The 60,948-nt window shown below is 43.7% G+C and overlaps 3 protein-coding genes across 11 annotated transcripts in view; 2 read left to right on the top strand and 1 right to left on the bottom strand.

Moving 5' to 3' along the window:
* The first annotated feature begins 995 nt into the window (after positions 1-995).
* Positions 996-27,070, top strand: RNF212B (ring finger protein 212B). Its single transcript, XM_036355511.1, has 14 exons — positions 996-1,095; positions 5,084-5,136; positions 5,488-5,562; positions 18,575-18,690; positions 19,319-19,379; positions 20,436-20,464; positions 21,459-21,505; positions 21,727-21,769; positions 21,939-22,002; positions 22,604-22,652; positions 24,008-24,047; positions 24,441-24,541; positions 25,184-25,245; positions 26,956-27,070. The coding sequence occupies exons 1-14, from the start codon at positions 996-998 to the stop codon at positions 27,019-27,021; spliced, it is 906 nt and encodes a 301-aa protein (XP_036211404.1). The 3' UTR covers positions 27,022-27,070.
* Positions 27,071-29,499: 2,429 nt separating this feature from the next.
* On the bottom strand, positions 29,500-49,233 carry LOC118679090 (protein phosphatase 1 regulatory subunit 3E). Of its 8 annotated transcripts, none has more exons than XR_004975128.1 (4): positions 48,504-49,233; positions 47,775-48,220; positions 46,000-46,138; positions 43,567-45,201 (listed from the first exon to the last, which is right to left on the bottom strand). XR_004975128.1 is itself a non-coding variant. In XM_036355484.1 (3 exons), the coding sequence occupies exons 2-3, from the start codon at positions 46,022-46,024 to the stop codon at positions 29,545-29,547; spliced, it is 1,632 nt and encodes a 543-aa protein (XP_036211377.1). In that variant the 5' UTR covers positions 46,025-46,138; positions 48,504-48,639; the 3' UTR covers positions 29,500-29,544. The 8 variants fall into 8 exon arrangements, 5 of the variants coding, with proteins under 5 accessions (XP_036211377.1, XP_036211361.1, XP_036211371.1 ...); XR_004975125.1 differs by having other exon boundaries at positions 43,567-45,262; positions 48,504-49,232; XR_004975127.1 differs by lacking the exon at positions 43,567-45,201 and adding an exon at positions 45,499-45,708 and having other exon boundaries at positions 48,504-49,232.
* Positions 49,234-52,927: 3,694 nt separating this feature from the next.
* LOC118679075 (bcl-2-like protein 2) overlaps positions 52,928-60,948 on the top strand; it is a 19,859-nt gene continuing 11,838 nt past the window's right edge. Inside the window, exons 1-4 of one of the 2 annotated variants that reach the window (XM_036355434.1) lie at positions 52,928-53,031; positions 53,331-53,418; positions 53,843-54,282; positions 54,944-58,926. In XM_036355434.1, coding sequence (XP_036211327.1) covers positions 53,851-54,282; positions 54,944-55,093 — 582 coding nt within the window. In that variant the 5' untranslated portion in view covers positions 52,928-53,031; positions 53,331-53,418; positions 53,843-53,850 and the 3' untranslated portion in view covers positions 55,094-58,926. Of the gene's footprint in view, positions 53,032-53,330; positions 53,566-53,842; positions 54,283-54,943 lie in introns of those variants that run through there. The other variant, XM_036355443.1, reaches the window with a different exon arrangement.

Raw genomic sequence — 60,948 nt, 5'->3', positions numbered from 1 at the left:
TCAGTTCCCCGGGGATGGGGGATGGGGTGTTGATTCAATTATTTGATCAGACCTAACAGGTTCTGGCTGGAAAAGAATTCAGAGCAAGACCCAAATTGTAAGAGAACATTTAATGGGTGAATTACACAAGTAGAAAAAGCAATTCCTAGAAAAAAATGGGCTTCGGAAACAAGTTATAGAGGTAAAGGAAGGGCCACTGGAGTTTGGGAGTGAGGAAGCTAATGGTAAAGTGCTTAGGGGGCAGAGGGAGGGAAAGGGAAAGGCCCAAGAGGGAGATCATACTGGGTCCTCTATCCTAAAGCTATTACGGGCGGAGATTTTAGGGGAAGTCCCAGGGAAAGATCTTAATAGAATATTCATTAGCTTTCCAGGTGTGCCCATTCAGGACTGTGGTCTCCATTGATTGATTGGCCGGCACCAGGGCTGGCTTGTCATTATTCAATGCAGCTGGTGCTGATGTCAGCTGTGGCTGGTTTTATTGCTTATCTGGGCCTGGAGCTGAAATAGATATTATCTCCAGGGAGGAAAGGTCAGGGGGAGCAAACCTTGTGAAAAGCGATATGGTAGGGGAGGAAACTCATGCCTGTCTAAGTGCCTACCACACTACTAATACTATATAGTTAGTGGTACTGCAGAAGGTTAGAGGCAGTACCTGGGTTGCAGGTTCCTTCTCCGGCCCCCCAGGGGCAAGTTCCGGAAGCAACCAATTGATGTGTCTCTCTCACATCCATGTTTCTCTATCCTCCTTTCTTCCTCCCTTCCACTGTCACTAAAAATCAATGGAAAAAATATTCTCAGGTGAGGCTTAACAACAACAAAAGAAGATGTAAGTGGGTTTATAGTCTGCAGTCTGCTTTTTTCACTGCAGAGCCATATGTAACTTCCTTATAACCAGTTGGAATATCCACAATAATATGTCCACATAACCAAACATTGTTATGTAAATTCTATTCTGACCCAGGTGATTCTTACTTTTTTTCTTTATCTCCTCCAGAATGGATTGGTTTCATTGCAACCTGTGTTTCCGAAAAGATGGGAGCCATTACTTTGTCACCAGCTGTGGCCATATTTTCTGTAAAAAGTGCGTGACTCTGGGTGAGTAACTTAACTGTTTTCAGATTCAGGCTTTTAACTTGGAAATGATTAGCCATTTCGCGGTGAAACTTGGGATAAAAATGACTTAGTAGCCAAAGGTGGTGTGGATACAGTAGGAAAGTGTTGATTATGGATATTGGAGGAATCTATTAATAAAAAATGATTTAGCGAATGGAATACCCATTACTTGAGCACCAAAACATACTTGTCAGTGTTTTGAAACCTATAGCAGTGAGAAAGTCACAAGATTATCAGGCTGATTAAAGAAAAGATAAAAAAATAACAAGAAGGCATGGGGGAAACTTTGCTTGATAGCAAGAGCCATTTCTAATTGGAAGTGGTCTAGCCTGTGAAATCAGTTTTATTAGAAATGTTTGTGATGGTGGTGGTAGTGGTGATACCTTTGCAGTTTAAAGAGTATTTTCAAATGTACCAATTTTATGCATTCTCACCATAATCCCATGAGGTTGTCAATGTAAGAAACATTCAAACCTATAGAGAATTTTTGTGAATTTATTTGAGCCAAACTATCAACAAATGCCGGGAACAGAATCTCAACGGATTGACAAAATGCTCCAGAGAACGGCAATTTTGCACCTTATTTTATACCTTACAATCTAAAGAGAGGATGTAAGTGGGTTATATGAAATCCATTGGTGATAGATTGGGGGCGGGGGGAGCAAAGCGGGGGAGGGGAGACCTCTGGAATTGGATAAGTAAAATGACAGACATTTTATGTAGGTGGGTACAGCATAGTTAACAGTCAACAATTAACATGATAACAATAACAATTAGGGGATTTATGGTCTCCACCCTGTTTGTGCCCCAGGGGTCTGGAAAAAGGGGCGTTACCCTGACATTCCAAAGGTAGGTTATGTAGTACTTGCAAAAGACAATACGCTCAGTTAAGGTAAAGATTGCTTTTTGTCAGGAAAGATTTTAGCCTAGGACATGACTATCTGTCCTAAACTGCTTTTAGTTAAAAACTTAATTTTAGAACATCCTTTGTGGTTACTTTAGGTCTCTGAGTTTGCAAGGCCGCCTTGCAGGCCTTCCCTAGACTAGTCAGGTTAGCATGTGGCTCCTTTTCATCCACAAGGTAATTATTTGTTTTTTGTTAATCCTCACCCGAGGATATTTTTCCCATTGATTTTTAGAGAGAGTGGGAGGGAGGGGGAGGGGGAGAGACACATACACTGGTTGGTTGCCTCCTGCATCTGCCCTGACCAGGGGCTGGAGATCAAGCCGGCAACTGAGGAATGTGCCCTGGATCGGAATGGAACACAGGACCCTTCAGTCAGCTGGCCGATGTTCTAACCACTGAGAAAAACCAACTAGGGTTCACAAGGTAATTATTAATAGACCCACTTTACAAATGAGGAATTGTCTCAGATAGTATAAGTGATTTGACCAAGTTCTTGCAGCTATTAAGTCTTAGAAATGAGACTTGAATTTAAAGTGTTTTTTGTTTTGTTTTGTTTTCTTTTGGTTTTTAAATATATTTTTATTGATTTCAGAGAGAGGAAGGGAGAGGAAGAGATAGAAACATTGATGATGAGAGAGAATCATTGACCAGCTGTCTCCTGCACGTCCCCCACTGGGGATCGAGCCCACAAGCCGGGTATGTGCCCTTGATCAGAATTGAACCTGGGACCCTTCAGTCCGCAGGCCAACGCTCTATCCACTGAGACAAACTGGCTAGGGCTTCGTTTTGTTTTGTTTTGTTTGTTTGTTTGTTTGTTTTTTAAAATATATTTTATTGATTTTTTTTTTACAGAGAGGAAGGGAGAGAGATAGAGAGTTAGAAACATCGATGAGAGAGAAACATCAATCAGCTGCCTCCTGCACATCTCCCACTGGGGATGTGCCCGCAACCCAGGCACATGCCCTTGACCGGAATCGAACCTGGGACCCCTCAGTCCACAGGCCGACGCTCTATCTACTGAGCCAAACCGGTTTTGGCCATTTTGTTTTTTTTAATGCTAAAATACAGGGTATGGAGTAACCCAGAAGAGGGTCTTAGGATAGGGTGCTTTGGTCAGGAAAGATTTTATAGCAGAGGTATTGTTTCAATAGATTTTTGAATAATAAACTGGAGTTTGCCAAGTGGCTATGCGGGAAGATTATTCTAATTCAAGAGAAGAACATGTATAAAGGCACACCACATCATAAACCATAGTGTGGGGGACTGCACATGGTTGAGATTTGTAGAGCATAAAAATAAGGTAAGATTGGTGATAGATGGGGCTAGACAGGTAGGCAGTGGCCAGATAATGGAAGGCTCTATATTCTGGATTAAAGAAACTGAACTTCTTACTGCAGGTGATGGAGAGTTGTCGAAGTTTGTTTTTTTGTTTTTCTTAAATAGAAAAATGATTTGTACTCGCTACCTCACTCGAGCAATAATATGGAGGGAAGGCAGGGAAAAATCTTTAATTCCTGAGAAAGAAGAGTCAGGTTAGATAGCCTCTGAAGAAGCTATTCTCTGCAAGAATTTTTTAAACCTGCACTTCCTGACTATTTATTCAGGGGCACTAACCTCTTTTCCCTTAGATTGTCAACTAAAAATAAAAATAAAAATAAATACAACAGCCAACACAACAATAGCCATCCAGTATGAATGAATCAAAATTATACCTATATTTTTGTCTGAATTGGCAAAAAATAACTATCTTTTGGTGTGCCACAAAATTTTAGTAATTAATATGTGTGCCATGAGATGAAAAAGGTTGAAAATCACTGCTCTATATGAATCTCATGACCCTTTTAAATTATCTATTAAAGTAATAAAGCTGTTGACTATGGTAACAGCAGCTCAGTTTGGAGCTGTTTGTCTCAGTGAAGCATATGCCATGTGATGCTTTCTCCTGACATGGCATTTATCTTTTTTTTTTTTTTAATATATCTTTATTGATTTCAGAGAGGAAGGGAGAGGGAAAGAGAGAAACATCAATGATGAGAGAGAATTATTTACTGGCTGCCTCCTGCACCTCCCCCACTGGGGATCAAGCCCCAAACCCCTGAATGTGCCCTTGACCAGAATCGAAACTGGGACCCTTCAGTCCGCAGGCCGATGCTCTATCCACTAAGCCAAACCAGCTAGGGCCTGACATGGCATTTATCTTAATCAATAACCAGTGCTACCTCTAAAATTTCAACTTATAAGGAAAGATTCAGAGTTTTTAATTTTCTCACCTTTCAGAATGGGTTAATGAGAGAATGAAAGTAGGAGAGCTTCAAAACATGATCCAAAAAAATTAGCAAAGTAAGAACAGAGCAGGAATAATTGGGAGGTGTCTTACAGTATCTGATCTGTGCTTACTGTCAGGTAGGTGGGATAATAAAGAATAACTTAAAGTTGAAATCATTGGTACTCTTCCACTCTTTCCAGTACTCTTATAAATGTCCTTCAGTACTCCTGTTGGGATGCTAGAACTGTCCCTCACCCACAGAAGAAAACTGGGAAATTATAGAGGGAACTAGATAGAGGTCAATGTAAGAAACATTCAAACCTATAGAGAATTTTTGTGAGTTTATTTGAGCCAAACTATCAACAAACGCCAGGGACAGAATCTCAACGGATTGACAAAATGCTCCAGAGAATGGCAATTTTGCACCTTATTTTATACCTTACAATCTAAAGAGAAGATGTAAGTGGGTTATATGAAATCCATTGGTGATAGATTGGGGAAGGGGGAGAAAGCAAAGCGGGGGAGGAGGGAACCTCTGGGATTGGATGATAAGTAACATGGCACATATTTTACATAGGTGCGAAAGTCTTACACAGTGTGAAAGTCTTACTTGGCATCAGCATACAAGTTTGGAAATACTAATTTAGAGAACAGCTCAAGTTGATGTCCTTTCATAGCAAATGATATTCTAAATTTTGTCTCCTCTTGATAGCCTACGTGACTATTACCATGTACTTTGGGAAAATCTTACCTCTTATCCATGAAAACGAAGCATTTATTTCCCCTTTCCTCCCTAGAAAAATGTTCTGTTTGTGGAGCTGCTTGCAAGCATCTGGCTCTTTCTGATAAAGTAAGTATCTCTTCCCCTCCCACCAACCATTTTATTCCATTCCTAGCCTATAGGAAGTATACAAAGAGTATAGTTGATAAGTGATTAAGCATTGAAATTTAAAAAAAAAAAAAAGGGGGAAAAAAACAAAATTCATTAGTAGCAATTGTAAAAAATAGGGTAAGCAAGAGATAAAATAATTATTTGTGGCTATTTTTACAGAAGCACTGGGTAAGGATATTTAAGACATATAGCACAATGAAATAATATCAGGTGCTTTTGGAAGGGGTGATATATCCTTTGCCATATTTGCCAGTATTTTATTTCATTCCATTGTGGATATACTCAATGTTTGTGTTACTCTCTTCATAGATGAAACCTCAGGAGAAGATGTACTTCAAAAACCCTGTGGAGACAGCTTTGCAGCATTTTAGTCACATCTCTCAGGTATGAGAAACAAAAGTGAAAAAACTCTGATCCTCCAGGCAAGTTCTAATGGCATCTTACGTCTTTATCAAAAGTTCTCTTTAGACTGCATTTGTGCACAGACAGAAATGGGCTGCTCTCATTGCTTTCTTTACTGATGATATACATCTCAATAGTTAACTTTTTACTGACCCAGAATCTGTGAAAGCTATAAAAGCCAAGATGTAGCTGACATCTTGCCTTGCCTTGTACTTTCCAGTTCTATTAAGAAATGTTTTTTCAATAGGATATTTGAATATCTTTTTGTTTTGTTTTTTTGTTAATCCTCACCTGAGGATATTTTTCCTCTTTTTTTTTTTTTTTTTTTTTTTTAATAAAGAGTGGATGGGAGGAGGAGAGAGAGAGAGAAACATTGATGTGAGAGAGAGACATCAATTGGTTGCTTCCCGCCTGAACCCCAACCAGGGCTGGGGATCGAGCCTGCAACTGAGGAACTGAGGTACCTGCCCTTGACTGTGATTGAACCTGGGAACCTTCAGTCCACATGATATCTATCCACCGAGCCAAACCGGCCAGGGCTATTAAGTAATTTTTTAAGAATAAAGGTTTGCCCGGCCACTGTGACTCAGTGGTTGAGCATCTACCATGCACCAAAGAGGTTGCTGGTTCGATTCTGGCCAGGACATTGTCCAACTTTCGGGCTTGATCCCAGAGGGGTGTGTAATGTGGCTCTCTTTCCCCCTCTCTCTTCCTCTGAAGTTAATAAAAATATGTATTTTTATTATTTTTTATTTTTAAATATATTGTATTGATTTTTTACAGAGAGGAAGGGAGAGGGATAGAGAGTTAGAAACATCAATGAGAGAGAAACATCGATCAGCTGCTTCCTGCACACCCCCTACTGAGGATGTGCCCGCAACCAAGGTACATGCCCGTGACCGGAATCGAACATAGGACCCCTCAGTCTGCAGGCCGACACTCTATCCACTGAGCCAAACCGGTTAGGGCGGAATATATATATTTTTAAAAAGACTAGCCCTCGCTGGTTTGGCTTATGGATAGAGCATCAGCCTGTGGACCAAAAGGTCCCGGGTTAGATTCTAGTCAAGGGCACATACCTCGTACCTCGGTTGCAAGCTCCTCCCTTGTCCGGCCCTGGCCTGGGCTCATGCAGGAACCAACTGATATGTTTCTTTCACATCGATATTTCTCTCTGTCTTTCCCTCTCTCTTTCACCCTCTCTAAAAATCAATGGAAAAATATCCTCGGGTGAAGATTTAAAAAAAACAAAAAAAGAATAAAGAAGATTCTAGGGAGCTTTATCACCCTTCTGTTCAGATAAATGAATCTTTTAAAACTTGATTTGAATATATAGGCCTGACCCTGTAAACAATGGATTTATTTAGTGATCTTTCAACCTTTTGCTTGTAGACCAAAGTTTAAGAAAGGACTTCTTGTTTCTCATTCTTGCTTTTTGATAAAACTTTCTTATTCTATCTAATAAAGAGGAATATGCTTATTGACCCTCACGCCTTTGCAAAGATGTCAGTGCCCACAGCCAATAAGGAGGGAATATGCTAATTGACTGCCCCGCCCTCAAAGATGGTGGCGCCCACAGCCAATAAGGAGGCACCCAGTCCCCGTGTGCCTGCCTCTGGAGACCCCCAGTCTCCTCAGCCTCCCAGCTGCCCAGGGCTGGCCCGAGGTGCAGGCAAGCCTTGGATGGTGGATGCCCAGACACCCAGGGCCTCCCAAGGCTCAGGTAACCAGGGCTGGTCGAGGCTTGTGCTGCTGGCAGTGGCAGTAGCAGAGGTGTGATGGGGCTTCGCCTTCCCCTGATCTCTGGGTCGCCTCCCGCCCCTGAGGGCTCCCAGACTGTGAGAGGGGACAGGCCTGGCTGAGGGACCGCCCCCTCCAGTGCATGAATTTTCATGCACTGGGCCTCTAGTGTGTATGTGTGTGTGTGTGTGTGTGTGTGTGTATTTCTTCATTTAGTATTCTTAACTGGGTGTCAGAATTTTAGAAAAATATTTTTCTTTTTCTGATGCTTACCATACCATTGACTTGATCAGGAGTAATAGGAATGTAGAAGAATATATGGAAGAGAAGGCAGGACAACAATTTAAAAGAGTTTCCAAATATAAGCTTTGGTTTTTACCTTTAACTCTCAGTTCTCCACTGAGATTATTTCATAATCTCATGGGATTCCTATCTTAGCACGTTTGTTGAGATTTTTATCACTGTTCTACTCTTCTCATTCTCAGGAAAGTATACTTTTCCTAAACATGAAGAGGAGCCTTAGTCATTTTCTAGCTGAAGATAGTAGATTTAATTTTTCTTTGGTTTCACTCCTCAGTCCTAACTCTGGAGATAACAGAAGGGAAATTAAGGCTTTGGTTGCATTCTGCTTTTAGCTACTTGGGTGAAACATCATATTTTGGATGGTATTTAACATTATGGGGAGATAAAATCCAGCTGGGACTGAAGGAGAAATGTAAACAAGGTCACATGAGCAAGAGAAAGAGCAGACCTTTAGTTAATAACTAAACCCAGGATTAGCTAATGATTAGCAGAGAAATTATATGTAGTCTGAATCTTAACCTACCTTTCATGGGACCAATTACACATGGTCAAATAATCAAGATAAAATAAATGGAAAGGGTCAGTTAATCATCACTTTAGTAAAGGGCCAATTTGGTAAAGTCAGCAATGTCTGAAAATGTGTTTTCCTAGTCTGTGAAGTTGAATAATTGACCCAAGAAATGTCTAGATTGCCTTATTCAGGCCTCTGCTCAAATTTTCCTTTCAGTCAAACCTTTACTGACTTTCATACCTCAAATAATAGCCCAACACTCTCTACTTTTCCTGCTTTATTTTTCATCATAGTTCTTATCTCTAATACTATATATTTGTTTATTGTTTGAATCTGGCACTGAAATGTAAGCTCCATGAAGGCAGAGATTTGGTTGGTTTTGTTTATTGTTATATCTTCAGATAGTTCTTAATATGTAATGGACACTCAAAAAAATTGTTGAATGAATGAATGAATGTTGATCTAAATATCTGTTTTAATTATCCCCAATCTCTGTAATGACTTGACAAGGGCATTTTTCTGCTGTACTACTCTATGGCGAATAGTTTTATCAAGCTGCTCATTTTGAGTTCTTTATTCACTTATAGATAAAATTATCTAACTATATTTGGGAATTGGAGAGCCCCATATGGACCTGTTAGCTTTCTTTTATTTCAAGGTCATAGACTACATGCACTCTTATCCACAACTAGTCATCTTTCAAATGCCAGTGATTGTTCCTTCATTGGTAAAGCCTTCTCTGATTCCTGTAGGCAGATTTCTGTTCTGTCCTTTGTACTCCTATCCCACCTTCTTCTTCTTCTTCTTTTTTTTTTTTTAATATATTTTATTGATTTTTTTACAGAGAGGAAGGGAGAGAGATAGATAGTTAGAAACATCGATGAGAGAGAAACATTGATCAGCTGCCTCCTGCACATCTCCTACTGGGGATGTGCCCGCAACCCAGGTACATGCCCTTGACCAGAATCGAACCTGGGACCTTTCGGTCCGCAGGCCGACGCTCTATCCACTGAGCCAAACCGGTTTCGGCCCACCTTCTTCTTAATCCTGCAAAAATGTTTTAATTTATTTGTTCATATGTCTGTTTCTTTCATTGAACTGAAGCTTTTGAAAGGCAGGTATCATATTTGTATTGCCCAATGCCTAACTATGTACCTGGAACCAATTAGGTACATAAAACACATTTATTAAGCGAATGAATGCACATGTATGGCTGGAAGGGTGAGAAAGAGGAATAATTCAAGGTAAGGTCAGAGAGAGAGGCTTGATAGTATAGGAACTGGTAGGCCATGGTAAGGAATTTAGGTTTTTCCTGAAGTGCAGTGTGATACTGTTAAGGGTTTTAAGCAAAGAAATGGCATTATCTGATATATAATTTTCAAAGAGAATCTGGTTGCTTTGTGGATAATCGATTATACAGAAGTTAAGAGTAGAAGCAGGAAGACCAGTTATGAGGCTATGGGAGAAATCTAAGCAAGACTGCTTGGGCCAACGTGGTATTTTATACTTCCCTTTGAAAAGAAACAATACAAACTTCTTTTTACTTTTGTGGTCTTTCATTCTTTTCCTGTAGGTTTGTGACCTTTCAAAATCTATTGTGAGTTTTCTCACATTATTCTTTAAATTAATATAGTACTTTACAGTTTTCAGAATGCTTTCACAGCCCTGGCTGGTTTGGTTCAGTGAATAGAGCATTGGTCTGCGGACCAATTCACCCCTTTATTTATTTTTTAAATATATTTTTTGATTTTTTACAAAGAGGAAGGGAGAGGGATAGAGAGTTAGAAACATCAATGAGAGAGAAACATCGATCAGCTGCCTCCTGCACACCCCCTGCTGGGGATGTGCCCGCAACCAAGGTACATGCCCTTGACCGGAATCGAACCCGGGACCCTTGAGTCCGCAGGCCGACGCTCTATCCACTGAGCCAAACTGGTCGGGCGGGCCCATTCACTTTAAAATTGAGAACAAATAACATAAATATAAATAGGATATTAAATAGAGTAGGAAATAGAGAGGGGAGGTTAAGATAAAAAAGAGAGAAAGGTATAGATTCACAAAGAAAGACAAATTCAGAGGAAAAGACACAAATGGATATACAGAAACTTTGATAAATTTAGCGTTGGGTTGACAAACTTTTTCTAAAAGGGCCAGTAAATATTTTAGGCTTTGCAGGCCATACAATCTGTATTGCAGCTACAAAACTCTGCTTGTAATGCAGAAGCAGTCATGGGCAGTATGTAACAAATAGATATGGCTGTGTTCCAGTAAAATTTTATTCATAAAAACAGGCAGCTAAGTCTTACTTATATGCTTCAGTGGCTGAGCATTAACCCATGAACCAAGAATTCCCCGGTTCAATTCCCTGTCAGGCCACATGCCCAGGTTGTGGGCTTGACCCCCTCTAGGAGGCATGCTGGAGGCAGCCAATCAATGTCTCTCTCATCGATGCTTCTATCTCAATATCCCTCTCCCTTCCACTCTAAAATCAATAAAATAAAATAAGTAAACAAACATTTTTAAAAAGAAATATTAAAACACACACACACACACACACACACAAAACAAGGCAGCTAGCCATGGTCTGTAGTTTGCTGACTTTGACGTCATGTTTTGCTAACATATACATTAATAACTACCATATCTACCATTTGAATAAAATCATGTATCATGTCAAGGCCTGATCTCATCAGTAGAACTGACCAATTCTTCATCTCTCACTTAAATTAAAAAATTGAACAACTGAGAATCAATGGTGCTTTTGAAGAAAGATTTTATTTAGTCTAAATTTATTTTACCTGAAAAGGAAAAGCAATTTGTCAGTACTTAGAATTTTTGAAACAGTATAGTTGGACTCTTTTTCACCAGTGAGCGGGAGGTTGAGGAACCTTTAGCCAGTGTGAGAGGTAATATTATTTTGATAAACCGTGCAGCCCAAAACTTAACTCCCAATCTGATGGGCTGCTGTGGCTCTCTCATTGACATCTAATTGCTTTTGATAAGGATACATTTTTAGGATTCTTTTTTGCTCAAGTCTGTTCTCTCTGAGCAACACAATAATCTATTTCAATTACAAACCTGAACGTGAAACTGTCTTTTCAAAACGCTTTGGTGGCTTTCTGTCACAAGTTTCAGACTCTTGAGAGTGACACCTAGATCCCTTAATGGTCTGTTTCCTTCTAACCTCTGGGATCTCATCCACAACTCCCACCTCACGTCTTACTAATACATGCCAACGTAAGTTCTTAGGTAGGTTATTTATTACCTAATCTATAAAGTAGACTTAATTATTTGTAGTTCTTTTATATGCCATACTGGAGACCTGGAGCACAAAATTTGCATATGGGGGGGTGCCCCTCAGTCCGGCCTGTGCCCTTGAGGGATGTCTGATTACCAGACATCCCTCTCACAATCCAGGACGCTGCCTGCACCAGTGACCATACTTTTCATACAGGTGAAAGGCATCTCGCTGTTGTATGGGCAGCTACATTTTTTTGCCCTGATTATAAAAAGTAGTATATAACGTGATCCTTCTGGGGCAGTAGTACCATTTTCCCCATCTTATGGATGGAAAAACTGAAGCAGAGAGGTTAAGTCATTGGCTTTGTCACACAGTTATAAGTGTCAGAATCAGGGCTGACCATAAAATGTGCAAGCCAGAGTGCCTGCATGTCATTGCTGCATCATCCTGTTGTTTCAGTGTTAGAGTAGCCTTGCCAGGCTTTAATTTTTAAATCTAAGAGACTGTTCCCAATATATAGGGTAGGGTCCCTAGGCCTGGCCAGCAGGGCTGATCTGTAGGACAATGGGCGGGGAGGGGCACCCACCTTGGCTGGAGGCCTGGTGCCACCTGCTGGCTGGCCCCACCCCACAACTGCCGCCACTGGTCACCTCCCTCTGCGATGCGACCAGTGGGCAGGGCAATGGCAATGGGGAAGAGGGAGCACTGGCACCCACCTTGGCTGGCAGTCTGGTGTTGCTAGCTGCCCACCCCCCCCATCGCCACCACTGGTTGCCTCCCTCTGGAGGGGGGGGGGGGGCAAGACGCTCAACACAGGAGCTGCCCCCAGCTCCTGCATTGGCGTCTGCCCCCTAGTGGTCAGTGTGCATCATAGCAACCAGTCGTTTTGCCGTTTGGCTGATTTGCATATTAGGGTTTTATTATATATGATAGTTTCATAACTCTATGCCTAGAATACCTGACTTCCACACTCTGAAGCCTGAATAGTTACCTCTTAATCATTATTTCTGTACTTTATACTATACATAACTTTGTTCTGCATATCACCTTGTATTTTATTAGTTCATACATCTGATCTCTTCTACTATACGGTGATGAGCTACTAAAGGACAAGGACCCATACTATTCACTTTAACATCTCCAGTTCCATCACCCTGCTTTACATGCCAGCCTTCTATTTATTCCTACTGCCACCCCATATAGATTATTTTACAGCCAAAACTAGATAGCATATAGTTTCAATCTGTAGATATTTCAAAGTGTGCCTCTAAAAGATGGAGACTCCTTCCTTAAATATAACCATGTCATGCTAAAATAATAATTCCCTAATATTATCAACTAATCAGTCAGCATTCACATTTCCCCAGTTGTCTCATAATTATCTTAAAACTTTGTCTGAATTGGGTTTTGGTAAGATCTATATAGTTCAGTTTTTTTCAAACTATAAGTTTCCTCTCATTTGTTTTTTTATTATTGTTGAAGAAAATGGTCTTTTGTCCTGTAGAGCTGTTCACAGTGCAGATTTTGTTCATGGAATCATTTTATGTGCTTGTCTGTGCTCTGTTTCTCCAGTAAGTTAATAGTGAGATTTAGGCTTACCTAGAATCATTTGATTGAGGGGGTGGGAGGCAAGAGTACTTGATAGCATTGTTGCATTTACCAAGAGGTATAAAATGATCTTCTGCATCTCATTTTGTGTGATGGTAGCCATTGATGAACTTCACATAGATCCATAATGCACTAAGAGTGGCAAATGCTTATATTTTAATTTTGTTATTCCTGTCTCCTTTTTTTAGCTGGAATATGTCTATAAAGAGAAATGTCCTTTTCTCAACTGTATGATTACCTTGAGATATAATTTTAAAATACTAAGTAAGACCTTTAGATATTATGGAACAAAGGAGTCAGTTTCACAAAAGATATATAAACCAATAGGTTTTGAGTGTCAAAGTGAGAAAGCAATACCTTTAAAGTAAATTTCTAAAACTTAGCAATTTCTTTTTTTTTTAATTTTTTATTTTTCTACAATTTGTTTTTATTAATTCAACATTAAATTGTGAGCTTATTCAAGTCCAGATATATCAATAAAAATATATGTATACTTATACACATGCACCTATTTCAAGTTCATTTACATACAACTACTGCATCATTTTCACTGCATGAATATACAATTTATTTATCCTAGCAATTTCTTAATAAATGTTCAAAACATTAAGATTGACAGGAATATAAATCTTCAACTAAAAAAACTCTGACATTTAAAATGAGGTAGGAGAGCCATTCTTTAGCACAAAAAATAGTCAGTAAAGCCGATATTCATTTTAAATATATATTACTTTTAATAAACAAACAAAATCCCCTTTTAAAAATAAGTGTGAAATGCATACCCACATTGGACTAAAATATCTTTTTTTTTTTTTTTAATATATTTTATTGTTTTTTTACAGAGAGGAAGGGAGAGAGATAGTTAGAAACATCAATGAGAGAGAAACATCGATCAGCTGCCTCCTGCACATCTCCCACTGGGGATGTGCCCGCAACCCAGATACATGCCCTTGACCGGAATCAAACCTGGGACCCTTCAGTCCGCAGGCCGACGCTCTATCCACCGAGCCAAACCGGTTTCGGCTGGACTAAAATATCTTATGTCTTATAATAAACTGCTGACTTCCCCTTTGCTTCCATTACCATGCTTCTCTCAGGAGCTTTCAGTGATTTCTCCACCCTCTTGCCATTAACTGGACCTAATTCAGAACTGAAGTTTTAAAAACACTTTCTTGCCGAAACCGGTTTGGCTCAGTGGATAGAGCGTCGGCCTGCGGACTGAGAGGTCCCGGGTTCGATTCCGGTCAGGGGCATGTACCTGGGTTGCGGGCATATCCCCAGTGGGAGATGTGCAGGAGGCAGCTGATCGATGATTCTCTCTCATCGATGTTTCTAACTCTCTATCTCTCTCCCTTCCTCTCTGTAAAAAATCAATAAAATATATTTAAAAAAAAAAAATAAAAACACTTTCTTCAGTAAATAAAATAAAAATTAACACTTGGAGATATTAAGATGTTATCAACAGATCTACTTTTGTGTGTGTGTGTATTTTTTTTTATCCTCACCTAAGGATAGTTTTTCTATTACTTTTTAAGAGACAGAGGGAGAGAGGGAGGGAAGGAAGGGGGACAGAGAGAGAGGCAAACATTGGTGTGAGAGATTGGTTGCCTCCTGAACCCTCCTTGGGTTTGTAGGCCGCCACTCTAACCACTGAGCAATGCCAGTTAGGGCTTCAACAGAACTACATTTATTATTATCTGTTCTTTTTATTTTAAAATATTAACAAAATAATCCCCAAGTTTTTTGTTTGTTTGTTTTTGTTTTGTTAACCCTCACCTGAGGATAGTTTTCCATTGATTTTTAGGGAGAGTAGAAGAGAGAGGGAAAGAAAGAGAGAAACACTGATGTGAGAGAAACACATAGATTGGTTGCCTCCTGCATGAGCCCTGACTAGGGCCCAGGCTGGGGAGGAGCCTGCAACTGAGGTACATGCCCTTGACCGGAATCAAAACTGGACCCTCTTTTGTCCTCAGGCTGCTGTTCTATCCACTAAGCCAAACCAATTAGGGCAATCCCCAAGTTAAAAAACAACAACTATAAATGAGAAAAATTTGTCCTTTAGAAAATAAAGAAGCCAACCTTTTTATGAGGCTGAAGGATTGGAATGAGGCATAATAATGAGTTTGCTAACAATTAAAAATTTTTAAAAATACTGAGATTCATTACTGAGTTAGGTTTAGAATCTTCTTTGGTGGATGTATTTTTTTTTAATCCTCACTAGAGGATATGCTTTTATTGATCTTAGAGAAGATGTGAAAGAGAAACATCAATGTGAGAGAGAAACATTGACCCACTGCCTCCCATAAGAGCCCCAAATGGGGTCAAATCTGTAAACTTGGTGTGTGGGATGACGTTCCAACCAACTGAACCATCGGGTGGGGGCTGGTGGACATATTTGAAATAAGCTAAACATTTTTACTCTAGCATCAGGCAAAACCACTTGTTCCTCTCCTCTAACACTTGTTTGTTTTTTTTACTACATTTTTAGTGATTTCAGAGAGGAAGGGAGAGGGAGAGAGAGAAACATCAATGATGAGAGAGAATCATTAATCGGCTACCTCCTGCACCCCCCCTACTGGGGATCGAGCCCAAAACCGGGGCATGTACCCTTGACTGGAATTGAACCTGAGACCCTTAGGTCCCCAGACTGACACTCTATCCACTGAGCCAAACCTGCTAGTGCTCCTCTAACACTTCTTGCTGGTGGTTGTTTTTCTGCATTGGTCTTTCTTTTTCTTGGAATGGTCAGATCTGAGATTTTTGGATTTGAGTTTTTTGGGGGATAAGTAGGCAAAGTAGGCCTCCTCAGGCCTAGGCAAAAGGCCTTCCAGTACTCCATTCTGGCTCCCTGGAGTGCCACAGTGAGGTCTGTTTTCAGTGCATGCATGACCCTTGGAAGTCTCAAAGGGAGAACTGGTCCAGGGCAGGATTTGGATTTTCTTGGCCTTAGCCTGATACTTAATCTAACTGAAAACTTACCTCAAGAGGTGCTTAGGGGTTTGGCTGAGTGGATGGAGGTTGGGCCCTCAGACTGAAGGGTCCTGGGTACAATTCTGGTCAAGGGCACATACCTCTTCAGGAGGCAACCAATTAATGTGACTCTCACTTCGATGTTTCTGTCTTTCCCCCTCCCTTCCACTCTCTAAAAATCAATGGAAAAATATCCTCAGGTGAGGATTAACAAAAAAATAAATTAAATGAATAAAAAAGAGTAGGTTAGGAGTTTAGGATACTGTTTTCCAGCTATGGATTACATCTATCTGTAAAATCTATTGTTCCCCAATATTCCACTACCACCACCATGATTTTAGTTAATTCCCAGAATGCTGAGTGAATTTTTTTTCCACTCCTGCAACTGTTCAAATTTTCTAAAACAAACATGTTTTACTTCTATGAAATCAACTTTAAAAAATAGACTACAGGCCGAAACCGGTTTGGCTCAGTGGATTGAGCATCAGCCTGCAGACTGAAAGGTCCCAGGTTCGATTCCGGTCAAGGGCATGTACCTGGGTTGCAGGCACATCCCCAGTAGGAGATGTGCAGGAGGCAGCTGATCGATGTTTCTCTCTCATCAATGTTTCTAACTATCTCTCTCCCTTCCTCTCTGTAAAAAAATCAATAAAATATATTTAAAAAAAAAATAGGCTACAGTTAATTCTTATCTATCTAGAACAGCGGTTCTCAACCTGTGGGTCGCAACCCCTTTGGCGGTTGAACGACCCTTCCAAAGGGGTCACCTAAGACCATCCTGCATATCAGATATTTACATTACGATTCATAACAGTAGCAACATTACAGTTATGAAGTAGCAACGAAAATAATTTTATGGTTGGGTCACAACATGAGGAACTGTAGTTAAAGGGCCAGAAGATTGAGAACCACTGATCTAGAGCTAGTTTCATTTTCTTTGAGTAGAAAGGAAAGAGGTAAAAGCAACTTGCAAATTAGGTAAGAACTAAGGTTTATGACAAGATACTAAGATCAAAGGCCCTAGCCAGTTTGGCTCAGTGGATAGAGCATCTGCATGCAGGGTCCCAGGTTCCATTCTGGTCAAGGGCACGTACCTTGGTTGCAGGTTCCTTCCTGGCTGGGCCCTGGTCAGGGTGCATGCAGGAGGCAACCAATCAATATGTTTCTCTCACATTGATATTTCTCTCTGTCTTTCCCTCTCTCTTCTACTCTCTCTGAAAATCAATGGAAAAATATTATCGGGTGAAGATTTTAAAAAAAAGAAAGATACCATAATCTAGGAAAAACCTTAGACAAAAGGTTTAGTCTTGAGTAGGGAGAAAGCAGATGACACATAAATACTGCTGTGTATTCAAAAGTAGAGTTTGACAAAGCAAAAACCCTTTCTAAATATTAACTTTTGATTTGACTCAATAACCCCATGATATGCACATCATTCTATCAAATGGTGGCAAAAGATAAAGTTATTTTTCCATGCCTAGAAATAAAATTCAGGAATAAGTAATCCCCTTCAGTGTCTCTTTCCCCTTTTCTATAGCAGCATAAGCAACCTGTATATGACTCTGCATGCGTTTCTTAGGGAAAGTAAGTTGGTTACTAGTGGTCTGGAATGTAGAAGTAATCTGATAAGTTAGATCAGAACCAATTCCAACATTTTTTAAAATATATTTTATTGATTTTTTACAGAGAGGAAGGGAGAGAGGGATAGAGAGCTAGAAACATCAATGAGAGAGAAACATCGATCAGCTGCCTCCTGCACACCCCCTACTGGGGATGTGCTCACAACGAAGATACATGCCCTTGACCAGAATCGAACCTGGGACCCTTCAGTCCACGGGCCGACGCTCTATCCACTGAGCCAAACCAGTTAGGGCCCAACATTTTGTTTGTTTCACTCTTCTTGCTCAAGATGAAAGATTATTATTATTTTTTTAAAATATATTTTATTGATTTTTTACAGAGAGGAAGGGAGAGGGATAGGGAGTTAGAAACATCGATCAGCTGCCTCCTGCACACTCCCCCACTGGGGATATGCCCGCAACCAAGGTACATGCCCTTGACTGGAATCGAACCCGGGACCCTTGAGTCCGCAGGCCAACGCTCTATCCACTGAGCCAAACTGGTCAGGGCAAAAGATTATATTTTTAAAGGGCCCTCCTACTATGTCAGAATATTCTTTTTAAGATGTTAGGAGGCCATTGTCCTGGGAACGAACAGTTTTGTGTGTTTTTTCCTAATGCTGAACCCTCTAGTTCTGGAGAGTCATGAACTAGGCCAGATGCTCTGAAGAAAATGATCAATAATGAAGTGTGAGTTGAGGCCTGGCTGGCATGGCTCAGTGGTTGAACATCGGCCTATGAACTAGGTCACAGCTCAATTCCCTATCAGGCCATATGCCCAGGTTGTGGGCTCGATCCCCAGTGTGGGGAGTGCAGGAAGTGGCCAACCAATGATTCTCTCTTATAATTGATGTTTCTATGTCTCCCTCTCCTTTCTTCTCTGAAATCAATAAAAAAATATTTTAAAAAAAATAAAGTATGAGTTGCTGTATTTTCCTTTGTTGCCAGAAGTAAGGGGTTATGGGGGTATTTGTCATACATAGGTCTCGTTTTCCTTCATAGGTGTGGAGTTTCCAGAAAAAACAAACAGATCTCCTCATCGCCTTTTATAAGCATAGAATGACAAAGTTAGAAGCAGCCATGCAGGAGGCACGGCAAACAATGGCCAACCAGAACAAGTAAGTGACAAATCAAATTACCAGAGAGCTTTTTTCTTGCATAGAAGCTATAGCCCTTAATTCCTATGGTTGCAAAGCCTGAGAATTGCTCCATATGTGTTTATGTTTATCTTGGGCAAATCAGGTACAGAATTTTTAGTCCCCTCAGTCTCTATTTTATTTTCATTTTTCTTCCCTCGAGGGGTCCTCCTTACTTTATAGCTTTCCTTTCTTACTCCCCCGATCAAAAATTGCTCCTTCAGAGAAATCAGATATAGCTTTTTCACAGTGATAAAGACAAGAGACAGCATTTAAAATGTTACCTCTAGGAGGATATATTTTGGAAATCTTAAGCTAAAAGATGGAATCCTTGATGGAAATTTTCAGGTATCAACAGGCCAGCAGTTTATGTGGAGAGGAAATGGAATTCTATGTAAACTCCCCTGAAATCATACTAAGTGGCTGTTTATTTTGTCCATCTGATTCTTCTCATCATCAAAACTCTGCCATTGCCTCCCCGAATTACTAGACCTCTGAGAGGAATACCGGGTATGGTGGCAGGCATCTCTCCATAAGCATTAACTAGATAATAATCAAAATAATTATCCCACTGACCTACTAGAGCTGATTGTTTTCATCTTTTGCCTAGAGAGCTGTCAGTCTTAAGGAAAGAGAATGGAGAACTAAAGAAATTTCTAGCCATCCTGAAGGTGAGTGAAATTGATTTTCCTTACTATGATTTTCTCTCCTATTTTTCCCATCAATCTAGCAGACTGAATAGAATAGTGTTTCCTACCTTTTTCATATATAACTGATAATGTGTGTACAAGCACACTGTAGTAGATACATGAGGCCACAGAAGACCTTGGAGGGCTGAAAGGGTCAGTATTTAGCACACTGATAGCCCATCCTTGAACATCAGTGAGTTACAACATACTATTTGGAAAGCCCTCTTATAAAAGAGACTAGAGGCCCAGTGCACAAAATTCTTGCACTTGGGGGGGGGGGTCCCCTCAGCCCGGCCTGCACCCTCTTGCAGTCCAGGACCCCTCGCTCCTTACCACCCACCTGCTCACTGCTCCTTACCACTCGGATGACTGTTCCTTAGCGCTGCCGTGGAGGCGGGAGAGGCTCCTGCCACCACCACTGCACTCCCAAGCCATGAACCCAGCTTCTGGCTGAGTGGCGCTCCCCCTGTGGGAGCACACTGACCACCAGGGCAGCTCCTGCATTGAGCGTCTGCCCCCTGGTGGTCAGTGCGCATCATAGCAACCGGTCATTCGATATCGTTCCACTCTTTGGTTGATTTGCATATTAGGTTTTTATATAGGATATCTATTGTAACTTAAAATTTCTCTTCAAGAATCCCAAGACACCTCAGGACCCTTCTTATGCCTCAAACTGCATTTCCTAGACATTTGTTTCTTCCTAAGAATGTACTCTGTACGTATATAATGTTCCTCTTGATCCTGCTCCTGTAACTATTATAGCACATTGTAATGCTGTCATTTTTCTTTTTCTCCCCTATTTCCCCATGTATATTAGTCTACAGGATTCTCAATGTCTTTTGATGAGGAGTTAGAATTTTATTCCCCCAAAGCTAAAATTTTCCTAAGGAAACACTGCTGCTATTTTTTCTCCTATTGGAAGTCTTAACCACAGCTAGCAGACATTACAGCTTACGTATCTAATAAGTAAGATCCAGAGATTAAGACCCTTGAGCTTCAGTTTCCTTCACTCTCTCTTTTTTCTTTTTTCACTTATAGGAATCGCCAAGTTGGTACCAAGGAAGCAGGTCAGTTTTATCAGGCCCCATTCTACCCTCTTTGAAAATGTTTGTTCTTTCTTGACTCTTGGTTGTAACTCTTGTGTGGGCTCTGAGGTGAAGGAAATGGTTGATGAACTTATCTTTCACTTCTCCAAGAAAGAGTTACTCACTGAAAAGTGCTGAAGTAAAATCTTGAAAGTAATGTTCCCCCTTAACCATCATCTTATGGAATCCTACTCATCCTTCAGAATTCAACTCCCATGTCATTTCTTCTGTCAAGACTTCAATAGCTAGAGTAGGGGTTCTATTATTCATTTATGGAATAAATATTCATAAGTGACCACTATTTATTAAATGCTGGGTATACATCACCAGTCATTCTAATTGGTAATTGTTAAATATTTTTAATGTTAGTCCTGTATTGGTGGATTAAAAAACACATGGCTCCTGTATTCGCAGAAGTTAGCCTGGTATTCTTTCATATTTCTGTACTTCTGATATGCCCATTATAACACTTAAACCTTGCTTTATTATTATTATTATTATTATGTCCCCCACTAACTTTTAGCCTCTCAGAGATAGGAATCATATTCTAGTATCTTTGTAATCTCAGTATCTAGGACATATAAGCACTAAATAAATGCTTGTTGGATAGATGGATGAGGGGATGGAGAGAGTGAGGGGGAATGGTGGATATATGAATGAATGGACAGTTGGTTAGATATATGTAAAGTTAAAAGTACGTGGTAAGGCACTGAGGAAAGAAAGAAGGAAAGGAGGACTTCAAAACTTATCATATTGTGGGCAATAAAGGGAAGAACTTAGGGAGTTGGACAGCCAAGGGGGTCTCATATGGAAACTTGGACTCCATATTTTGGATGATACCTGTTAATACATGATAATAAGCAATTTATTCTCAGAGAGAAAGCTATTACTTCTAAAAACAATGATTTGATTTATCCTCTAATGTGAAATTTCTACTTAAGAGATATTAGAGCTGCCTCCTGTTTTTTCCTTGCAGGCCAACCACACCTCGACCAGTGGGCATTACTTCCCCAACACAGTCAGGTAGAGAACTTTTTTTTTTTTTTTTTTTGCCCCAAAATCTGTGTGAGATGAATAAATATCTTTTTCCCATTTGGAAGATGGTTTCCTCTCAGAGACTATAATGTGATTTCCTTAACCTTATGTATGAAATGAGATCATAAGATACCCATTGGCAACCTATTGGCTAGGCAAGAGCATACTATTGATGGAAACTTTTCATTCTGCACTTTATTCCTTTTTAGTTACTCCACGACCCAGTTGTCAGCATAGCAGTCAAGTGGTCAGGTGAGTAGGAAGCCTACATAGCAACATTAAACTGTTAGCAAAAGTTGGAAGATGAAAGAAATACTTAGATGTGGCTGAGATAGACTAAGGAGACTTTAGGTCTCTGCAAAAGTTTAATGCCAGGTTTGTTTGTTTGTTTGTTTGTTTTGTTTTGTCTCACCTTATACAGCCGGTCCTCCTCAGTGGAGTCTATCCCTTTTAGAGTGGCTGGCTTTAGTAGCAGCGTGGGACAAGTAAGTAAAAGTTACCTTCTCTTTCTAGACTGAGATTTATTTTTAATTTTTTAATTTTTATTGATTTTAGAGAGGAAAGGAGAGGGCAAGAGAGAGAGAGAGAAACATCAATGATGAGAATCATTGATCAGTTGCTCCTGCACACCCCATACTGGGTATTGAGCCCACAACCAGAGCATGTGCCCTGACCAGGAATTGAACTGTGACCTGGTTCATAGGTCAGTGCTCAATCATTGAGCCACACCAACCAGGCTAGTGTGAGATTTCTAATGCTAAGTGAAAGCAAAGATTTAAGGCAAGAATATTAAACTTATGTGATTTTGGCATAAGTTATCTGAGGACATCCTAGACTTTTCTTTTGGCAGCACAGACCTGAAGTTGGAAGCTGCTGCAGAGAACAAATAGGGGTGAAATAGTGCAAATATTCAAGCACTAAATTAAGTTAGTCATATGCATTTTGGAAGTAATATAGTGTGACTAGATATCCAATTCAGGAGAACAAAATGTGCTTCAATGTGTAGATATAGAGAAGTGGCAAGGAATATGGAAGCCAGAAAATTAAGGTACATTTATTAATGGATGTTTATTATTTGTCCATCAGGGAGCCAGAGGCGTTCAGGGAAGGAGCACTCCCAGCTACTCTTATACTGGTGAGAGGGAGGAAAAAAAGGTGTCAGAAAACAAAATATTCTGTGCATACACCAGCAGATTTCTGGTTTTCTGTGTATAATATAACGCCATTTTATTTTGTTTGTCCCAGTGATTCCAGATATCCTCACATATAGTATTACTTTTCAAATAATGCGATTGCTGTTCTCAAACTGATAAGGGGGAAAGAAGAGGTCTGAATGATAGAAAGTCATTGAAAACCTCATCTAGTCAAGTGGATAACTTGAATAAAATAATTGACTTGGATTTTTTAAACTGCCACAAGATGGCAGTAGAAGTTAGGCTTAAAAGGAGGGTAACTAGATGCCGATTTTGTTAGCCTATAGCAGGGATCCTCAAACTACAGCCCGCAGGCCACATGCAAATACAAATATTGTATTTGTTCCCGTTTTGTTTTTTTACTTCAAAATAAGATATATGCAGTGTGCGTAGGAATTTGTTCATAGTTTTTTTTTAAACTATAGTCCGGCCCTCCAACGGTCTGAGGGACAGTGAACTGGCCCCGTTTAAAAAGTTTGAGGACCCCTGGCCTACAGGATATCTGGCTTCTTCACTGTGTATTAAACATAAATATTTTCCAGTGAAGAAATATTTTTGTTCCACCCACTTTTCTTTTCTCTTCCCCCTTAAAATTACTGTTATTACTATTTTTAAGGGCATTAGAGAATATCAGAGATTTCCCTTTCTTTCCAAAAAGGCAATTTGAACTTTGCAAATCTCTTTAGAATAACCATTTTTTAATTTCACCAAAGTCTCTCAATTGTTCCATACTTACCTCTTTGAAAAATGTAGGTGTCCTAGCAAATTTACTTTTTTTAAATATATTTTTTATTGACTTCAGAAAGAGGAAGGAAGAGGGAGAGATACAAACATCAATGATGAGAGAATCATTGATTGGCAAGGGGTTGAGCCCACAACACAGGCATGTGCCCTGACCAGGAATCAAATCGTGACTTCTTGGTTCTTAGGTGGAAGCTCAACCACTGAGCAACACCGGCTGAGCTACCCAATTTATTTATGGTAATTTTTATAGTAATATTCCCTCTTTAATTTCTGATTTTAGTTATTTGAAGCTTCCTTATTTTTTTCTTGGACAGTATGGCTAAATACTAAATGTTAATGTTTTGTTGATCACTTCAAAGAACCAAAGATTAGAACAGAAATTTATGAACTAGGGAATAGAAAATAGTAGAAAAAATCAACAAAACCAAAGTTGGTTTTTTATATATGTGATGAAAATCTTTGATCCTTAGTTCCTTTTCCCTGGCTCTGAGTATACCTGAATCTCTTCTCCAGTCTATGGATTATCTCACAGGTTCATTTTTATGCTTTCTAGAAACCCCTTCACCAGCTTCCACTCACAGCCTATCATACAGGTGAGTAACACTGTGTTTCCCTTCACTTGAGATCTGCTCACTGGGACACTTAATTTTTTTAGATTTAAAATATATTTTTATTGATTTCAGAGAGGAAGGGAGAGAGTGAAACATCAATGATGAGAGAGAATCGCTGACTGGCTGCCTCCTGCACACTCCACACAGGGGATCGAGCCTGTAACCGGGCATGCACCCTGACCAGGAATTGCACTGTGATTCCGGGTTCATGGGTCAATGCTCAACCACTGAGCCATGCTGGCTGGGCTCAATTACTTAATTTTATTCTCACTTGCAAGTAGAGTCCCTGGCCTAAATGTATAGGTTCTTTCTTTACATATGGTTTTACCTTTAGCTTTCCTTTTCTCTGCTGATGCTTTTATTTCCCCTCCATAGAACTTCATCTGCCTCCTCTGGACTGGGGATTTTTTCTTTCAGACCATCCCTGAATAGTGGGGATTCAGGCCACATACAAGTACTCACCCCCAACAATTCAGGTAAGTTAAATAATAACCCTAAAGGATTGTAGCTTCAACCATTGGCACATATACAGTAAAATGAAAATTTTCAAGGCAAAAATAAGTTGAGGATCTTCCCACAAAAGAGCATTGTCTCCAGTTTAATGCTTTAATATTCTTTAATTTATCCAATTTCCTTCACATTGAAGGGAGGCTTTGAATTTTGCCTAAATAGCACGCATCCTGTCACCAGTTAAGTTCTGCTATTTATTAAACTGACCCCCCCCCCTTTGAGATCCCTGCTTGAACATTGCTAGGAGCTCAGTTCTGAATGAGAATGATAAAGTCAGTATCCTATACTCATCGTTTTCAAAAAGGTACCTCTGCTACCAGTCCTCTTGATAAGGGGCTGGCATCTTCTGTAGCTCACCAAAATCTTTATATTGTTTCTACATCTTCCTACTCATAACCTCAAACCTCTCTGTCCCCACTCCATCCTCACAGAAAAAGAATGGACCATCCCTAAAAAGTGGGGATTCAGCCACCTTTTAAATTGCTTAGCAAAGAGTCTTTTCCCTTTTGAGCAGTGTTCCCAGATTAAGAACTAGCCTGATCCACAAGTAACACTACCAAGGAACTGCTCAACGAAGTTATCTTTCACCATTCTGTTCTAACCTTCAGGTCAGAGGGAGAATAGAAGCGCACTAGAGAGTCTTCCAGGTTTTCAGCTACCAGCCCTGCAGGTGAGCCATGACTAGTCTAACTTGTCTGAGTATGAAAAATTCACAAAGTTTGGCCTGCACGTTGGACACATTCTGGTCTCCTGTTAAGGTGGTAGAATGTAGCCAGTGGAGAATGACCTGGGTTTCAAGTGTGGTAACAATATGTACGCAATTTTCCATAATGGTCTCAAGTTTCAAAGAGTCTATCCCACTATCAGATTAGCTTCCTGGTTTGAGGTTTAAAAAAATAGGTCACATAGTAGTGAAAGGCTTTAAACTGAGAGATTTTGACCAAAGTAACTAAGTTTGCGGACACAGCTGACATTCCCAAGTTTCACCAAAAAAAGTATTCTTGATGGAATACATCTTTTGCATAGAGGTACTACTAGAACTAGGAAAACCATGTTTATTTCCCCTGAGATAACGAGGACATTTTATAAATTTATGGGACTATCATTCTGATCCAGGCAATGAGGGGAAAAGGCCGTGGAAACGAGGTTTGTTAAGGAGCTCTGTTCAATGAAAAGTCTAGGCTTGCCTTTTAAGTTAACTTTTATGGCATTGGTCTTGAGGATATTTAAGCCCTTTCTCCGTACCAAGCTCCTGGTGACCCCAAGGAATTACTAAGGTAGATAAATATTTTGCTCTCGTATTCCAAAGTTCCTTTTATTTCCATCAGCAGGAAATTAGGGTCTACTACACCCTAAGAGGCAAAAGTGGGAAAATAATATCCTGCTCTAAGATCCTCACAAATGGAGGGATTATCCTACAGATGAGAAAATAATTGAAATGTATAAACCATCTACAAAGATATGGGCCCTAAATGTAAAAAAACATTTATGAAAAAGTTGAAGAAAATTGAATACCTGTTGCACATTTGATATTAAGGAATTATCAACAGGTTGTTTTGGGGGGTTTTTTGGTAGGTATAGTGCTATTGTGGTTATATTTTTTAAAATAGTCTATCTGGCCCTAGCTAATTTTGCCCTAGAGCATTGGTTTGAGGTCTCGGGTTCGATTCCAGTCAAGGGCACATACCTCGGTTGCAGGTTCGATTCCTAGCCCATCAGGGTGTGTTGGGAAGCAACCAGTCGATGTGTCTCTCACATCGATGTTTCTCTCTCCCCCTCTCCTTTCCACTCTCTAAAAATCAATGGAAAAATATCCTCAGGTGAGGATTAACAAAATAAAATGAAATTAAAAATAATTTATATTTTGGAGATGCATACTAAAATATTAATGGACAGAAAGTGATTATCTGGTTTTTGCTTTAGTATAATATAGTGGAGAGGCGCAGTGAGAAAGTAGAAATGAAAAATGGGCCTTGAGTTGTGGAAATTGGGTGATGGGTACATGTGAGTTCATGACACTACTATACTTTTGTTTTAAATTTCTATAAGAAAGAGTTATTGAAGAAAGTGCCGCCTCCCTGGAGGCATAATTCTGCCTCCCTGGTAATCATCTGTGGGCATTATGTTCCGGGTCTTCTAAAGTAGAAGTCTTATCACCACCAGATAGTATCACACTGAAATACCACCGTTTCGTAAGTAGCGATAAAGCCTTTGATGTCTCACATCTTAGTTTGGAAAAGTTATCATGCAATGGAGAAAACTATGTGAAAGCAATGGTGGTGGTTTGCTGTCCTAATGAATTTCATAAAATAGTTTGAGAGGTCCTTATTTGCCCTCTTGGTTATAAACATCCGTATCTGCCTTCTCTCTTCTGCTGCAGACTCTCTACCAACAAAGGCAGATGGGATTAGCCAGGGGGAGAGAAGCATGGACCATTCCCAGATAGAACAACTTCAAGGTCTGATCTGTACATGCTACTGAAGGACAGACTAGCATCCAATACCCATTAGGCATGATGGCCTTAGGAAATGTACCCCTGGCTGGTTTCATTCTGTACTTTCTATCTTTACTATGTACACCCTGTATTACCTCCTTAGAAAGTGGTTAGGTATTATATAAGGCTAGTGCTTCAGGAAGATTACATTTCTCCCACAAGACATGTAGCCCTCTTATTTCCTACAGCTTGAAACAAAGGTTATAAAAACATCTCTTGTCATCCTTGGGGGTGGGGGTAATATACTCATTAACTAGGTTTTACTTTTGGATTTCATTTTCTAGTTTTGGATATATTCTCCCATTGCCAATGTTAACAAGTAACAATTCTGTTCCCTGTCCTAATTTATTATACTTTTTTTTTTCAGTTTGCCTATTGTTTCCTCTATGCCTAGTTATTATTCAATGTTTATTTTCCTTTCTGTCTGATAATAGTTGGAGACAAGATGTTCAGCTTACTAAAGTACATAGATAATAAAGTCGTCCTTTTATTGCTATTGCAATTCTATTAGTATTGCAAGCTCTAGAATGGTGGAATAGGCAAAGAACAATACCACTGAGATCAATTATTTATTGTTCTTTGGGTACTAAGGGGTAGAATTAAATGGGTAGGCCACAGGCAGGCAGGCCTTAAGCAAAAATATTGGGGGTGAGGTAAAATAGCAAGCATCTGCCAGAAATAAATAGGTCTTGGGAATGACCTTGTAGATAAACTAAGATGCCACTACCCTTTCTGGAACTCTGGATTTATTTTTAAAGGCATTTCCAGACACACTTCATCTTCTGAGCAAGAGCCTGTGCTGTAGCAGGTATAGGAAACAATCAGCCTAGTGATACTGATCTACTGCCTTTCAAAGTTCTTTTTTATTAATATTATTTATTGATTTGAGGGAGAGAAAGATACATCTATTTGTTGTTTCATTTATGCATGCATTGGCTGATACTTGTATGTGCCCTGACTAGGGGGATTAAACACGTAACCTTGGTGTATCAGGATAACACTCTAACCAAATGATCTACCCAGCCAGGGCAAAGTTATTGTTCTTTTAATTTACCTCAATATATCTTGCTGCTTCAAGAATAAATAAAATGTATATTAAATCAGAATGTTAATGAATTTGGCTACATTAATCTCTAAAGCATAGAAGCGGCAAAGTGGAGGAGAGAGAAACAATTTTATTTTTGGCCTTTTTATTATTCTAGCAGTTTGGGGCTACCACTCTTATTTCTAGATGGTTAACTCATTGATATCATTATACCTGACCCCCAACTGATGAAAACCATTCTTAAACATCAATAAATTCAGTTAAAGACCATGATCCCTCTGCCCTCAAGACAGATCCTATAAAGAGAGGGAAAAGTCTCTTTTCCGGATACAAAATTGAACCAACACCAGGAAGATGAAAAATCAGCCTCTGCCAAGTTAAGCAGGAGGGTGTCAGGCTTGTAAAACCAAACCCAGAGCCTACCTGCAGTCCTCCGAACAGTAGAAACCATCCCCTCTCCTATACCTTTCCGTAACCTAATTCTACTTTTTAAAAAAGTCATCTCTCCTAATTCCCACCTCCAATAAATATCCAGTCTAAATTATTCTCCACCCAGTTATTAAACTTTTTCACAAGCTCCATGGGGAAGATTTACCCTGAGACATAGTGAAGAGAATGGGGATTTTGGAAAGAGATAAAAAGGTACAAGGCAAAGTGGTCCCCGTATCAGAAAAAACATTCTGCTTCCTCTGCGACTCAGCGATGAAGCAGGTAAAACATGGAGTTGGTATGAGGAAGAGTTTAAATATCTGTGAGACTGGGACATACTGAGATTCTTAGCTGCATTAAGGGTGGACTTGTGCTCAGAGAAAAGGAGAGGTGCAAGGCGGCCTTATATTCCAGGAAAAATGGTGGGACTAGGCCAGGGGTGGGGAACCTTTTTTCTGCCAAGGGCCATTAGGATATTTATAGCATCATTCTTGGGCCATACAAAATTATAAACTTAAAAATTAGCCTGCTATTTGGGTCAAACATTTAATTAATTAACTCACCCCTAATGCCTTGGCAGGACCGGACATTCCCTAAGCCTGAACTAGGGATGCACTGGAATCAAAATTCTTTACTCCGCCTTTCCAATCCTCCTATAGACGTGGGACTAAGGCGTAGCTGCCCTGTGGTATAATAAGGGAAAGGAAAAGCAGATGAGAACAGGAGCCTTGGCCCAGCCCATAGGTAAAGGACCAGATCCTTAGCACTCTTCACTGAAGCTAAGGCCTGAAATTTCTGCTCATTCAATCCCCACCTCACTTTGTGCCTTATGCTCATCCTCCCTAGTCCACCCTCAAAATATCCATCTTTCCCCCAACTTAAAAAACACAAAGCTTTTCAGTTCTTTGCCACAAGGTAATTTTTAAAATATTGGTTTTTTGTTTAAACAGTTACTAAGTTGGTTCGTCTTTTAGTAAGACTGCCCCTCCCATAGCCCCCATTCAGTCCTGTATGATCACATCATCATCATCATCGCTGTCATCGTCCTCCTCCTCCTCCTCCTCCTCCTCCTCTTCTTCATCATCTTCAGGCAGTTCTTCTTCCTCCTCTTCCTCCTCTTCATCTAGACAAACCACCACCTCAGCTGGCTTAGGTAAACGAGAATCAAACCAATCCAGTACCTGTTGGATGCTAAGCCTTGACGCCTCACTCAGTTGAGGGACATCGCTTTCCCGTAGCTGTTGGTGGGCTGCCCAGTACCTCTCCAAGGGCTGTATATCCGGTGGAGGTGGGGGCACTGGCAGAGGTGGTGTCTCAGCCCATTCATTCAAAGAGCGGGTTGAAGGCGATGGTGTGGGAATTGCTGGATCCTGGAAACTAGGGGCACCAGGTACTGCATTGTCCCGAAACCATTTTAGTTGCCCATGCTTCAAGGCATAGCGTGTGTCACCAAACCACTGAATAATCTCAGACCGAGGTAAACCAGTGATCTGTTCTAATTTATGGTAATCCTCACGCCGTGCCCATTGACACTGTAAAAAAAACGATTTGAGGATAGCCAACTGCTCTTTGGTTTTGCGCTTGGTCTTTCGCTGGCGTTGGGTATCAGGGGAAAGGTACTCTGCAGGGCCAATGCTGCCTAGTACTGAGTTAGGCCTCAGCCTCTGGGGCCAGGCTGGCTCCACATGTATGGGTAGAGCCTGCTCATTGGGTGACAGTGGCTGTGGGAGACAGCCCAGTGGCTGGGAGGGTTTAGAGGTGACTGTAATTCCATTAGCCAGTATCTGGAAAGAGGAAGAGGTAGAGGAAGGAGGAGTCACATTACATGCTGACCCCTGCTTATAACTACTGGCAAGTAATGAGATTGGTGGGGCTTTATCCCGAGCTTGTGGCTGGTGGACAGCTGTAGAGTGGTTCCAGGAAGCAGTACCTAGGCCATGTGATTGGTCAGGACCCCTGCCTGCCTGCTCCTTAGAGAGATCACTGCTTTGAATATCCTGCCAAAATCCTGATTGGTGGGAGAATGCCCCACTGCCAGGTGCCATCAGAGGCTCCTTTGCTCTCTGGTGACTCATTGGCTCTGAGGGATCCTCAGACTCTACCTTCAATCCTTTCATCTGGGCGGGCTCACTGAGAGTCAGGGGCACTATTCCAAGACTAACTTGTTCTGGAGGTGGCATTGGAGAAGGAGGCACCTCCTCTGGGGGCCGCCCTGCATGATGAGTAAAAGAGAGGAGGGATTTGAAATGGAGTTGGTCCCTGTGATATACCACTCGAGCTCGAGTCTCTTCTATTTCTTCAGATGACCAGCTGATGCCACAGCGGAGGCGCTGGGCCATGAACCAGGTCTTGACTTTTTCTATCTGCAGCCCATAGCGTAGACAGAGAAGGGCAATGTCTGCTAGGCTGGGATAGGGAAAGTAGCTGAAGGTTTGTAGCAGGTGTTCATTGCCATCCAGCTCACTGGTCTGGGCTGCTTGGGTCCACACAAGCTGGAGCTCCTCGGAGATCGGAGGGAGGCAGATGAGCCCCGCAGGGGAGGTGTTAAGATTGCTGGCCTCTTTATTAGGAGGCATGCTGCTTTCTGATCTGTGCCCGTCAGAGATAGCTGTAAGCAGAGAAACAGCTCAGTCATTAGGGTTCCTCTTTTGGCCCACTGCTCAGTTTCTACCAAACAAAATGCTGTACTCTAAAACAATCAACTTTCTATGTGTACTGTACTGTTTTGCTTTCAAAGTGCTCTAACAATTTCTCATTTACTTTCATAACTCTATGAGTCAGAGCCAGCTACAATTCCCATTATGTGTATGAAAAAAACCATAATTACCCAGTCACATGACTAGTGAGTGTTTTCACCAAGAGGAAAATCTGTCTTTAGATGTCAAGGAAAACATCCTTATATAGCCTTTACCTTTCCAATACAAACTTACTTCACCACATTCATGGAACAAGAGTCACAAAATATAAAGACTCGACTACAAAAACTAGAGGAGCAGTAATCTCCTCTTGTTATAAACTCATTAGCTCCTAACAACTCATTATCTCTAGAATGTGGAGATAGGTTGGGAATACAACCTATATGAAAATCTAGAAGGTAGGACAGCACTGTTCCTCTGCCCAATCCCCCTTTCTGTCCCTTGTTGGTTGGGGAGGGGGGGTAATATAAGTGCCTTTAAACCCTAAAACCTGATAGCTTTAATTTTTTTGCTCAGTAGGATGAGAGATAGGTCAGGTATCTAGGATAAATGGGGCTCACCCCACCCCCACCCCACTAGGGTAGAGAGAAGGGAATGTTTTCTTCCCCCAACTCATCCTCGGAACAAAGGTTATCCCCTCCCCCCCAGCCTTTGTCTCTTCAGCTGCTCAGTCTCTCTCCAGGGAGCCTAGGGAACCCCTCAGAATTTAACAGCCCCCTTCACACAGGGCGGAAGGCCTGCAGCTCTTAATCTCTTCTTCTCAGGCCCAGGTGGGCAGGTTCATAAACTGTAAGTAGGTCCTGCAAGCCGCCCAGCAGCACCACTGGTTCTGAGTGGGGATTGCAGAAATAGCCCCTGACCAGGCTTCATTCCTGAAATACCTGCTGCTGCTATTCCCCAGGATAATCCTGTTGACTGAATTTTACTTCAGCTCCCCGTGTGGGCCTTAGAGACATGTTAAAGATGGACAGGATTCCTATGCAGTGCTATAAGACGAATTGAGAAAAATCTCAAGTCCAGAAAGTTACAAATAGAGCAGCGTAATGAGGGGTTTTATATGATGAACAGAAAAACCCAGAAGCATTTTAATGTCACCATTCCCTTTTAACAAGCAAAACTTAACTGAAGTCCATGCAGAACCTAAAGGCAATATATAGTAAAGAGAACCTTAAGAGGGTAAATGGAGGCAGTATGGCACAGTTGGTAGAAATATGATTCTTAAATGAGGCCAGTCTGCAGTTTGAACCCCAGTTCTGTCACCAGCTGCATGCTCTTGGGCCAAAGTTACTGACTTACATGAGTCTGTTTCCTCATGTGTGAAAAATGGAGACAGTGCTGGGTATATGTAAAGTTACCTATTTTTACTGAGTACCTGCTATGTGCTAAGGTATCATGTGTAGGCACCGCCCAAACCAGCTGTTAGAGATGGAAGTCTGGGGTGAAGCAAATTTGAGGTTAGTGGAGGCTCCACCACTTCCTAGGGTGCTGCTTGTACTTGGGCAAGTAATTTAACCCTCTAAGCCAGTGATGGCGAACCTATGACACGCGTGTCGGAGGTGACACACGAACTCTTTTGGTTGATTTTTCTTTGTTAAATGGCATTTAAATATATAAAATAAATATCAAAAATATAAGTCTTTGTTTTACTATGATTGCAAATATCAAAAAGTTTCTATATGTGACACAGCACTGGAGTTAAGTTAGGGTTTTTCAAAATGCTGACATGCTGAGCTCAAAAGGTTCGCCATCACTGCTCTAAGCCTTATAACTCACAAGTTTAAGACTAAGTGAAAAAATGCACTTGACTATATACCTAGAACAAAGGCTCAATAAATAGCTGTATCATTACTTCAGCCTCATGGGGTGATTCTGATATAAATAAGGTAATGATCCTCCTAGACAATAGAGGAAGTGAGGCAAAAACTGAATTCTTTAAAATTAGTTTTCAATCTGTTTTTGCAGAGTCCAGATTTTAACAGGCACAAGAGGAAAATTACATGTGATTTTTTTTTTTTTACTTCTTATATTTTGAAAGTTGGTTATAACTCCAGAAAGGATTTTGCTGTTTTAAAAAAGTATAAAAATCACTGCTTTAGGAGAGTTGAATCCGTAATTTGGATATAAATCCTTTTTGATTGCCAGCTGAATTGCCAGTGTGGTAGCTTTACCTTCATCCTCCAGATTCATCCCGGACATGGTTGAGTGGCCTGTGAGGAATTGCTTGCACAGTCAAGTCTAAACCCACAGGAACACCACCAAACTTAAGCTGGAGAATACTTTGATTGCAACACTTGACATCTACTTAACCTTATTTGTGTCCTGTTTTTTTTTTATTCACCCTCACCCTTACAATCTTGTACCCTGTTCTTTAAGGACACAGTAACACTTTGGATATGAGAAAAATGTAGCATAAAGAATAAATGTAGCATCCTCCAGTATGAGGATGAAGACTGCCACATAGGAAATAAGGCAGGCACAGCTATAAGCCTATAAGGAAGCATTCTGATTTCATTTATGTGGTTTGCTATCCTTCAGATTCTCATGGCATCGTCTTGATAGTTCAATGTAATAAGCAGTAATGCAAATACTGTATTTGGTGTACTGTATACGTCCACTTTTCCAATTATGCAAAACACAAGTTACTGAAGACTTCCTAATACAGATGGTGGCTTAAATTAAGCCATAGCTGTTTAGCTGGGTATTTCCCTGGAAGAATCTGACTTTAAAATAAAAACTACAACTAGAGAGTGGTTCATGAGAATTAAATTAGTGGTTCACTAATAAAAAAAATAGAGTCAGGATATTGCCCTTCTTTCTCTTTGGGCTTTCCATACCCCTGACAGATGGCAAAAAAGAATGAGCAGCTTTGAACTACCAGACTAGGCATTCACATAATCCTAGGGAAAAAAGATAGATGTTCAGAACTTTAGGCTTGAGCCTAGGCTTATGGTTAAAGCAAGAGACAGTTAGAAAGACTAGATATGATCCTCTGAATTCCCTAAATCTTTATTCAGAGAAGAATTATCGACTGAAATGTGTCTTGATGGTACAGTTTTAAGGGCCTTAGGGGACTTGTAGTGATACTCAACTTACATGCTTCTCAACTTTTTAGATCCTGAAACTTTGCAAATCAGATAAAAATTATGGGCACTCAGAAAGTTATGACTACTACTCCACCCCCAAATAAATATTCACACTTACACATTATATATAATCTCAAGGGGTTCACTGGCTGCTCAGAAGTCCAGCTTTAGAACCTCTGTCTAATGTTCTCCCAACTTAATTAAGGCAATGGTAATAACTGCTTGAAGAGGAACAAACAGCTTGATGTGAATGGATGGAAGACTCAAGAAAATTTAAGTAGGTATTGGTGATATTAGTTGGAGAGAGTGGAAGGGAGGGGTGGTCAACTGCGCCAGGAGCCTGGTTTCATTGACCCACTGGATTATATGACCAATACCCATAGCGTACTGGATACTAGAGTCTGGTAGGCTACTGTCTAGTGTGCCAAAATCTCCTGCTTTACTGCCCAGAATACTTGGGCCAGTTATGTGTGATTCCAAACCTGCTTATGCCGTTGTTTTTTTATATTTATATAATAATGTAATTAAACATTACATAAACCAATGAAATATTAGTGCATTAAAAATGGTTCCTAGCCCTAACCGGTTTGGCTCAGTGGATAAAGTGTCGGCCTGCGGACTCAAGGGTCCCAGGTTCAATTCCGGTCATGGGCATGTACCTTGGTTGCGGGCATATCCCCAGTGGGGGGTGTGCAAGAGGCAGCTGATCGATGTTTCTAACTCTTTATCCCTCTCCCTTCCTCTCTGTAAAAAATCAATAAAAATATTTAAAAAAAAACAACGGTTCCTATGAAAGACAATACAAAAGAGTATACATTTTGAAAACTGTTGATTGGGAGTAGGCAAGGCAACTGAAAGATTGGAGGGGCAGGGGACTTAAAACAATTTTTAAAAATCTCAAAAGGATTCTGCATTTAGCTTGCTTCAAAAAGTTTAAAATTCTCACTCCACTTTAAAGAAATCAAACCTGGCCCGTGGTGGCTCAGTGGTTGAGCCACTATGAACTAGAAGGTCAGGGTTTGACTCCTGGTCAGGGCACATGCCTGGGTTGCAGGCTCTATCTCCAGTGTGGGCCATGCAGGAGACAGCCAATCAATGATTCTCTCTCATCACTGATGTTTCTATTTCTCTCTTCCTCTCCCTTCCTCTCTGAAATCAATAAAAATATATTTTAAAGAAATCAAACCTGAAAATCACAGATGAGAAGCAGCGGCTCCCATATCAGACTGCACACTAGAATTACCTGGGAAACTTAAAGCAGGGCACCCTCCTCATTTCGACTTAATTAGTCTGGAGTGGGACCCAGGCATCAGTACTTTTAAAAAAGTTCTCAGAGTGCAGCCAGATTTGAGATTTGCTTGTATAGATTCCATAAAGTCAATTGAGAACTCCAATCAGCAGACTTACACAAAGAAAACTCGGGGGCTACCCCCAAAAGAAATGAACATACTTTTATTGTATCTTTTTAATATATTTTTATTGATTTCAGAGAGGAAGGGGGAGAGAGAGAGAAAGAAACATTAATGATGAGAGAGAATCAGTGATCGGCTGCATCCTGCATGCCCCCCACTGGGGACGGAGCCCACAACCCGGGCATGTGCCCCTGACCGGAATCGAACCCGGGACCCCTCAGTCCCCAGGCCAACGCTCTATCCACTGAGCCAAACCAGCTAGGATGAAATGAACATACTTTTAATGGCAATGCTTACATACATATGCATCATTTTAAAAATCCCAACTTTAACTGGCTTATATTTTTCCAATTACTGCCATCTACCTATCCTAATCATATAAAAGGACTTCACATGTATGGTGAAAAGTTCATATGATAAAAGACCTGGTCTGGGCCCACCTCACTAAACAGGTCTCAGCTTGAGTGTTCTTTCAGTTTACAAGTTTCAGACTAGGACGCAACACCAGGAACCTCTCTGAGGACTCGGGTTCTCACTTTCCTGGTAAGTTTTCTGAGTATGGCTGGGTAGGGGGTCAGCAGGGGCAGTTTCTCCTAAACCGCCCATTCCTAAAGGCCAAGGCTCCCCAGAAGCAAGGCCAGGGTTCTGTATGTATGCTGAGGTCGCCAGGAGGTAGTCATGGGGAGGAGGAGGCCTGGGGAGGAAACGTTTCTCCTATCCTCCATTTCACAGGCAGTCTAAGGCTCCAAACTGGGTCAGAGAACAAAAAGTTGCTGCATTTGGGGCGATGAGCCCCAGGGAGCCTGCGAGTCTCTATCCTCCCCTGGCCAAGGGCGTCCCAATCCAGCCTGCCTCCTCCCTACACACCCACTCACCCTCCCCCAGTTCCGACCGGGAACCGAAAAGTCCAAAAGATAAAGGAGAGACAACCCGGCGAGTTCGAAACTCGAATTCTGCCCCCCGCGCGCAGATAGGGCTCCGCAGGTCGGAGATCATAACGGGGGGCCGGGAGGGGAAGTCCGGGGGGGCTGGGGATCACTCACCGCGGTCCGGCCCGGGCGGCGGCTCCCAGCCTCGCACCATGGGCCGGGGGGCAAAGGGGAGAGGGCAGGGCGCCTCCGGGGTGGAAGTGGGGCTCCCGCCCGGCGCGGCCTGCTCCTAGCCCCCCGCGCGGAGGGTCGGGACCAGGAATGCCCTTCCCGCCCCGAGAGCGCGCCCCTCTAGCGCGGCCCTGCCGGAGCGCGTTGGGGGCCGGGCGGGGCGGGCCCAGGGGCGGTACCCAGGCGGCCCGAGCCCCGATTCGTGGACGCAGGCAGGCTGGCACCGGAGGGACACACTGGGCTGCCATTGGCTGCGTGGGTCTCGGCTTTAGTCGGCCATTGGCTGCGTGGGCCTCGGCCGGGGGCTATTGGTGCGCGGGGCAGGGAAGATGTCCTCCTCCGCGGCCAGGGTAGCTGCCCCCGCCCTCGACCCCGCGGCGCCGGACCTGCGGGTGCGCGGCCTTGCGCCGCCGGCATCCCCCGAGGAACTCGCGGCGCCTTGCGGGGCTGTCCACGCTGCCAGCAACCACTTCCCAGTTGTTTCCTCCGGACCGGTCCCTTTCAGCATCCCTTAGCCTGACGCACGAGCCGCGCCTGCCCAGCAAAGGGGCCAGCGGCCGCAGCAGCGTCACTGCAAACGCAGCGCCTGGAGCTACCGGGAACTTGCTCCCGAGACGGATCCAATGTCCTGCCACCCGGAAAGACGGGGGTGGTACCGGGAGCGCGGCACCTTTTGCCTCCCGGGTCCAGCTGGCACCAAACAGGTGTTCCCAACGAACTGCCGGAGGGCATCTCCCTGCGCGCAGTAAGGAAGACCTGGGGCTCTGCCTCATATTTGGGACCTTGGTTTCCGCCGTCAAAAAACAGCGACAATAAAATGGACTTTCCACCAATGCAGTATTTCACACACTCTGAACTTCTGGGCCAACAGATTGCATAGTTAGGATACTCAGTCTTCTGAATAAAGCTCGGGAACAGTACTTTCTGAAGTGACTCTGGTTCTTAGGCTGGTCTTTCAAAGAGTCTCTTTTGCCTGTTCAGGTCACTGAATAGCTCTGTTTTCTGTTCCTGGCCCTGTATTTGCCCCTGCCCCCCTGCTCTCCCTCATTACATTTAGTAACAATCTCAACTAAGAGTCAGCCCCACCTCCTCCAAGTTAGTATTCCGCAGAAGCATGGGAGTAAGCAACAGGAGACAGACAGGGTGGGGCCAAAGTAGGCTTGCAATTGTGAATACACAAAAGTGTTTTCTTGTATTGTTTATTAGTTGTATTACTTTCCATATGAACAACTGTAAAGCTACTTTAGCCTCGCCCACACACACTCTCAGCTTTAGCATTAGAAGCTTTTGATCCCTCAGGGTTTAAGTTAGAGCTAGCGGTATATACTGACCTCCTCAATCATGAAGGAAGCGAAAAGTGAAACATTTTAGGCCCCAGCAGCCCTCAGTTTTCAGTGCAGTGGTCATTTTCTTATAATCCAAACAATGAGACTTGAGACCTGTTTGGCTGGAAAGTCAGGCAAGAACTGGGTAGGGATTTATTGCCTACCCCTGGAGGGTCCATTCAGTCACTCCGGGCATCACTAATCACAGGCTTGGAATTATGATGGGTGAAGAACTCAGCCATCTTTTTTGTCTCAGAAAGACACTAGTTCCCAGGAGCCAGGAGCAGAATCAAAGACAGATTTGGAAGAGGGAGAACCCAAGGAAAGAAGAAACTCCTCTGCCCCAGTTCTGAGTACAGGCTGACACCTCCCTCTTTTATGTGCATTTCACCCTAAAGCTTTAAATAGAAGATAGAGTTGCCTGGTTTGGGGAATGGAAGAGAGGAAGAGGCTGACAATATCAGAAAAGTGAGGGTCCCACCTTTAGCAAGACAATAACCCTCCCAGTTCTTCCAGGGAACTAGTGCTGAAGAGTGGGGGTTCAGCATGTCATCCTCAAGGTAGAAGTGTTAACCCCCATCACCGCTGGTAAAAGTCCTCTCTCCCTTTGCATGGCTCAGACATTCCCAGGACTGACCAGAGGCACACTTACCCTCTAGCTTGGGAAGAGAAGTCTCACAGACTGCTTCCAAAGCACTGGAGAAGCCCCAGCAACGTGTTCGCATGGTCACAGGTGTTTGTAAAATTTGGAAAACAAACAAAACCTTAAACTGTAATTGAGGCAGGAAAGTTAGAATAAAGCCTCAAGCTGTATCCCTCCCTTCCCATTTTTTGTCTTGGTCACAGACATAACCTTCACTGCCCACCTGTTCCTTCTCTTCCCCCTCACCAATTTCTTATAATTGAGAGGACAAAAAGGGGGGGGGGGTGAATCACTATCTGGAAAGGAGGGGCAAGGACAAGCTGCGTTGTCACCCCATCAGCGTCAGAAGCAGAGGACCACCCTATCTACCCCTTGTCCATCTATATGTATAAGCCTAAGTGACCAGCCGACTGGCCGGTAGCTATGATGTGCACCAACCACCAGGGGTCAGATGCTCAAATGGGCTGCCGAGCTGCGGTGACTTGGCAGCTACGGTTCTCAGGTGACCCACCCAGAACCAGAGAGGAAGAAGGAACTTTTAACATTTGCAACAACATGGATGGAACTGGAGAGCATTATGCTAAGCGAAATAAGCCAGTCGGAGAAAGATAATATCACATGATCTCACCTATATGTGGGATATAATGATCAACATAATTTGATGAACAAGAATAGATGGATCTAGAGACAAATGGTAGGGGAGTGGGGGGTTAGAGAGCAACTAAAGGACTTGTACGCATGCATATTAGCATAACCAATGGACACAGACACTGGGGCATTGGGGGCTTGCCCAGGGTGGGAATGGCTGGGGGGGGGGGGGGTCAATTGGGGAAAAAGGAGACATATGTAAAACTTTAGACAATAAAAAAAAATGTATATGTCAATAATTACAGGAAAATAAAAAGAGAGGAGGGAGCCCGATTCTGGTGCAGCACCCGAGGACTGCCCTCTCACAATCCGGGACCCCTCGGGGGATGTCAGAGCCAGTTTTGGCCCAATCCCCGCAGGCCAGGCCGAAGGACCCCACCGGTGCACGAATCCATGCACGGGGCCTCTATATATATTGTCCACCCGACCGGTAGCTATGACACGCACTGACCACCAGGAGCAGACACTCAACACAGGAGCTGCCATGACAGGCACTGACCATTTAAAAATAAACGGGCACCACGGACCTGGCACCAACAAACCAATGCTTGGCTTCCTACAGACCTTGCCACCAGCCTGGAGCGACACCCCACCAAATCACAGCGAATGCTGCCAAGACCCCATGATGCAAAATTCAGTCCACGGCCCAGCCCAGCCCGGAAACAGTCGCTGTGGGTGTCGGTTAATGATGTCACATAGCAGTGCCTGCCTTCCTCTCCTAGCAACTAGCCTTCTTGGAGTTTCTTTAGCCCAGGAACCCAACTTGCTTTATAGCCAGGTGCATTTTATAGCTTAACCAAATGTTTGTGATGCGTTTTCCCATGCCTCATCTCATTTGATCCTCACAGAAGTCCTGGAGTAGGTAGATAGGAGACTCAATAGAATCCTATTTTCTTTTCATTAGCCGAAAAATGGAGATTTAGAAAGCTTAGAAATTTTACCCAACTGAAAAGAAGGAATGGTGGACCTTAAAAATGACTTCAGGTTTTCTCACTGCACAGAATATAGTCAAACACTGCTGCAGTTAAATATTTTACCCTTTGATCTCCCTGCTTCGTGTTGATATTTACTGCTGTGTTGCTGACTATTACCTGAAAGAGAAGTTGGGGTACTTCACTGGGCTGGAAAAAGTTTAGCTAAATCAGAAAGCAGGTCTAATTAAGCAAGTTTATTCTATACTAGTGGCCTGGTGCAGGAATTTGTGCACATTGAAAGGAAATTAATTAGAAGAAATATTTTAATATCACTATTCGCCCTTTCTCTATAATGTGTCAACCAAATTTACAATCGACAATGACAGATGGAAACACACGAGTGCGATTGGCACCAGCGAGAGCTTTATATGTATCGCACATGAGCGAGTCAACTTAGCCTTTTCTATATACAGAATAAACTTGCTTAATTAGACCTGCTTTTGGATTTAGCTAAACTTTTTCCAGCCCAGTGAAGCACCCCAACTTCTCTTTCAGGTAATTGTCAGCAACACAATAGTAAATATCAACACGAAGCAGATTATTATTGTAGATCAGGCAGGGAGAACAAAGGGTAAAATATTTAACTGCAGCAGTGTTTGACTACATTCTGCACAGTGAGGAAACCTGAAGTCATTTTTAAGGTCCACCATTTCTTACTTTTTTTCAGTTGGGTAAAATTTCTAAGCTTTCTAAAATCTCCATTTTCCGGCTAATGAAAAGAAAATAGGATTCTATTGAATCTCCTATCTACCTACTCCAGGACTTCCGTGAGGATCTAATGAGATGAGGCACGGGAAAACACTTCACAGACATTTGGTTAAACTGTAAAGTGTTTCTACCTGGCTATAAAGCGAGTCGTCATAGCGACCAGGCAGAAGGTGGGAAGGACACTTAGCATATAGGCTAAGTTGACTCACACGTGTGCGACACATATAAAGCTCTCACTGGTGCCAGTTATGTGTGTTTCGATCTGTCATTGTCAATCGTGAATTTGGTTGACACTTCAATTATAAAGGGGGAATACCAATATTAAAATATTTCTTCTAATTAATTTCCTTTCAATGTGCATGAATCCATGCACCGGGACACTAGTATTTAATAAAACCCTTCCATGAAGCCCAGCTGGGGCTGGCTGGTGTGGTTCAGTGAATTGAGTGTCCTTCCATGCACCAAGAGGTCACGGATGGATTGATTCCCAGTCAGGGCACATATCTGGTTTTCAGACTCCACTCTCAGTAGGAAGCAGCCCATCAATGTTTCTCTCTCTCTCTCTCTCCCTTCCTTTCTACCTAATAATATATATTTTTTAAATCTATTATTCAAAAAAACAAAAAACTCCCACCAAGACTCCATTGGGCCATTTCGTTCTCTGAGGTCACCTAATCTCACTTCTCAGTGCATACTATCACATGAATAAATGTAGTATGCTTTGCTAAATGTAACACTTGAATTATTTCTTCTCCTGTGACAAGAACCTGGGCCCCATATCAGCTTGAGGACTCCCTGGGTGCCTGCCAGCATAACGATTGGTTAAGATTGGTATCTCGCCGAAACCGGTTTGGCTCAGTGGATAGAGCGTCGGCCTGCGGACTGAAGGGTCCCGGGTTCGATTCCGGTCAAGGGCATGTACCTGGGTTGCGGGCACATCCCCGGTGGGGGATGTGCAGGAGGTGGCTGATCGATGTTTCTCTCTCATCGATGTTTCTGACTCTCTATCTCTCTCCCTTCCTCTCTGTAAAAAATCAATAAAATATATTTAAAAAAAAAAAAAAGATTGGTATCTCTTTCCTTTGACTTTCCTTCCACCATACTTTGCATTCCATCAGGTATAAGTGTAAGGGCCTTGGGCACTTGGGGATTGGCTACATTTAGGGATACATTTAGTTTGGGTTTTTTAGGGTCACATCTGTGGTTTGCAATTACTTCTGTGAGTAAATAGTAGGTATAGTGTTATGGCTTGAATTGTGTCCCCCTCCCCCCCAAATTCTTATGTTAAAGTCCTAACTCCCAGTACCTCATAATGTTTTCAGAGATAAGGTCTATAAAGAGGTAATTAAGTTAAAATGAGGTCTGAGGGGAGTCCTAAACCAACATGACCGGTGTCCTTATGATAAGAAATTCGGACACAAACATGCACATAGGAAAGACCATGTGAAGACATAGTAAGAAAATATCGACCTATAAGCGAAGGACAGAGGAACTTCAATGAAACCAACCCTGCTGACACCTTGATCTCAAACTTCTAGAATTGAATTTCTGTTAAGTCACCCAGTCTGTAGTATTGTTACGGCAGCCCTAGAAAACTAATACATACAGCTTCCAGGAATACTCCTAATGTCAACAATTCTGGAACACAGGCTGATGCCACAGAGGGACCCTAGGCCGTAAGCCGTGGCGTGAAGCCCTGGAAAGCCCCCACCTACCTCTCCTTGGACGTCTGCTCCTCATGCTGACTTCTCTTCAGCATATGTAGTTTCACTTATAACGTACCAGAGTGGATACTCCGCAGTGACATCACAGTTTGGCTATTATGATGTAACGGGGAGGCATCTGATTATTCTCACACTAGAGCTTTATGGGTAACTGGATTTTTCATCATTCAGGTGATGTGGAGACAGTACTACGCTAGAACTTGACATTTTCCAAGGATGCCTCCCTTTAACATCGATTTCTGTTGCTCCGCTGTTTTAGACAGAGGCCCTTGCTTTTCCTCCCTCTCATATTTCTCATCTTTGGCTTTAGGGTTTCCCTTGGTAGGGAAAAGGGCTTTGCTCTTCTCTCCAGTGCTTAAGGAGCAGGATGTAACTTGGATTGTCCCCTTAAGGAAAACAGCCTCCACCCAAGGGGAAACACGGGACTTCTACCCAAGCTCCCTTTAACTGCACCAGCAGCTGGTGCTACCTGCCAGGAAACTAAAGCACTGTGCCCTGATAACTTTTCTTATCACTGCTCCAATGGTGGTGGGATCTTTTACTAGGGAGTCATATACCTGGGTGCCCAACTCCTTCCCACCCAACTTTTGCATAGGCAGAGGACTCTAGTAGACAGGGAATAGGACTTTTACAAAATGAGATGACCAGGAAATTTGCCTCTGTGTCTCTTGCTGTTCTTGGCCAAAAAACAAACAATACTTCTCAATATCTGATGATATATTCTTTTCATATTTCAACTTTATTTCAAACATGAGGTCTTTTATCCAGAAGGGAGAGCTGGTGCATGAGGAAGCTGCAGTGAGGCACAATACTAGTGGGTTTGGGGCCCAGTGACTAGGGCTGCACTATGAAGGGGTGGGAAGACTCTGGGCCTGATGAGAACAGTAGTTTGTGGTGAATTCACAGGGCAAATTTTCCTTTCCTATCCAGGTTAGCTACTCAATGGGTAGATTATGCAATCTTTGTAGCAACTTTAGTGATATCAGCAAAAGAAGTGCCAAAGATGGGGACATAGAGAAAACTATCAGTTCCTCTTGTTTCTCTTTATGCCTGGATAGGGAAGAGAATGGAAACTAGTAGCAGAAAATGAAACATTTCTGATATCCCTTGCCATGAAAAACTGTGGGTCTGATTGTGCAGAAGCCTGTTTCATAGCCTGGGAATAGAATGTAGTCAAGAGGCCTGGGTTTAAGCCCCATCTTGAGCTGTACTAAAAAAAAAAAAAAAAAAATTATTTGACCCTGCTGGAGTCACTTTTCATCTCTGGTCCATGTCCCCATCTGTATAGGAGCCAGGACCCAATGATCTCTAAAGACAAGCCTTTTTTCACAGGTCTCTGATTCTATGACCCATGGAATACAAGGATCCAGAGGAACTCCAGAGAAACACAGGAGTTAGAGGCAAGGGAGTTAGATTGGAAAGCTGAGGAATTAGGGCTTATTATGAAGAGAAATGATGACCTACATTCGTAACGATAAAGAAGGAAGGCTATGAGACATCTAACATCTGGATGAGAGAAAAAGGCAACAGTGTTCCTGCTGTGTTGTTTCAAGGACCCAAGCCCCTGACTTTGGTAATAGTTTCTCTTCTGGCACTTTCTAGTCCATGGCTGATATATTATACTGTAAATTGCTCCTGTTCACATAGTCATCAACCTTGCAGTGGTTCTCAACCTTCCTAATGCCGTGACCCTTTAATACAGTTCCTCATGTGGCGGTGACCCCCAGCCATAAAATTATTTTCGTTGCTACTTCATAACTGTAATTTTGCTACTGTTATGAATCGTAATGTAAATATCTGATATGCAGGATGTATTTTCATTGTTCGCGACCCACAGGTTGAGAACCGCTGCTTTAGAGGAAAGTCCCCACCACAATGCCTAACACTCATAGTGTTTCCTGAGTCGTATCAGCTTACCCCCAGGCCCTGGGGCAGCTCTATATGGGAAGAACCAGAAGACTAGTGTGCTGGGTCTATAAAGCTGAGAATGGGGCCAGTAACTTCTTACAAACAATGGATTACCCTTGGTTCCCTGCCCCCAACCAGCTTGCATTTATCCACTAATACCAGGACTCTGAGAGAGGGCCCAAGCACACAGAGCATCCAGCAATGTCTTCGTCAGGGATCCTTCTAGCAGCAAGTTTAGGCAACTGGCCTGTTCAAAGCTAGTGGTAGGAGTGTAAAAGGGTGTGGCACACCAACAGGTATGGAGGGTTGGTTAGGATCAGGGGAGAATCCCATGGTATGGGTTCAAATGGATTCCAGGTTCTCTAGCAGGCAGATGGGGTAGTCCCTTGCTGATCCTGCAGAGCTGGGACACTAGCAGAGGAGACAGCAGCAAGCTCCTGGAAGGAGATGACATGTGGGACCCTCAGTGCTTTGCCTTCTCCAAGCCAGTTCAGGAGACTGAGAGGATGGGAAGGCAGAGCACAATTAGAAACCGCATTTTTTTTCCTAATAAGAAAAAATTGTTTTTAAAGGAAAAAATGTAACATCACAATTATGCACAGAGGCTCTGGAGATTTCCTGGGTTCATAATCCTAGCTCTGCATTCACTACCTATGTAATCTTGAACAAATTACTGTTTTAGAATTTCCTATCTCTAAAACAGGGTCATATTATAATGCATGCAAGACACCAGATTTTAGTGGATAAGTAAATGTGTACTATTACAATTGTTAATACAACATAACAGTAATGCATACAAATTAAGCAAGAGATTACGCCACACTGAGCCTCAACCCAATCTCCCTCTCCATTATCCTCCCTTGGGCTCTTCATTGATGACTAGTGAGTGCATTGGTTGGTGGCTTCCAGTACAGTTTCTCTCTTCTCTCTGCTGGAACTTTGACCTGAAGATGATCCATAAGGTGCATGTAATTTTTTTCTTCACCAGAAGGATGATATTTAAAGGGGCATTTGTTTGAGGAATGACTCAGGGTCCCTCTCTTTCAGCCATCTTTCTTCAAAGGATTAAGGCTTTAGACGGGAGGGGCATGGTAAAAAGCCCTATATTGTATTCCAATTGCATGTACAGGTACATGCCCATGCACCCTCTCCCTTACTGACAAGGAAAAGGGGGCTGCGGGAAATTTTCTTTGAGAAATCAGTAAGAGGTAGAAAAGGGGACGGGAACTGGTTACCTGGGAGCTCCTTGTTCATCTGCATCAGGAACTGCTTCTTTTCGCTCTTCTCCCTTCTAGAAGACTGTCAAGAAAGAGCCTGAGGGAGGAAGGTGGGTCAACCATGGTCTTGGAGAAAAAAGTAGGTTTTCCACCCCTTCTGTAGGGAGAAGGAATAGCACAGGTGAATAAGGATGAGAGGGAGACAAATGGAAATAGAGATAATGAAGGCAGATGCCCCATATGCTAAAAGAAGTGAAAGTGATGAGGGAGTGGAGGGAGTGACAGGAAAAAAGAAAAGCAAAGAGCTTAGGAACAGAGTAAGAGGAAAAGAAAAATAGCCAGCAGAGGTTAACCAGAAAAAATATAAGGCATAAACATGAGTGGGCCAAAGTCCAGCTCTCCTACTTCACTTGCTCAAAATATGGAGCAGACTGCCATCTTCTGGAGCCATTTAATTTTCAAGTTGTTTTGATTTTTTTTTTTTTAAATCTGAAATGCTCTCCCTTTTATGCCCATAATCCTTTCTCCTCAAGAGAGCCCCCAATGTTGTTTCCTTTCATCTTTGGGACCTCCAAGCATCACCTTCCCCAAGAGAGATGCACCTCTTCAAAGCTATCTGAGAACCCAGCCTGGGGCCAGAGCAAAAAGCAAGGGCAGAGGATGGGCTGTGGTTTGAGAGGCTTATACTGAGGTTGCAGGCTGGTTTGGGGATGTTTCCTGGGCTGTGGAAGACCTATCCTCGGCCCCAATCAGATGCTAGGGGCTCTGTGTGTTCTGAACTGTAGCTCTCCAACTGTAGGTTGGAGAATGTGGTTCCTCATCTATACTGTGCCACTCACAGATCATAAAATGTCAAAGCAAGGGTCCGTAAGAGATCACCTAATCCAAATCCAATTTCCCAAGGAGGAAACTGGGCCTCGGAGAGGTGAAGGAACTTGTCCAAAGTTATATAGCTAGTCAGTGACTTCCTTGTCTTCTGAAGCAGAAGCAGATTAGTGATTCTTGGGATTCACTGTCCCTTGACAAATACAGTCCATAAAGTGCTTATAGGTCATTAGAAGGCACCCCAGAAAGGTAAAGCAGGCATTTCCCGGGAAGCCCCTGAGTGTATCAGCCCTTTAGGCACTGCATGATGTGGCTGCAAGGACAGGCCTGGAGTTGGTTTGCCTTCATTTTAACCCCGAGGGCTGTCAGGAGGCTGGAGGGAGGGGCTCTGACTGCGACCTGCCATCGCTCTCCAGCCAGTTCTGAGACTGAAGCCAGGGACAATCAGGAGTGACAAGGGAACCCCATCATGATGCCAGGGTCAGGGAGCAATGGCCAAGTTCCTAGAACTTTAACAAGGCAATTACGGCTGAATTAAAGCTGCGATGGGCAGGGCTGGGGGACCTGAGGTGGCACACTTGGGGGTGTGGGGGGGAAGGGAATGAGCCAGATGACTTCATACAAAATACCTCCTCAATCCCAGAAAGGTACCTTAACCTTTGGCTGCTTAGGCCCGACAAGCTCTCCCAGCGCCCACTCACGGAAGAGAACGTCATCAGCATCACTATTGCTTTGCTTTTTTTCTAATGCTTTCAGCACCCTTTCCGGCCTCCTTTCCTTAATGCCTTGGGTTCCTTTCACTCACATCCAACTGGTGTTTTCCACCCTATCTCCCCAACTTTGATTCTTCCCACTTCCGCACCCCTTTGATTTCTTCCCCACTGGACTCCCTTGGACAACCCCCCGCCAAACTCGGCTTCCCCCGCTCCTCCCCGCCAAATCTTCAGGCTCCCCCCGCCCCCGGGTGCCTTCGCAGTCGGCCGCAGGCGTCTCAAATAAAGTGGATCCAGCCCTGAGGCTCCGGGGTTCCACCGCTGCCGGGGTGCTCGGGCCCACGTAGAGCATAGTCACGGCCGCCGTTGTTGTCCCAGAACTCGTGGCCCGTCACGCGGTAGCGCAGGGCGAAAAGCAGGGCGCCCCCGAGGGGAGGCGCGGGCAGGCGGAAAGCGAAGCGGTCGGCGCGCGGAGGGGGCGGGGCCGGGCCGGTGTAGGAGGCGGGCGCCTCGCGGTGGCTCCGCCAGCCGTCGGCGCTCCAGCGCACGCTCACGCGCTTCTCGTAGGCCAGGTCCAGCACCCGCGCGCTCCCCGCCACGCCCAGGGGCCCCGCCTCGGCGCGCTCCAGGCAGATGCGCTGCGCCTGCAAACGGGCGGCGAAGCCGGGTTCGCGGGCGGGCTCCAGGGCGGCGCGCGCCTCCTGGGGACGAAAGAGGGAGAGGGAGGACCGAGCCTCGGAGAAGACGGGGCAGAGATCGGGGTGGGGGCAGGGCGAGGGACTAGACCGACCCGAGCCCGACCCCGGGTCCCAGCGGTCAGAGCGCGTCCCAGCGGCAAAAGTAGCCTAGAGCCGCCCACCAAAAGGGGAGCGCCAGCGCCAGCCCGCGCTTGCGGGTGAAGACGGGTATTCCTCGCTAAGTCCACTCCCCCACGCGGACGGCGGGGCTGGGGAGGTCCCGGAGAGGCGAGCCTCTGCAGCCTACCTGAAGGCCGCGGGCGCGGGGCGGACACGGCGCGAAGTGGCGGAGGGCGTCCCTCTGCAGCTGGACATGCACGTGGCGGGGCACCCGGGGCAGCTCTCCCGGGCGGAAGCGGCGCACGGCGGCCAGCTCGAGCCCCAGCGCGTCGGCGAAACGCACTCTCTTGCGGGTGTCGGGGCTGCGGCTCCGGGACGCCCGGGCCCCGCCGCCTCCGGCGGGTGCCGAGCGAGCCCTGCGGCCCCGACTCGAAGCCTGAGCGCGGGATCGGGCCCCGAGGCGCGTCCCGCCCTCTCCTGGCTCCTCCTCCGGCTCCTCCTCCAGGCTGGGCCGCTGGCTGCGGTAGTAGGCTCGCTCCGTTAGCGAGGCGATGAAGCTCAGGTTGCGGGGGATGTCCGTGCGGGGGGGCCGCTCGCGAGACATAGCATCGCTCGCCCCGCAGGGCCCGCCCGCAGCGCCGCTGCGTTACCCTCCCGCCCAATGGCTAAAGCCGCCCGGCCCGATTTAGCCGTCCCTCCTTGCAGGATCCTCTCCCTCCCGTAATTCGACCTCGGTTCCGTGACTACCTTTCCCTCCCTCTGGCCGGCAGCTCCCAGGGCTTTAGACGGTCACCTCCCGTCTTCTGCAAGCTGTCGGCTCTGAGCGTGCGCTCAGCCGCACACCCTCCGGTCTCCCGGCCTTCCCGGCCCCGGACCCCGCCCACAGCCCTCTGACAGGTGGCTCCCCATCTGTCTTCAGTGCCGCTGCTGCAAGCTGCATCAGGGGGCGGGGACTCCACCCTTTCGGTCCTGAGTATGACCACTTTGCCTTTTTTTTTTTTTTATGGCTTCAACCTTGCTGGAAGAGTTACCGCAGAATGTAAAGAGTAACGCTTTCTTTTCTTGCAGGGGAGGTCCAAAACGGGCAGCGTGTGGCTTTTTCTTAAGGGCTTACCGTTTTCGTTTCTAAACCCTCGGCTTCAGGTTTGGGAGCGGTTTGGCGGTGGGTGCAAAGAAGGGAAGGAAGGTCATGAAACTAGGTGGTGTCCCAAATAGAAGCTGAGATGTGCTCACAAGAGTGGGTGGCCCATTGGAAAGAGCTCTGAACTCAGAGTTGTAGAAAGACATAGCTTCTGGTTTCACCTCTGGTGCTATTTAGCTGCGTGACCTTGAGCAAGGCACACCTTCTCTGGACTTAAGAGTTATCATCCTTTAAAAAAGTGGATTAGAGTTCAGATCTCTAACCGGACTGTAAGCCCTTTGATGATAGAGGCTGTATCTGATTCATAGTGAGTTTCATCACAGAGTAGGCCCTCAAATTACTGAATGAATAAGCACACCACTCTCTTGGAGCTGAGACTGTAGGATTCTAGTTCCAATGGGAGATTCCAAAAAGCACAGAGCTGGCATTTTTCTTCATTTTTTCCTGTTAGTGAAAAAAAGCATTTGAAGTTTTGTTTTCTAACTTACCTACTGATCTTATATAGCATTTACAGTATGCTAGGTATGGTTGTAAGAATTTTTAAAACATTAACTCATATACAGCCATCATAGGAGCAGGGAGTATTACTATAGCTATTTTATAGATGAGAAAATCAGTGGAAAGAGGGGCTAGGACTTTTGCCCAGGATTACATAGATAATAATTGGGGAGCTGGGATTAGAATCTCAGCAGTCTGGCTCTAAAGTCCACTTTCTTATCTAATTGGTTATATAAGATTAAAACATTTAATGGTCATAGCTAACATCTTCAGACTACTGAAATATGGGGACTCTTATCCTAGAAATGGAATCTCTAAATTTAAAACAGCAGGAGAGTTTATAAAGTCACCAGTGACTACGCTGGAAATAAACAGAGACATATACTATCTTAACATTGTACAATTCATTCCTGTTTGCATTTTAATTCCAGCCAAGCTACTGTAATAATCACAGCAATGCTATTTAGCCAAGACTAATTTTTAAAGTGATACTGACTTTTCTTTTCTTATACATATGTATATAAATCCATGGACATATTTTTTTATATATCGTGGTGTAAAATAATGTTTCACTAATTTGTTTTACAGTCAACCAGTTTAAAACTGTCTTCCTTGCTCTGGTGAAATATATCATTAACAGAATAATGTTCAAGATTAGCCTATATGGCCTGAGATTTTCTGGTAAAAGCTCTGTTGCATTGTCTACAGTTTGAGCTGCCATTCCTTGGCTCTGTGGTATTAGTCTGAGAAGATACTTGAAATACATATCTTTGAACCCAATATAATTTGTGTTGGTCCAGCAGCTTTGTACTCCTGGCTGCTCAGACTGACACTGAACCTTTATGCCAAATAAGCCTTTGTGTCTTAAATAGCCACTGCAGTTATCTTTAAACATCTGACTAGGTCTGCTCGATAACTGGCCAGAGGCATTGAGTGATTCATTCAGTCAACATTTACTGAGGGTCTATTAGGCAGTGAGGACATAAAAGTGAATACAATTCAGTTCCTGCTCTCAAAGAGCTTATAAATAAATGTGTTGAAGACAGAAATATATTTGGATTCTGAGACTTAAAAATGTTTTATTTCAAGCAAATGTCTTAGAAGAAGTCAGGATTGGAAATGAAGGATTAGATTAGGTTATTCTCAGAAGAAGGAAACAACATTGCTGGTAGCAGCTGGAAAGATCAGCCCAAGAGCAAAGAAAAAGTGAGGTTGGTTGAAAGAATCCTATATAATAAAAGGCTAATATGCAAATCGACCAAACAGCAAAAATGACCAGTTGCTATGATGCGCACTGACCACCAGCGGGCAGACACTCAATGTAGAAGCTGCCCTCTGGTGGTCAGTGCGCTCCCACAGGGGGAGCACTGCTCAGCCAGAAGCCAGGCTCATGGCTGGCAAGTGCAACGGTGGTGGTGGGAGCCTCTCCCACCTCTGCGGCAGCGCTAAGGATGTCCAACAAGCGGGCCTAAGCCAGCATTCGGACATCCCCCCAGGGGCTCCCAGACTGCAAGAGGGTGCAGGCCGGGCTGAGGGGCCCCCCCCCTCCCAAGTGCACGAATTTCATGCACCGGGCCTCTAGTATAGTCATAAAGGAGTGGAATAGGCTGTGTGTTCAGAATGCAGGAGAGAACTGAGTTTGGGCTTGTAAATGGTATGGCTTCAGTTTGGACTTGTAAATGGCATGGTAACACACTGATGACCTGAAGCAAAGAGGGACCCTGAAGCAATACAGTGTTAAGACAAGCTTTCAAGACAGAATTAGATTGAATCCCAGCTTCTCAGTATGTGGCTTTGGGCACATTACTTAACCTCTCCAAGCCTCACTTTCCTCATCCATCGAATGAGGATAAAACAGAATAAGGATTGGTGTGAGGATAAAATATCATGCATGTAAAGAAAGCACTTAGCACCTAAAAAGTCCTCAACATGTGTTAGTTGTTAATATGACTGTTTAAAAAAAGACCTTGTTTGTCCAGTGACTATAGGGGTAGATGGTAATACCAAGGCTTGGATTGAAGGTAGAAGCAAAGGGAACTGGCAGGAAAGGAGAACTGGGTTACCTCTTTATGGCCTTTGGTTGGGGATCTCTCCAAATGGAGCTGAAGGAAGTGCCAGCTGCAAAAGCTGGTGGACCCATCAGGATGCCTGAGAATGCCCTGGTGTGGATCAGCTGTGGTCAAACAGCTTCACAACCTGTGAACTGCCTTGTATAAATGTACTGCCATGTATAATAATAGACATACGTATATATGCACATATATGTAATCTGAAAGGATAAACATTAACCTTAATTGGCAATTTCCACGAAGGGAGGAGGAGCTGTGGGAGGGGAAGAGGGAGATTGAGAAGTTGTATTTTTTTTCTATATACTTCTATGACTTTTTCATAATGAAAATGAGTTTATATGTTGGATAAAAAGAATTAAAAAGAAAACCAATATGCTTACAAAAAAGAAGAAAGGAGATGAAAAGTTACCTGCAGAAATTGCTTTCGATCCAAGTCCTGGCTCCCTGATGCCTGGTTAAAGCCACAGCCTACAACAGAGCACTGGGTTAAAGGTCCTGAAGAAAAGAGGAAGTGAAATGTTTGGTGTCCATGTTGTGTGTGCCAGTTCCACAGGGCAAGGCATGTAGCAGCAGTTCCCACTGGTATGGGAACTTCTTTTCCAGCCACCCACTCCAAGGCCAGGAAAGTTCAACAAGTACATGGAAGATCAGAGATCTTCTGTAAATGCTGAATTTACTCCGAGGTTTGCTGCCGCCCATACAGCTTCTCTGGGCAGCCTCCAGAGACAGGAGCCCAGCCCAGCCCTCAGTGCCCTCTCCGCCCTGCTCTTCTGGGCCGCCAGCAGCCCTCTCTCTACCCGAATTGTGGCCCTTCCCAAGCCTGCGTCCCAGCCCCGCCCCTCTCTCTGGACGCATCTCTGGGCCCCATCATCACCAGGCGCCGGGCCCTCCCTCCCGCCCCCCCCTTTCTCCTCCCTCCTTCCTTCCCTCCCTTCCTCCTACTCTCCCTCCCTCCCAGCTCCTGCACCAGGAAACGGCCTGGATCCCGGCAGCCAGCGGCCTGACCCGTGAGATCCCTAACCTGGCAGGCAGGAGGGATTGGAGACAGGCTGAGGGTTGGGGTGAGGGAGGAGCAGGGCCTTTGGGCTGCTCTGGGGGGAGACCGGAGTAGAGATGGTGTCAGCAGGAAGCCCTTGGCCCTGGGTTTCCCGGGAGGACAGTCATTAAACATGGATTCGGCCACACAGCTGGTAGAGCGTTGGAGGCAGGGGCCTGGTCCTGGGAGCTGCAATCCCAGCCTTTCTCAGCCCAGACCCTAATCCCTGGCCTTCCCCACCTGCCTCTGATATCCCCCTCCCCTTCCCAGGGCTCCACGCAGGCCAGGAGGATGAAAGGCCCCAGCTGGGGGCTCCTTGCCACCAGTGCTGGGTCCTAAGAGCTGCCATCCAGGCTGGGTGAGTGTGCCCTTCCTTCTCTGCCCCTGGCACCCCTTGGTTCCCCCACCTTTCCCTTCGGCCCGTCTCCTCCCCCATCTTGTGCCTCTGCCAGCATCTTCACATCTTACCTCTGGGGAGGTTCTAAGCCTCTTCTCTAGCCAAAAGGTGTGTACTACAGAGCCGGGTTTGTAGGGGTATCATAGAACTGTTGTTGTCTTGTTATGGGTAAAATCTAAAGTAGTTTTAAATTAAATGTACTTGTTTACATTTAATAACAAGTAAATTTAATTTAATTTGTTGTTGCCTCTCCCTGCCTAGTGGTCTCTGAACATTCCCTCCCACCCCCCTTCCTGTCTCATTGGGTTGGCCAAACCTGAAATGCCCCATTCTGTTTCTCTGACTATATATATTCACGCCAGTCTTTTATCCTTGGCCTTTACAGCCGCCCGGATGGCGACCCCAGCCTCGGCCCCAGACACACGGGCTCTGGTGGCAGACTTTGTAGGCTACAAGCTGAGGCAGAAGGGTTATGTTTGTGGAGCGGGTCCCGGAGAGGGCCCAGCAGCTGACCCGCTGCACCAAGCCATGCGGGCAGCTGGAGATGAGTTCGAGACCCGTTTCCGTCGCACCTTCTCTGATCTGGCGGCTCAGCTGCATGTGACCCCGGGCTCAGCCCAGCAACGCTTCACCCAGGTCTCTGATGAACTCTTCCAAGGGGGCCCCAACTGGGGTCGCCTTGTGGCCTTCTTTGTCTTTGGAGCTGCTCTGTGTGCTGAGAGTGTCAACAAGGAGATGGAGCCACTTGTGGGACAAGTACAGGAGTGGATGGTGGCCTACCTGGAGACGCGGCTGGCCGACTGGATCCACAGTAGTGGGGGCTGGGTAAGAAGCTTCTCAGTTGCTGCTCTGCACATCCCTCTGCAAAGCTGGTCTCCAGGAGGGGCGTGGTGGGGGGTGGGGGTGCTCTGGCTGGAGGCTGGGAGGCTGTGCTGGGAATGAATGAGGCATGGGGGCTGAGATGCCCTATTTGGGTGGAATCAGATGCCCTCGCTATGGGCATGACGCAGGATGCTGCACTCCAGGGCTGCCATGTAGTCATCACTGGATGGGCACATGGTCTAAAGCAGAGAACAGAATCCATAGTACCCATGGGAGTGCCAGCAGGCAAATGGCATCCAGACGTCATTTTACACTTGAGTACATGGGCATAGGGGGAGGAATCAGGGATGGGTGGTGGTCAGGCAAGTCTAGTCAAAGGATGCCAGTTCTGAGTAGAATTTTTAAATTTTTTTTTTTTTTTAGCAGAATTTTTGTCCAAGGAAAGGTTGGGATTCACTTGAGGCAGGGAAGGCAGATAAGCCAAGCGCTCATGGGGGATGAGAGGGGATTGCAGTCAGTTAGCTTTGGGCCAGAGTGGGGCTGGGTATGGGGTAGTGCTTGCAGTGAATGGAACTGGAACTCTCCCTCTCCTCTTTTCTCTACTCTTTCCTCTCCTGATATCCCTTTCTCCTTCTTTCTCTCCTACTTCCCTTCTCTCCCACAGGCGGAGTTCACAGCTCTATACGGGGACGGGGCCCTGGAGGAGGCTCGACGCCTGCGGGAGGGGAACTGGGCCTCAGTGAGGACAGTGCTGACGGGGGCCGTGGCACTAGGGGCCTTGGTAACTGTAGGAGCATTTTTTGCTAGCAAGTGAGAAAGTCCAGGGCCAAGTGGGGCTAGGTGTGCTGGGGGACAGGAGAGCAGGAACAGAACAGAGAATGCCCTTGAAAGAAGTGGGGTGAATGGATGGGCATGGAACTAGGATGGGAAGGGGCAGGGTAGTGTGTGAGGGAACTGAGTGTGCCAGGCAGGCAGTTGGAGGAGTGAACTGGAGACTTGGGGGAATGTACTGGGAAAGTCAGGGGGCCAGGAGTTGGAGTCATTCCAGGGGGAGGGGGAGGTGGGAGGGATCATGTCTGTAGGTGTAGGCACAGGAAATGAGCTGGGGCTCAGTTTGCAGCCCTGAGGAAGGCGGACTTGCATAAGGGGCTGGCATCTCCGTTGGATGAGTGGGATTTGGGGAAAACACAGAAGGCACGTCCCTTCGAATGGGAGCTCAGATTCTCAGGTGATAGGGAGAGGTGGCTGTGACAGTGGGCTGCTTGGACATGCGTGTGCATGTGCATGCTGGGCTGCTTGTCTAATCTGGTGGTAGTGGGATTCTTGAAAGAGAAAACATTCCCTCTTGCAGTGGCAAGAACAGGGGCAGTTCTCTGCCCCCCTCTCAATCCGCCCCCCTTACCTTGTCCTGTTGCCCCAGGGCTGAGGGAGAAACACTGTATACAGATGAAGGCTTCGGTCACTTCTCTGCAGAAAGTCGTTAGCAGGGCTTTGGAGAGAAGTGCAGTTCTACAGCTGGCCTTGTTCCTTCATGGTCCCCCTTCCTTGTGCATCATGCACTTGCTGCTGCCTCCTGGGCTCTGACAGAAAGGCGGGGCTGCGGAGCCTGCAGTGGGTAGAGGCTTTGGTAGCTTGACCTGCCTGCCGCCTTCCTCTCCCACTGGGGTACACTGGTGCCTAAAGTGTCCCCTATCTCTGGGACCTTATGTTCCCAAACTTAAACTCTAAATTGGGGCTCTAATTAATTTTCCTTCTGAGTGTAGACGTACACGCTGATCTAGAATACAGTCTGGGTCCTGCACTATGTCTCAGTGAGACTGTTGATGCCTTGAGAGGAACATTCCAGCTCTGAAACCTATGGGTGTGAGGGTGATGTGTACCCCGTGCCTGGCCTGTTCCGTGTGGTGGGCTTTGGTGCTGCTTTATCAAGGGCCAGGTGTATGGGTTCTAGAGTACCTACCATGATCTGGAAGCATTTATATTTTCTTTGAAGCCACGCTACTTGCATGGGTGTTGTCTGTACCTCAGAGTCTGCGAATGTTAACTTTAAAGCTCACAGCCCTCTAGAACAGATTCAGATTATAGCTTTTTCTTTTGAGAAAGAAATGATTTCACTCCAAATGCATGCCCTGAGCCAGACCTCACTGCTGCACTTTCTAAGGTGCTAAAATTGCTGCTCTCCGATGCTGACTTCTCCATACACAGTGCTCTAGAACCCTGCCCTTGATCCTGAGCACTGATCAGCTTAGCTAGACCATGGTTAACTCTTGGAGATTTTTCACTTGGTCCCAGAAGGTGGCAACATAGTTGTACTCACTAGAATGTGGGACCAAATTGGCCTCAGGTGGTTAGCCCAAACTTTTATGCTTGAGAGAGGGCTGCACTTTTTCATGGTATTTATGGGGGAGGTGGTAGGCTGCACGTGCCACTCGGTCTGTCATGAGTATGCGGATGCTAGAAACTCAGAGTGGCTCTGTGGCAGCCGTTGGGGTGGGGGAGGGGGTGGGTCTCTGACTTGCTCAGGACAAACTAGGCCGGTGGTTTTCAAACTGCTTGGCAGAGCCCCGACATTTCCTAGGGGTTGCCTCAGGAGTCCTTGGGGAAGATGAAGGTGAAAGGGGAGGGTGGCACTCTGAGCAGGCTGGGCCACTTGCCCTCAAACAGAACAGCTCTCCTTGTAGTTGTCTTACACGTCGGGGTTCAGGGTAAGATTTTATTTGCATTAAGGGGTTTGCTGCTGAAAAAAAGTTAGAAAACCACTGACTAGACCATCAGCTCCAAATTGGAGCCTGTGCTCCCCCAGATTTGGGGCAGACTTGTTACCCTACCCTCTACTACAGGGTGCCTTTCCATGTTAGCTCTTCTGGGGGGCCTTCAGCAAACAGGGGCAGTGGGGACCATGGTTACTGAGATGCCCTACTCTGAGGCCTTCACACCTGGGTGGAAGGAGAGGCTGTATTCTGAAAGTGTAAGGGGGTTGGTATGGATTCCTAGAAGCATAGCTTGGGTGGGACCACAGTGAGCTGTTTTGAACTATCTTGCCCTTCTTGAGGGGCAATGGAAACCCCAGAGAATCTTCTGTCAGGGAAAAGTAGAGACTCTTCTAGAGCCATAGAGTTCCTTGGGATTAGTTCTTGGCCAGGAAGCCTGAGTATGGCTCCCAATTTTTAAACCCATTCCTTTTTTTTTTTTTTAAATAAGGGAAATAAATCTAATTGCTATTTTTCAGAGATTAAATAGATGAAGAGGGTGTTTCCTTCTCTCCAGAGCCCAAAGGGACAAACAGGGACTGCTTAGGCCAAGGAAGGAGCAGAAGTAGAGCAACTGGGTCCTGCGATTATTAAGCCCACTCCCCACTTATTCTAGGGCATACACTATTTTACTTTTTTAAATCATAAAATGGCAGGAGAAAGATTTGGTTAGTTTAGAAGAAAAGAAAAAGCTCTATAAATATAAATATATATTCCTGTATTTTTATTTAATAATTTATAAATACCAAGTTCGTTTGACTTTTATTTTTGTGTAATATGTAATGGTCGTATTAAAAATAAATAAATAAAGCCCAGAAGTTTAATGAGAAGGACTGATCAGGGTTTGTGACTTCTACACTGTGTAGCCTGGGGTCAGGATGTTTCTTGATCCAATCATCTCGACATGCCCTTTGTTAAAGGCAAGAACTGGAGTAATAGAGATTTTGGAAGTGTTGAATAGGAAATCAGAGTTGTTCCCCTATCCTCCCCCTTGGGTCAAATGCCTAAAGCCAAGAACTCCATCTGTGCCAGCCCAAGCCCTAAGAGGTTGTGTGTATACTAGTATGGTACTTTGGGACGGCACAAAGAAAACCTACCAAATATCTTTGTATGATGGCAGTCAAGTCTCCAGTTGTTCAAACTCTAATAAGAAGTGTGTGATAGTGAGCATTTCTCCCCAATATACCCTGTTGCCTACTTTAGACTTAAAATAAGTCTGGCAAAAATGAAGTTCCTGCTTTCTTTCCCGATCCCTTAAGACATTTGGTTTCGGACATTTTAATGCAAACTGCTAAGTTGGATGGAAACGACAGGAATTAGCCCATCCTCTGTACTTCTAGTCTAGGACCACATCAAAATCATGTCTGACAGGAATAGTGGTCCTAATTTTAAATTACAAGCAGGAATTTTCTAGTCTTTCTAGAATCCAATGCAATAAAATATTTGGGTTTATGTGTTAAAATTGTAGAAAGAAATAGATTGCTTAGAGGCATCCAGGGTTGCATTTCCATTCTCTGTAAAAAAAATATATATATATACAGGGCAAGCCATCTTAAAATCTGAGAGTGGCTTGGTGAACATGGCACCAGGGGAAAGGGGAATTAGATGCTCTTAATAGTTAATACCTTCAGGCTATGATAGCTAGTGCATTTATCTCCACTGCAGTGTTATTGGTTTAATAATTGATTGATTTATATTTGCCAAAAAGCAACATCTTACTAGAATACTCAAAAGATAAAACATGGGAAAATACAGATTTTTAAAATAGGGAAAATTGAAATATTATAATAAAATGAAAGCAAAAGGAAAATTAATGCACAGAAGGCATTCTTTAAGCGGTTTTCCCAAATACTAAAGCGAGGCTGTGAATTCAGTTCTGAGCTTCTTGGCAGCAAAGACAAATTAGAAAACACAATGAGATTCACATTCATCTTAGGATTTGTAAAAGTATATCAGTTCCCAAGATGGGCAAAAAGTTTTGTGGCTCTTCTGAGAAGACACTGAGTGATATCAAGGACACCACAATCTATAATACCTGAGAGCAAATATGCTGAATTTTGCACCACTGTTTCTTATAGAAATGCCAAATGGGGATTCAGTAGGCCCTAAGCTTGTTTAACTAGGTTCATCACAATTTGGCCAAAATATGCTCTATGATGCTACAGTTTAATACTGGGATAAATTTTAGACTAAATGGACAGGTGGATTGTTTACCTTTCAGTTTTCTGTGAATGTTATTTCTCCAAATGGCATTTTTGGTTAAAGTTAAGCAACATTTAATTAAAATTTTAGCAAGTTGATGGACTGTAGATATTCTGTGTTTTTAAGACTAGATCCTTTGAAAACTTTAAAAGCTGCCTTAAATGTGGATAGAGGTGAGATATAAATTACAATATTTTAAAAATCAACCAGAAAACAGTATAATGAAATATTACATAGTTCTTCATTCAGTCATTCATGTAGCAAAACATTCAAACATCTTTTGTGTGTTAAGCATAGTTCTAGGCACTGAAGTAGAGAAGTGAATAAACAAGCACAGATTTCTGCCATCATGTTACTTACATTCTAATAAGAGAAACAAACAACAGATAAATAAATCTAACCATATTCACGAACATAACATTTCATGTTAGGTGACAAATGCTATGAAGAGCCTAGCTGGTTTGGCTCAATGGATAGAGGGTCCGCCTGCAGACTGAAAGGTCCCAGGTTCAGTTCCGGTCAAGGGTACATGCCCGGGTTGTGGGTTCAATCCCCAGTAGGGGGAGTGCAGGAGGCAGCTAACCAATGATTCTCATCATTGATGTTTCTCTCTCCATCTCCCTTCCTCTCTGAAATCAATAAAAATATATCTTTTAAAAATGCTATGAAGAAAAATAATTCATTAGGGCAGGATTGGAAGGTGTACGTATGTATAGATTTCAAATTTAAATAGAGTGGTTAGGAAAGGCCTCATTTCTAAGGTGATGAGTAAAGTCATTAAAAATGAAATTGGAGCCCTAGCTGGTTTGGTTTAGTGGATAGAGTATCAGTCTGTGGACCAAAAGGTCCTGCGTTCGATTCCAGTCAAGGGCACATGTCCGGCTCAATCCCCAGTAGGGGGTGTGCAGGAGGCAGCCAGTCGGTGATTCTCTCATCATTGATCTTCTCTCTCTCTTCCTCTCTGAAATCAATAAAAATATATTTTTTTAAAAAGGAAAAAATAATATATACAGTATGTTCCCAAAAATAAACAAATAAATGTGTGCACACATGCCTCTATATGTACTTTTGTGTTGAAAATTTAAGGAAGGGTATATACCAAAATATCAGTAGTGATTATCTCTGGGTGGTGGATTTTATGGGTGATTTTGTTTTATTCTTTTTGTTGTCAGTATTTTCTGATGTTTTGCAAAAAGATGTTTTTATTGCCAAGCTGGCATGGCTCAGTGGTTGAATGTCAACCTATGAATCAGGAGGTCATGGTTCGATTCCCGGTTAGGACACATGCCTAGGTTGCGGGCTTAATCCCCAGTGGGGGTCCTGCAGGAGGCAGCTGATCAATGATTCTCTCTCATCATTGATGTTTCTCTCTCTCTCCCTTCCTCTCTGAAATCAATAAAAATATATTTTAAAAATACGGGTTTTTTTGCCCTGACTGGTTTGGTTCAGTGGATAGAACATCGGCCTGCGGACTCAAGGGTCCCGGGTTCGATTCCAGTCAAGGGCATGTACCTTGGTTGCAGGCACATCCCCAGTGGGGGGTATGTAGGAGGCAGCTGATCGATGTTTCTAACTCTCTATCCCTCTCCCTTCCTTTCTGTAAAAAATCAATAAAATATATTTTAAAAAAACCTAAAAAACTAAAAAAAAAAATATATATATATATATATATGTTTTTTATTGCATTTATTTATTTATTTATTTATTTATTTATTTA

This window comes from Myotis myotis, unplaced genomic scaffold, assembly GCF_014108235.1.
Source record: "Myotis myotis isolate mMyoMyo1 unplaced genomic scaffold, mMyoMyo1.p scaffold_m19_p_1, whole genome shotgun sequence".
Classification (NCBI taxonomy): Eukaryota; Metazoa; Chordata; class Mammalia; order Chiroptera; family Vespertilionidae; genus Myotis; species Myotis myotis.
This window is presented reverse-complemented; position numbering and strand designations above follow the sequence as displayed.

Coding starts and splice junctions, on each gene's coding strand:
- RNF212B (XM_036355511.1), top strand. CDS start 996: ATGGATTGGTTTCATTGCAACCTGTGTTTCCGAAAAGATGGGAGCCAT. Junction 5,137..5,487: donor ATCTGGCTCTTTCTGATAAA/GTAAGTATCTCT, acceptor CTCTCTTCATAG/ATGAAACCTCAGGAGAAGAT. Junction 19,380..20,435: donor AATTTCTAGCCATCCTGAAG/GTGAGTGAAATT, acceptor TTTCACTTATAG/GAATCGCCAAGTTGGTACCA.
- LOC118679090 (XM_036355460.1), bottom strand. CDS start 36,817: ATGGTGCGAGGCTGGGAGCCGCCGCCCGGGCCGGACCGCG. Junction 31,152..36,777: donor GCCGCCCGGGCCGGACCGCG/GTGAGTGATCCC, acceptor CTCTGCTTACAG/CTATCTCTGACGGGCACAGA.